General features: G+C 43.5%; 1 protein-coding gene across 3 annotated transcripts; it reads left to right on the top strand.

Moving 5' to 3' along the window:
* Window positions 1–24,764: 24,764 nt before the first annotated feature.
* LOC115142642 (protein jagged-1b-like) lies at window positions 24,765–56,580 on the top strand. Of its 3 annotated transcripts, none has more exons than XM_029682248.2 (26): window positions 24,765–25,118; window positions 25,594–25,896; window positions 31,719–31,776; window positions 34,014–34,271; window positions 35,066–35,126; window positions 37,520–37,650; window positions 37,978–38,097; window positions 40,098–40,208; window positions 41,979–42,092; window positions 43,390–43,503; window positions 44,232–44,278; window positions 44,861–45,034; window positions 46,085–46,235; window positions 47,138–47,302; window positions 48,339–48,452; window positions 48,889–49,002; window positions 49,256–49,369; window positions 49,794–49,910; window positions 50,253–50,280; window positions 50,669–50,754; window positions 51,516–51,629; window positions 52,024–52,133; window positions 52,278–52,511; window positions 52,725–52,856; window positions 53,100–53,250; window positions 53,549–56,580. In XM_029682248.2, exons 1-26 carry the CDS (start codon window positions 25,047–25,049, stop codon window positions 54,088–54,090), a joined length of 3,735 nt encoding a protein of 1,244 aa, XP_029538108.1. In that variant the 5' UTR covers window positions 24,765–25,046; the 3' UTR covers window positions 54,091–56,580. The 3 variants fall into 3 exon arrangements, with proteins under 3 accessions (XP_029538108.1, XP_029538109.1, XP_029538107.1); XM_029682249.2 differs by having other exon boundaries at window positions 40,095–40,208; window positions 53,552–56,580; XM_029682247.2 differs by having other exon boundaries at window positions 40,095–40,208.
* The last annotated feature ends 15,509 nt before the right edge of the window (window positions 56,581–72,089 follow it).

The raw sequence follows: 72,089 nt of genomic DNA, 5'->3' as shown, positions 1-72,089 counted from the left end.
AAAACTGTGCTTCAAATCTATGATACTCCCCCACTTAACATACTGCTTGACTAGTTGGGCCCACGCTTGCTGTACAACATTAAGACCTATTCAGTCTGTCTACAAACAGGCTCACAAAGTGCTTGATAGGAAGCCCAATAGCCATCATCACTGCTAAATCCTCAGAAAGCATGATCTTGTGCAATACACCGACGCATGTCTTGTATTCAAGATCCTAAAATGGCCTGGCTCACCTTCCACTCAGTATTTTTGTTAAACAGAAAACCCAAACATATGGCAGCAGATCCACAAGGTCTGCCATGAAAGGTGACTGTATAGTTCCCTTAAGGAAAAGCACCTTCTGTTTTCTCTGTGAGAGCTTCCCATGTCTGGAATACACTGCCATCAGACACACATAACTGCACCATATATCACACTTTCACAAAATGCTTGAAGACATGGCTAAAGGTCAATCAGATTTGTGAACATGGTCCCTAGCTGTGTGTTGCCACTTTCCATGTTGTCTGTTGTCTGTAGCTTGTGAGGTGTGGAAACACTTTTGTTGCTTTCATGAATTTTGTCTTGCTGCTTTTTGTTCTATGTTGCTCTGTCTGTATGCTACGTCTTGCTGGTCCTATGTTGCTCTGTCTGTATGCTATTTATTGCTTGTCCTATGTTGCTATTGTCTATATTGTAATTGTTTTTAATAACCTGTCCAGGGACTGCGGTTGAAAATTAGCCGGCTGGCTAAAACTGGCACTTTTACTGAAACGTTGATTAATGTGCACTGTCCCTGTAAAAAATAAAATAAACTCAACAATAAAGTCAACAACAGAAGACAGAATGCTTGTCCTTCCTCAGCGGTATGACGGCTGCATGGTCCCATGGTATTTATAGTTGCATACTATTGTTTTTACAGATGAACATGGTACCTTCAGGCATTTGGAAATTGCTCCCAAGGATGAACCAGACTTGTGGAGGCCTACATTTTTTTCTGAGGTCTTGGCTGATTTCTTCTGATTTCCCCATGATGTCAAGCAAAGAGGCACTGAGATTGAAGGTATACCTTGAAATACATCCACAGGTTCACCTCCAATTGACTCAAATGATGTCAGCTAGCCTATCAGAAGCTTCTAAAGCCATGACATCCTTTTCTGGAATATTCCAAGCTGCTTAAAGGCACAGTCAACTTAGTGTATGTAAACTTCTAACCCACTGGAATTGTGATACAGTGAATTATAAGTGAAATAATCTGTCTGTAAACAATTGTTGGAAAAATTACTTTTGTCATGCACAAAGTAGATGTCCTAACCGACATGCCAAAACTATAGTTTGTTAACAAGGAACGTGTGGAGTGGTTGAAAACTGAGTTTTAATGACTCCAACCTAAGTATATGTAAACTTCCAACTTCAACTATATATGCTTTGGCTGAAACAAAAGAGGCCTACAAGAAAGGCTAGTAGTTTGTTAACACCATCTACTCTAATTCGCTCACAAAACAGTAATTCAAGAAGATCTAAATGCATATTCCCATAAAACTGATTGAGATCAAATGATTTGCAGGCAGATGCAGTTTGGACAATTCACCGGAAAAACATGAAGAATTATCATTCACGTTTGACAGTGATGATGGCCTATTTTGAAATTAGGTATGCCTAACTTGGTGTTTGGGGGGATTAAAAATATAAAACATTTTCTTGGAATTCTATAAATAGGCCTATTCTACAATGATATTCAACAGGCTATAACTGTCAGTACAAATGTTGACTGAGAAGTTATAAAGTCATAAAAAAGAAATAATAATCTCCTCCCTCACCTAAAAACATAGCACTACACCACTGGTGGTTTTCCCTCTATCCATGCAGCTCTCCAGTTTGTACGAATGGAATAAGGTCGACCATCCCTATTCAAGTCTGAACTAGTAATGCTCCACCACTCAAATGGGACTTTTATCAAGAATTTCTGGGGAGAGATTCCCTGATCTTGTTCTTTTATAGGCTCAAGACAATGGATAACTCCCGCACTTTGAATCGGTTCCAACAACACGATGGACGTCACATTAAAACGCTACATATTTTTAGCGACTCGCCACTCAACTCTGTTCCTTTCTCAATCTTTGCTGGAATGACCAAGCCGGCAAGCCGCTGTAATGTGTAAGTGTACCAGGTTCCCACACAAGTGGACGGTTGATCATGTGATTATTCACGGTGCAGCGCAGGGACACAGAGAGGGGGCTTGTTGTTTCATGACCCCCCCCTCCGTTCCCCCTTCTTATTGAGTTAAAAAAAATTGGCCACTTGCCACCGAATGCCTCTCCGGTATCGACCATGGAGGGAGGAAACCCGGAATGGTGGCATGAGACGAGGAGAGATGTTGGTAGGGGAAAGAGACCCATCTGCAAAGTTCAGAGAACGACCCTTCTTGAGTGCCTCCTTTACTCTTGAAATGAGAAGCAACATGTTGGCTAAGAATATTGCTCTCTAACTTTATCTCTCCATCTCACATTGACACACCTTAAAGACCCTTAGGACATTTACAGTTGATTGCACCTCTTATTAGGTCATGCCACAACATCCAGGGCGTATATTATGGGAAGACTCAGTCATCCACATGAGATTGTTGAGTGAAATACATTGACAAGGACAATTAAGAGAAACTGCCACGAAATAAAAAGAATCTCAACAAACTGGATTAAGCTCCATTTCATTCAACTATTACAGATGTCGGATCTTAACTCGATCACACTTTTGTCATGGATAATTTTCCTGCTGCATCATGATATTGCAAATGTGCCTTGTGATCCCTGAAAAAATAGCCGTTCTCTTTCTCTCCATGTGGGGCAGTCAAGTCATTGGGATCAGGACGTGAAATCAAAATAATCTGAGGTCCCTATTACTGCAACATTCAAATGTACAAAAATGCATCTGAAATGCAACCATACACATCAACAACCGTTGTTTTATATAGCTTAGTATCACAGGATAGATAGATATTGGTCTCCACCAGGCTACGACATAGAAGTGCCAAGTGTATGCTAAGGTCAACATTTTGTTCATTCGTGGCCTGGGGTGGTCTAGCAACATGGCGGTTCCCTTCAGCGGCCCCCACCAACAAAAAACAAACCCAACATTCTGCACTGACTGTAAATATATACAAAAATAAGACTCATAATATCAAAAATAAGTAACAAGGACAAATAGAAACAAATTTGTGTTGATTTGGCACTCGAGCATCAACTCATCCCCCAACACTGTCAGCCAAGAGTCAAGACTAAACCAATTCACCTTGGTGGTGTACAGACTGGTTTTATATTATTCTTAACGATTTTGCACAAACCACAAAAAAAATGCAACAATATGTCTGTGACACTCTATATTCACAGTACTATGAATGATTTGTGGTGTATTTGGTAGCATTTCCTAGTGTGATTAATTTTACTAATTGCATTAGTACTGTACACATTTAGAGGTGCGCTATTTGATAGATTCCCCCACGCCCCCGACCTCAGGCTTCCAGTGGGGAGACCTGAGGTCAACCTACCCCCGCCCTCCTCCCATTCTCGTACATCTGAGTGGGAGACCTTCCCAGGCAGTAGCCTGCTTAGCTCATAAAATAGAATCAGGGCGCCCACTCCGACAAGGTTAATTGACCCACAGTCCCACACGGTGACATGATATCATTGACATGACGTGCAAATGAGCGATAGAAAACCAAAAAATGTTGTGCAGGCGTCCTGTGCCGCCCCCGGCAAGACGCCGCGCTGGGCGGCTGCCCATGTCGCCTATAACTAAATCCGCCACTGTCTAGTGGTTAGGGCTGCAGCCTTCAGCGCTTACAGACGGAATAGACCTACCGTGTCAGTGTGGATTCGATTCTGGCCCACGCCCTTCCGGAACAAACAACTCAACCCTCCCCGATTGACCAGATTTATTTACACATTTCAAATATGGACAGTCCAGGGATATTTTACCCTCGATCTTCATGAAAAATGACATCCCAGACTTTTGGATAAAATAAATAGGAAAGTAATAAAATAATAACAGTCAGTAGGCTACACATACATTCGTTTCCATTCATACAAAGTGTTGGGTAAATTGCCACAGTAGATTTGCCGTGGTAAAACAACAAAATACTTGATTGTTCTATTGTTAGCTATGGAATGCTTGTCAAATAGATAAATCACCATTAGTCTGTTGAAAAAGAACAAAATTGGTCCGATTAGAGGTAACTTAATGGTTGAAATTGAGTTTACCTGTGACGGTAAATTTAGCGTGTATTGTTGGTTTAATGAGACATCAGCAGGCGATAACCTAGTGCCATCGATGGTTGTAATAAGCCCCTTGTTATTTGATTATATTCCAATAGGCTACAGGGCTAATAGGTTACCCGTTAACCTATCCATTGTCACATAATGAAGGGTGTGAAAACCTATAATAGGCTACTGTTTGTGTTTCCCTGGCTGGGTTGAGTGATTTGAGCCGTCAGTTGATTGACAGATGTAGACTTACTGTAGTACGATAAACTTTCCTCCAGTGTGGATGCTCGTTCACGTTTTATAGTATGTATAATTTGTCAATTTAGTTCTGCTCTTGGATTGAAAGCCTGTATTGTGTGGCTTTAATATTTTACTTCGTAAAGCTGTGGAGATGTTTATGCATTTGAGCCTATCCAAAGACGATTTAGTTGAGCTGAGACACTTTTATTTGATGGGTGCAACAAGTCAGCACCTCAGGAGTAAATGTCAGTTGGCTTTTCATAGCCAATCATTGAGAGTGTCAGACTATTTGTTTTACTTCTTGAAAACATTTTTTAAAAATGCAATTAAATTGTGGGCCTAATATAAGCTCAGGCTGGTCACTATATCACCCAGCACTGGGCACAAACTCATGAGGTTCGGAGCGGACTGCTTAGACCACTGCGCTAAAGCAGTTCACAATGCTCTACCAAGCACTAAGAATACTATGAACAATGATGACAAAGGCACGTCGTTTTTTATTATTTTGTTTTAACCCTTCCCCAAACCAAAGCCCTGATCTTAGCCACTTGGAATGAATGGCTAAACTGTTAACCTTTGAGTTGTTTCTGATTAAACCCTGTAACCATGTAACCATTCAGAACGAATGCGTAAAAAATAGACAATCATCCATGAGTCAAAAGGCAGTGGGACGGATTCAAACCCATGCAGACTCTGGAATATTTAATTGTAAAAATAATTTTACCAGGCAAGTCAGTTAAGAACAAATTCTTATTTTCAGTGCGTTAACTTGCCTGTTCAGGGGCAGAATGACAGATTTGTACCTTGTCAGCTCGGGGGTTTGAACTTGCAACCTTCCGGCTACTAGTCCAACGCTCTAACCACTAGGCTACCCTGCCGCCCCAATATTTGTGCCGAGGTCAGTGACTGTAAGTGCTGAACCACACAGGTACTGAGGAAGCCAATACTTTATTCCGCCTATTGCTTGCCTTCAACATATAATAAAACAATTGATCTAAAAAAAAAATAATATGTCAATTTATTATACAGAAGAATTCACAGAAGCAGCCCCACAGCGGTGACTAAATATTTCTTCAGATGTTCAAATCATCCTGCTCCAGGATTATTTTCCTCCTGCGACAAAAGGGGTCAAAATAAGATCCAACATCTGTAGGAGGAAGATGACATCGAGGTGACATCTTACAAGTTCCAACCCAACGTAGCTATTTATTGACTTTTTTTGAGTTTATCTTTACTATTTTTGTGCAGAAATTATCACATATGACAGCCAAGCACTTCTGGACATCAGATCGATAGTTACTAACCTTGATTTCGACTTCAACTCCGACTCAGCTGTTACCTTGTTCATACCGGACCCCGTTCCTTTGTTTCATGGGCTACACTGCATGTGTAGACCTGGCACTCCCCTCCGTTCTATTGGCAAAACCTTCCCAGCTCTGCAGATTTTGCTGGGAAAAGACAGAATCATTAGATCATTTGTTTTGCTACTGCCCATATGTAGCTTGTCTTTGGTCGCCGGTTCAGGAATGGCTGAAGAATTGCAACATTTACCGGGAGCTAACTCTGCAAATAGCACTGCTGGGTGATTTGAAAATGCATAGCCAATCGATTAATATGATAATAATAGATTTAGAAGAAAAAAAATCTTTAATTTACAATCTGTAGAAACTATGAGAATAGAAAGGAATCACAGCAATATTGAAAATATATGGCAAATAGAAATCAAAACTAGATGGTGTTCATGATAGATGGGAGGGGTTGAGTGGAGCTGAAGGATTGGATTAAAAACAAAACAAAAGATAACTATTGTAAAATACACTGTGTCCGTAAAATGTAAATATCAAATAAAATCAAATGTATTTATATAGCACTTCTTACATCAGCTGATATATCAAAGTGCTGTAAGATACCCAGCCTAAAACCCCAAACAGCAAGCAATGCAGGTGTAGAAGCGCGGTGGCTAGGAAAAATTCCATAGAAAGGCCAAAACCTAGGAAGAAACATAGAGAGGAACCAGGCTATGAGGGGTGGCCAGTCCTCTTCTGGTGAGGGGTGGCCAGTCCTCTTCTGGCAGCGCCGGGTGGAGATTATAACAGAACATGGCCAAAATGTTCAAATGTTCATAAATGACCAACATGGTCAATAATAATAATCACAGTAGTTGTCGAGGGTGCAACAAGTCAGCACCTCAGGAGTAAATGTCAGTTGGCTTTTCATAGCCAATCATTGAGAGTATCTCTACCGCTCCTGCTGTCACTAGAGAGTTGAAAACAGCAGGTCTGGGACAGGTAGCACGTCCGGTGAACAGGTCAGGGTTCCATAGCCGCAGGCAGAACAGTTGAAACTGGAGCAGCAGCATGACCAGGTGGACTGGGGACAGCAAGGAGTCATCATGCCAGGTAGTCTTAAGGCATGGTCCAAGGGCTCAGGTCCTCCGAGAGAAAGAAAGAGAGAAAGAGAGAGAGAATTAGAGAGAGCATACTTAAATTCACACAGGACACCAGATAAGACAGGAGAAATACTCCAGACATAACAGACTGACCCTAGCCCCCCGACACATAAACAACTGCAGCATAAATACTGAAGACTGAGACAGGAGGGGTCAGGAGACACTGTGGCCCCATCCGATGATACCCCCAGACAGAGCCAAACAGGCAGGATACAACCCCACCACCTTTGCCAAAGCACAGCCCCCACACCACTAGAGGGATATCTTCAACCACCAACTTACCATCCTGAGACAAGGCCGAGTATAGCCCACTAAGATCTCCGCCAAGGCACAACCCAAGGGGGGGCGCCAACCCATATAGTATGTATAAGCTTGAAGTAGAAACCTAAGTGTTGTGTTCCATTAGTTTACTCCAATTAGGGGAGATAAAACATTTATGTTTTAATTACGAAAACACATCTCCTGCGCTTACAAGGGGCGTGAGACCACTTTTATTCTACCCACAGAAACACATACAAGGCCCTCGCTATTCTTGCATCAGCAAATCTGACCATGCCTCTGTAACAGTATAACTTTAGACCGTCCCCTCGCGAACCAGGGACCCTCACACATCAACAACAGTCACCCTCGAAGCATCGTTACCCATCGCTCCACAAAAGCCGCGGCAACCAGTGATCCGGGCCAACAGCATCAATGTAACAGTATAACTTTAGACCGTCCCCTCGCCCATACCCGGGTGCGAACCAGGGACCCTCTGCACACATCAACAACAGTCACCCACGAAGCATCGTTACCCATCGCTCCACAAAAGCCACGGCCCTTGCAGAGCAAGGGGAACTACTACTTCAAGGTCTCAGAGCAAGTGACGTCACCGATTGAAACGCTATTTAGCGCGCACCACCTAAGCTAGCCGTTTCACATCCGTTACACCTCTATTCTCTTGCTTCCTGTTAACAAACAAAAGTTCTAACAGGAAGTAGCAGTGACATTCTTAATACGGAAGTGGTCTGATGAAGCAGACGCGAGGCTACAATAGTGTTTTGCTAGTACAGAGTGGGATATGTTCCAGGATTCATCCGATAGCATAGAGGAGTTTACCACATCAGTTACAGGCTTCATCAATAAGTGCATAGACAACGTTGTCCCCACAGTCACTATACGAACATATCCAAACCAAAAACGTTGAATAACAGGCAATATCAGCGCTTGGCTTAAGGCCGCTTACGACCTTGGACGAGACATCAAAGATGCAAAAGGACAAAATAGAAGGAAGGTGGTAACCGCCGATTTTCGTCGTATGTGGCAGGGCTTGCAAACAATGAGAGGCCTGTAATTTTCATCATAGGTACACTTCAACTATGACAGACAAAATGAGAAGAAAAAAAATCCAGAAAATCACATTGTAGGATTTTTAATGAATTTATTTGCAAATTATGGTGGAAAATAAGTATTTGGTCAATAACAAAAGTTTATTTCAATACTTGTTATATACCCTTTGTTGGCAATGACACAGGTCAAACGTTTTCTGTAAGTCTTCACAAGGTTTTCACACACTATTGCTGGTATTTTGGTCCATTCCTCCATGCAGATCTCCTATAGAGCAGTGATGTTTTGGGGCTGTTGCTGGGCAACACGGACTTTCAACTCCCTCCAAATATTTTCTATGGGGTTGAGATCTGGAGACTGGCTAGGCCACTCCAGGACCTTGAAATGCTTCTTACGAAGCCACTCCTTCGTTGCCCGGGCGGTGTGTTTGGGATCATTGTCATGCTGAAAGACCCAGCCATGTTTCATCTTCAATGCCCTTGCTTCACTCAAAATCTCACGATACATGGCCCCATTCATTCTTTCCTTTACACGGATCAGTCATCCTGGTCCCTTTGCAGAAAAACAGCCCCAAAGCATGATGTTTCCACCCCCATGCTTCACAGTAGGTATGGTGTTCTTTGGATGCAACTCAGCATTCTTTGTCCTCCAAACACGACGAGTTGAGTTTTTACCAAAAAGTTATATTTTGGTTTCATCTGACCATATGACATTCTCCCAATCTTCTTCTGGATCATCCAAATGCTCTCTAGCAAACTTCAGACGGGCCTGGACATGTACTGGTTTAAGCAGGGGGACACGTCTGGCACTGCAGGATTTGAGTCCCTGGCGGCATAGTGTGTTACTGATGGTAGGCTTTGTTACTTTGGTCCCAGCTCTCTGCAAATCATTCACTAGGTCCCCCCATGTGGTTCTGGGATTTTTGCTCACCGTTCTTGTGATCATTTTGACCCCACTGGGTGAGATCTTGCGTGGAGCCCCAGATCGAGGGAGATTATCAGTGGTCTTGTATGTCTTCCATTTCCTAATAATTGCTCCCACAGTTGATTTCTTCAAACCAAGCTGCCTACCTATTGCAGATTCAGTCTTCCCAGCCTGGTGCAGGTCTACAATTTAGTTTCTGGTGTCCTTTGACAGCTCTTTGGTCTTGGCCATAGTGGAGTTTGGAGTGTGACTGTTTGAGGTTGTGGACAGGTGTCTTTTATACTGATAACAAGTTCAAGCAGGTGCCATTAATACAGGTAACGAGTGGAGGACAGAGGAGCCTCTTAAAGAAGAAGTTACAGGTCTGTGAGAGCCAGAAATCTTGCTTGTTTGTAGGTAACCAAATACTTATTTTCCACCATAATTTGCAAATAAATTCATTAAAAATCCTACAATGTGATTTTCTGGATTTTTTTCTAATTTTGTCTGTCATAGTTGAAGTGTACCTATGATGAACATTACAGGCCTCTCTCATCTTTTTAAGTGGGAGAACTTGCACAATTGGTGGCTGACTAAATACTTTTTTGCCCCACTGTACATGTACATATTACCTCAATTACCTCGACTAACAGGTGCCCTGCACATTGACTCTGTACCAGTACCCCCTGTATATAGTCTCGCTATTGTTATTTTACTGCTGCTCTTTAATTATGTTACTTTTATTTATTTATTTTTTGGGGCTATTTTTCGTAAAACTGCATTGTTGGTTAAGTTGTAAGTAAGCATTTCACTGTAAGGTCGACACCTGTTGTATTCGGTGCATTTGACAAATACAATTTGATTTAATTTGACTTAACACGGTCTACACACACCCGCACATCTTCACGACAGCGCCGCTTCCCCCTCAGGAGGCTGGAAAGATTTGGCATGGGCTCTTGGATCTTGAAAAAGTTTTACAGCTGCACCATTGAGAGCACCTTGACTGGCCGCATCACCACTTGGTATAGCAAATGCACCGCCCTCGACCGCAAAGCACTACAGATGCGGGAGCAGACAGCTCCCTGTCCGAGCTCCCTGCCATCCAGGACCTCTAAATCAGGCGTTGTCAGAGGAAAGCACACACACTTTTACACTCATCATATGCTGCTGCTACTCTGTTCTTTATTTTACTCATATTATTATCTATCCTGATGCCTAGTTACTTTACTCTGCCTTCATGTACATAACTACCGCAAATACCTCGTAACCCTGCACATTGATCTGGTACTGGTACTCCCTGTATATGGCTCCATTGTTGTGCATTTTATTTTATTCCTTGTGTTCATTTTTTGTTAAATTTTTAAGCATTTCACACTAAAGTCTATCCCTATTGTATTCGGCACATGTGACAAATACAATTTGATTTAATTTGATTTACCCTACATTAAGCTCCATACAGTATGTCATCCTAGGTTGGTACCATGAATACAGTTACATCAAGAACAACCCAAACTAGATCCAACAGCATCCATTTGGTTAATAACGGTTCCAAAGGAAACGTTTGGATTTTGTAATTCCCCCTTTCTTTTTTATTGGGGATTCTTAGTTCTGGTTGCCAGATGCCTCCGTTTTTGAAGGCGCTGCTGCTCCAGCTCATCTTTCCCTCGTGTTTATTGTCTACAGCAGGCTATCTTAAATCCTTTAAAAGGCAGGATAATAAGAAGAAACATGTTACGCCTGATCTGATTATTACAGATCTGTCAGTTTCTGTAGACTTACAAAGATAAGGCATCCACACAAAAAAAGGAGGGAAAATGCATCCTCTGGCTCGGAAAAAAGGGGTCTGCATTATGTGCATAATGACATAGATGGTGTGTCATGACAAAGATCAGTTAAAGAATAGGAGTGTTGTGCCTCTTACGCTTTTCATTTCCTCATTAGGTTTCAACAGGGGAAACCTGGATGCTAGCTAGCATTACGGCCATCTGCACATCAGCAACGAGTGAAGTTGAACTGGCTCAATATGTGAGTCAGTGGCACCGAAAATAACTCTTTTGTTTTGTCCCTCGCATGAATATTTGAAGTGGAACATCTTGACTATTTCCAGCATGAGTCTCTTCGCAAACTGACTTCGCAAGACAAATAAAGTAACCTACCCAGCTAGAGGCCTTGCTGCTGTGTGTTTGTGGCTATGTTATTTTCCGATACATCTCATTGACCATGTTGATGAAATCAAAGATGCATAGTACAGTACTGAACATACCAAGAGAGCAAGGCGCTTAAATGCAAAAAGCCAATTTGTTCACCAAAATCTGTGCATCAAGAGATATTTATGTATTTAAATTTCAATAAATTTGCAAACATTTCTAAAAATATGTTTTAAATGTTTCATTATGGGGTACTGTGTGTAGATGAGCAAGAATTATAATTTTTTTTAACCCATTTTGAAGGCTGTAACAAAACTAAATGTAGAATAAGTTAGGGGGTATGAATACTTTCTGAAGGCATTGTGGCTAATTCAAATGGCCCCAGGCACATTTGTCACCAGACATTCAAACAAACTGTGGACTCCCTCTGTTAAAGAGCAGGCTACACCAAGAGGGACTGATGTCACACACTAACATGCTGACCACACCGCTCGTGTCGCGTGCGCTCGCGTTGCAAAATACATTTACACATACATGTTATTAAAACATTGAACTCACACTGCTCGCCCACGTCTGCGTAGCATGGCGCTAAAATAGAACTTGGTTGTATTTGTGACGCTTAGCAAACTGCAAGTCCCGCCTCTCCCATCTCCTCATTGGGTTTTAGGAGCATATACCCACGTGGGTGACTGAAAAAGCCCTTTGGGCCATGGTCAAAAGTGTTGTCATTAAACATACTTACCTCTATTTATACTGTACCAATACAACCGGGAAACCAGAGTACTATGTTATACAAAGAGTTGTCATTAAACAGATTATTTTATATACAGTGGCTTGCTAAGGTATTCATCCCCCTTGACATTTTTCCTATTTTGTTGCCTTATAACCTGGAATTAAAAAGCATTTTTGGGGGTGGGTCATTTGATTTACACAACATGCCTACCACTTTCAAGATGCAAAACATTTTTTATTGTGAAACAAACAAGATATAAGACAAAAACTGAAAAATTGAGCGTGCATAACTATTCACTCCCCAAAAGTCAATACTTTGTTAGAGCCACCTTTTGCAGCAATTACAGCTGCAAGTCTCTTGGGTTATGTCTCTATAAGCTTGGCACATCCAGCCACTGGGATTTTTGCCCATTCTTCAAGGCAAAACTGCTCCAGCTCATTCAAGTTGGATGGGTTCCACTGGTGTACAGCAATCTTTAAGTCATACCACAGATTCTCAATTGGATTGAGGTCTGGGCTTTGACTAGGCCATTCCAAGACATTTAAATGTTTCCCCTTAAACCACTCAAGTGTTGCTTTAGCAGTATGCTTAGGGTCATTGTCCTGCTGGAAGGTGAACCTCCGTCCCAGTCTCAAATCTCTGGAAGACTGAAACAGGTTTCCCTCAAGAATTTCCCTGTATTTAGCGCCATCCATCATTCCTTCAATTCTGACCAGTTTTCCAGTCCCTACTGATGAAAAACATGGGTGGTGTTCTTGGGGTGATGAGAGGTGCTGTGTTTGAGCCAGACATAGCGTTTTCCTTGATGGTCAAAAAGCTACATTTTAGTCTCATCTGACCAGAGTACCTTCTTCCATATGTTAGGGGAGTCTCCCACATGCCTTTTGGCGAACACCAAATGTGTTTCCTTATTTCTTTCTTTAAGCAATGGCTTTTTTCTGGCCACTCTTCCGTAAAGCCCAGCTCTGTGGAGTGTACGGCTTAAAGTGGTCCTACGGACAGATACTCCAATCTCTGCTGTGGACCATTGCAGATCCTTCAGGGTTATCTTTGGTCTCTTTGTTGCCTCTCTGATTAATGCCCTCTTTGCCTGGTCCGTGAGTTTTGATGGGCGGCCCTCTCTTGGCAGGTTTGTTGTGGTGCCATATTCTTTTCATTTTTAATAATGGATTTAATGGTGCTCTGTTCAAAGTTTCAGATATTTTTTTATAAACTATCCCTGATCTGTACTTCTCCACAACTTTGTCCCTGACCTGTTTGGAGAGCTCCTTGGTCTTCGTGGTGCCTCTTGCTTAGTGGTGTTGCAGACTCTGGGGCCTTTCAGAACAGATGTTTATACTGAGATCATGTGACAGATAATGTGACACTTAGATTGCACACAGGTGGACTTTATTTAACTAATTATGTGACTTCTGAAGGTAATTGGTTGCATCAGATCTTATTTAGGGGCTTCATAGCAAAGGGGGTGAATACATATGCACGCACCACTTTTACGTTTGTAATTTTTTGAAACAAGTATTTTTTTTCATTTCACTTCACCAATTTGGACTATTTTGTGTATGTCCATTACATAAAATCCAAATAAAAATATATTTCAATTACAGGTTGTAATGCAACAAAATAGGAAAAATGTCAAGGGGGATGAATACTTTTGCGAGGCACTGTAAATCCTCTGTGTTACATTGGGCCAGGCAGTTGAGACCTCCTTATAATTGAAGTCCTGTGATGCTCTGGCACCATTCTTTAGCTACCCACTATGACTCCTCAAATGAATACGATACATCTAGAGTGAACCAAAAAGGGAAACCCTTTGTCATAAGAATGCTATCTACCGATGGGTACTCGTGCCAAGCAATTTCATTTGACAAAACAAGGAAGGAGCTTATTTTAATTGCATTCCTTTCAAACAGACTCGACGGCTCTCTCTGCATTTGTCAGTAAACAGCGGCATATTAGTAAGCCCTGCCAAAATAGACAGAGCTTGAATGTTTTTTTCTAAAGGAGGGCTGGCCAGATTAACTTAGAACACATTATCTCAACCTAAACATTTTGGGGTCTCATTTTAACATTGCAAATACAGAGGGAAATTAAGCCTGGGTTGCCTAAATTCATTGATAGTAGGCCTTTCTGAGAAACGTCTCAGAAATTATGTGACCTTTATCAACACATTGAGAGTGGACTGATGTTCAGGAAATATCTGAAAAAGGCCAATGACCCAAAGTCCTGTACACAAACAGGCACCTTTCATCCAGAGACAGGCAGAGTTTAACCTGTGAAGGTCCAACAAAGTACCTAATGGTCAATAATGGTCAATGAGCAGCCAGTGTCCCTGTCAGTAAACACATGACACGTGACATGTAATTGAACGCAGATGGGGGATACTCTGAATGCCAATGCTAGCTAAACTAACATAACCCCCTGCAAGCATTGGTAGCATTTCAATCATCTAAATATATGCTACTATGGTCAATTTAGTGTATCAAAAGCTGGTTTACTACTACACACCCTCTGGTCAATACAGGACTACTTGAATGACTACTTGAGGAATGCATTTGTTTGACTTGCATGGGATACATAAGCTACATACAACAGTACCGACGTCCAGACCACATTAAGACTACACAATGATTTCCCAATGAGGTCAGCCATTCAGCCCTCACCCCTGGCTTTCTATGGGACAATCTGTCTGGCTATCCTGAGAAAGTGTGTTGGCTTCGTGAACCAGTAGCCGAATGAATCATTGATGCGGTGCAGGCTGGAATATTACATTGGTAGCTGATTAACCCACCTGTGGAGCCGCCGTTTCGCAACCCGCAGCCACCTCCCTACTGGAGGGAATGACACTGAGGTTAAAGGCAGAGATGCGAAGTGGGAAAGCGTGGGAACTTTTCACACAGTCAAAGGGTTTGACCTTAGTGTAGAGAGAATCAGTCATTTATCTATGCACAGAGCCGGCCGCACTGCTCAGGTCTTAGAACGTAGCGCTGTCTCCTCTGGGGGCGGAGGGAGGAGAGAGAGGGAGGGCGAGAGAGAGAGAGAGAAAGAGGGGGGGAGACAGAGAGAGTGGATGACTGGGCCAAAATACAGAATGTAATGGGCAGCGGAGATAGACATTTAGAAAGTACTAGACCCGATGTCCAAATTTAAAATATTTGTGGTGGCCCACCTCACTGCAAATTTATAGAAAATGTCCACTCTGTTGCTTCAAGGGCAACTGCAATCATAACTAACTAAATCATGAAATTGGCATGCCTAATGCCTAGTGGAAGAGACAAAAGAGACCGCATTCTTATTCACTGTTCATAAAAGCAAGACCAGACACACACAGACATACTAAGAGCCAGCAATTGCGAATTTGTGACCTTTCAAATCCAGTAAGACAATACTTGTTAATCCACCCTAAAGATTGTAAGGAAGGGTGGGATGGAGGGGTGACTAAACAAAGAGGAAGGTGACCAAAAGGCCAGACAGTGGCTCCAAAGAGAGTGAGTCATCATTAGGAGACTTGAATTATGGGAGTGAGACTCTTAAGCCATGTTCACATTTGCAGTTTGAAGTGACTCAAATCCTATTTGCATATCCGATTCAAATCTGTCATTTTTCCTGTAGTCTGAGCAACCAAAAAGCACATGGAATCTGATATTTCAAGCTACCTTAGTGGTTTGCAGTCAGATAGAAATCTGATTCCTGGCCATGTGACTTGTGTCTGAATGGTCAAATCTGATTTATTCGCCCTCAAGTGGTTATTTGGCATATCTTGTTGCTTGCTAGCTACTCTGTTGACAGTTTGACAAGAACATGTGGTAGCTAACTAGCTTGTTAATTGTTTACAAACAAATGAGTGAATGTGCTAGAAAGCTAAACCGCTACCTAGCTAGCTAGTTGTGGCTAGCTAAAAAGGACTTGTTTTGAAAGTTGGATCGTCTTATCCTTTGAGGCTTTAAAGGTGGTCTTACCCTATGATTTTGAACATTCAAAGCAACTAGGAAACATCCATGGCAGGTATTGTTGTCACCTTAACTTGCTACATAACTTCTGAGTGATAGGAAGCCACCACCAATCAGCCTACACCACTGCATACACACCTGTCATTACTATGACAACTAGCGTTGCCTTGTCAGCAAATGACTGCTGTCTGAACACACACAAATCCGATTTGGTCACTTGTAACTTGCTGTTTGTACAGTCAGTAGTCCCAAATGGATTTGAAGACAAAACTGATTTGAGCATTAAGACCTGCAGTGTGAACAAGGCTTTAGTCTTTTGCAAAAGAAGAAAGCCCATCAATGATATTGTCCATCTAGCGATGTATGGACAATAAGGTGTCGTTACACACCACCACCAGGGGGTGGTGTAAGTAAGGAGAATAGTTAAAAATAGACTCTTAGGGGTGCGCTCCCTCTCTTGAGAGTATGTCGCTTGGGGGACATCGATATCTTTGACAATTGTAGAGGTGGCCAACGATGATATTTAAATTGTTATGGGGGAGTTGATTTGCTATGGGGGTGTTTAGCCTCGCTGTAATTCGAACCGTGGGGTAAGGAGGGTGAATAGAGAGCAACAGTAATGGCGTCATTTTGTATGCACTAACTCCACCAATGGTTCGTTGGACAAAGCCTATATGGAAATTAATAGGTGTTTTTGTAGGGTCTTTGGATAAACGCCGAAAATAAGGTCTGTGGTAAACACAGTCTTAAGAGATCTTATACATTTTGTTCTATGAGATAATCTTCATCCGCTAACTTCACTTTTTGTGAATTTTGAAGCATTTAAAGCACATAAAGGCTTCATAATTCATAAAGGTCATGTTAACTGACTGATGTTATCTAGGGGTGGCAGGTAGCCTAGTGGTTAGAGTGTTGGGCCAGTAACTGAAAGTTTGCTGGATCAATTCCCCAAGCTGGCATTTATTCCAAAACCTTATGCTTCCCCATTAATTTCCCCCATAGAAATGGCTGAACGAACCAGAGGTAAGTCATTTACGTTTTTTACGACTACAAACTGGCGTGCTCTATACTGGACAACCAGCACATGAAATTAGAACAGCGATACCCAAACATTTCCTGGGTCTGGGATTATCAGTGTGCTGATGTGGGCCTAGCAGTTAAGTAGCCTAGCAGTTAAGAGTGTTGGGCCAGTAACCAAAAGGTCTGGTTAGAATCCCTGAGCCGACTAGGTGAAAAATCTATCTATGTACCCTTGAGCAAGTCACTTAACCCCAATTGCTCCTGTAAATCGCTCTGGATTAGAGTGTCAGCAAAATAACATACATGCAATGTGGGAAGTAGGCCAAACCATTTCTGAAGCTTATTGGTTGATATATTTGGAACTGGCAAACCTTTTTGTACAATGTAATGATGAGAAACCTTGACTTGGGAAGCATAAATAAGGTAACAAAGGGTTACACAATTTGTTACAAATGCTCAGAAAAAAGAAAATTGCTCCTACACCATCCTGCCTCAGTTTCTCTCTCAGCTCATAAAGCCACACACACTTGATGGAGCCATCTGAAAGCAACCACAACTACCTTCTGCTCACCCCTGTGCTACACACTGGCTGCATACATCTCAATAGTCTGAAGTGGCTTCCTTTCCTCGTCTCCTTTCTTTCATCAGCACTAAGGGGAAATAACTTGAGGGACGGTGAATGAAAGGAGCTACGTGAAAGTCACCCTCCATATTGTGGATGAAGTGCAGATGAAGGAGAAGAGATGATGAGAGCAAGCAACTTTACACTATTGAGATGCATCCATTGTTTTATGTGTGCTGATGAAACAGGCTTTTCCATTTTTCAGTAGGGACCTCCAGAGGCATCAGGCCCATCAGATTTGTCACATTTAAATACAATATACACTGCTCAAAAAAATAAAGGGAACACTTAAACAACACAATGTAACTCCAAGTCAATCACACTTCTGTGAAATCAAACTGTCCACTTAGGAAGCAACACTGATTGACAAATTTCACATGCTGTTGTGCAAATGGAATAGACAACAAGTGGAAATGATAGGCAATTAGCAAGACACCCCCAATAAAGGAGTGGTTCTGCAGGTGGTGACCACAGACCACTTCTCAGTTCCTATGCTTCCTGGCTGGTGTTTTGGTCACTTTGAATGCTGGTGGTGCTTTCACTCTAGTGGTAGCATGAGACGGAGTCTACAACCCACACAAGTTGCTCAGGTAGTGCAGCTCATCCAGGATGGCACATCAATGCGAGCTGTGGCAAGAAGGTTTGCTGTGTCTGTCAGCGTAGTGTCCAGAGCATGGAGGCGCTACCAGGAGACAGGCCAGTACATCAGGAGACGTGGAGGAGGCCGTAGGAGGGCAACAACCCAGCAGCCGGACCGCTACCTCTGCCTTTGTGCAAGGAGGAGCAGGAGGAGCACTGCCAGAGCCCTGCAAAATGACCTCCAGCAGGCCACAAATGTGCATGTGTCTGCTCAAACGGTCAGAAACAGACTCCATGAGGGTGGTATGAGGGCCCGACGTCCACAGGTGGGGGTTGTGCTTACAGCCAAACACCGTGCAGGACGTTTGGCATTTGCCAGAGAACACCAAGATTGGCAAATTCGCCACTGGCGCCCTGTGCTCTTCACAGATGAAAGCAGGTTCACACTGAGCACATGTGACAGACGTGACAGAGTCTGGAGACGCCGTGGAGAACGTTCTGCTGCCTGCAACATCCTCCAGCATGACCGGTTTGGCGGTGGGTCAGTGTGGGATGGCATTTCTTTGGGGGGCCGCACAGCCCTCCATGTGCTCGCCAGAGGTAGCCTGACTGCCATTAGGTACCGAGATGAGATCCTCAGACCCCTTGTGAGACCATATGCTGGTGCGGTTGGCCCTGGGTTCCTCCTAATGCAAGACAATGCTAGACCTCATGTGGCTGGAGTGTGTCAGCAGTTCCTGCAAGAGGCAGGCATTGATGCTATGGACTGGTCCGTCAGTTCCCCAGACCTGAATCCAATGGAGCACATCTGGGAAATCATGTTTCGCTCCATCCACCAACGCCACATTGCACCACAGACTGTCCAGGAGTTGGCGGATGCTTTAGTCCAGGTCTGGGAGGAGATCCCTCAGGATACCATCCGCCACCTCATCAGGAGCATGCCCAGGCGTTGTAGGGAGGTCATACAGGCACGTGGAGGCCACACACTACTGAGCCTCATTTTGACTTGTTTTAAGGACATTACATCAAAGTTGGATCAGCCTGTAGTGTGGTTTTCCACTTTAATTTTGAGTGTGACTCCAAATCCAGACCTCCATGGGTTGATAAATTTGATTTCCATTGATAATTTTTGTGTGATTTTGTTGTCAGCACATTCAAATATGTAAAGAAAAAAGTATTTAATAAAAATATTTCATTCATTCAGATCTAGGATGTGTTATTTTAGTGTTCCCTTTATTTTATGGAGCAGTGTATATACAAAAGTATGTGGACACCTCTTCAAATTAGTGGATTTGGCTATTTCAGCTTACTGGTGTATAAAATTGAGCACACAGTCATGCAATCGCTATGGATAAACATTGACAGTAGAATGGCTTTCAAGAGCTCAGTGACTTTCAACGGGAGAGTCATAGGATGACACCATTCCTAAAAAGTCAGTTCATCAACTTTCTACCCTGCTAGAACTGCCCCGGTCAACTGTAAGTGCTGTTATTTTGAAGTGGAAACGTCTTGGTGCAACAACGGCTCAGCCACAAAGTGTTAGGCCACACAAGCTCAGAGAATGGGATTGCAGAGTGCTGAAGCGTGTAGCAGGTAAAAATCGTCTGTCCTCGGATGCAACACTCACTACCAAGTTCCAAACTGTCTCTGGAAGCAATGTCAGGGAGCTTTATGAAATGGGTTTCCATGGCTGAGCAGCCGCACACAAGCCTAAGAACACCATGAGCAATGCCAAGCGTTGGCTGGAGTGATGTAAAGCTCGCCGCCTATTTGGTAAAAGACTATGTCCATATTATGGCAAGAACAGCTCAAATAAGCAAAGAGAAACAAAAGTCCATTGTTACTTTAAGACATGAAGATCAGTCAATGCGGAATTTTTCAAGAACTTTTAAAGTTTCTTCAAGTGTGGTCGCAAAAATCATCAAGCGCTATGATGAAACTGGCTCTCATGAGGACTGCCAAAGGAAAGGAAGACCCAGAGTTACCTCTGCTGCAGAGGATAAGTTCATTAGAGTTACCAGCCTCAGAAATGGTATCCCAAATACATGCTTCACAGAGTTTGAGTAACAGACACATCTCAACATCAACTGTTCAGAGGAGACTGCGTGAATCAAGCCATGGTCGAATTGCTGCAAAGAAACCACTACTAAAGGACACCAATAATAAAAAGAGAACTGTTTGGGCCAAGAAACACAAGCAATGGACATTAGACCGGTGGAAATCTGTCCTTTGGTCTGATGAATCCAAATGTAAATGTTTTGGTTCCAACCGCCGCATCTTTGTGAGACGCAGAGTAGATGAACGGATGTGTAGTTCGAACCGTGAAGCGTGGAGTAGAAGGTGTGATGGTGATTTATTTAGAATTCAATGCACACTTAACCAGCATGGCTACCACAGAATTCTGCAGAGATCCGCCATTCCATCTGGTTTGTGCTTAGTGGGACTATAATTTGTTTTTCAACAGGACAATGACCCAACACACCTCCAGGCTGTGTAAGAGCTATTTGACCAAGAAGGAGAGTGTTGAAGTGCTGCATCAGATGACCTGGCCTCCACAATCACCCAACTTCAACCCAATTGAGATGGTTTGGGATGAGTTGGACCCGCAAAGTGAAGGAAAAGCAGCCAACAAGTGCTGCTTGATGGGTACACCATCAAGACTGTTGGAAAAGCATTCCAGCTGAAGCTGGTTGAAAGAGTGCCAGGTGTATCAAGCTATCATCAAGGCAAAGGGTGGCTACTTTGAAGAATCTCAAATATTTATTCCTCTGGAATACTACTAGCCACCTTCCATTATTATGAAGTTGGCTTTAGACAGCACAGATAGGTTCCCATTCTCACAACTAGCTACCAATGAAGTTAGAGTAGCTAACTTGTCAAACAATCTTAGCTGGCATGCCTGCTGGCAATGTTGGTAGACTTTAGAAAAGCAAGCAATTACTAAATGTATAAGACTCACAGTCCTTTCAATCTTTTACCTAGATTTTAGCAGAGATGCGGAGAAGCATATTTAGGTTCTAGTCAGGAGGATACAGACAGCTCAAGAGTTATGCTGAGATACAGTGCCTTGCGAAAGTATTCGGCCCCCTTGAACTTTGCGACCTTTTGCCACATTTCAGGCTTCAAACATAAAGATATAAAACTGTATTTTTTTGTGAAGAATCAACAACAAGTGGGACACAATCATGAAGTGGAACGACATTTATTGGATATTTCAAACTTTTTTAACAAATCAAAAACTGAAAAATTGGGCGTGCAAAATTATTCAGCCCCTTTACTTTCAGTGCAGCAAACTCTCTCCAGAAGTTCAGTGAGGATCTCTGAATGATCCAATGTTGACCTAAATGACTAATGATGATAAATACAATCCACCTGTGTGTAATCAAGTCTCCGTATAAATGCACCTGCACTGTGATAGCCTCAGAGGTCCGTTAAAAGCGCAGAGAGCATCATGAAGAACAAGGAACACACCAGGCAGGTCCGAGATACTGTTGTGAAGAAGTTTAAAGCCGGATTTGGATACAAAAAGATTTCCCAAGCTTTAAACATCTCAAGGAGCACTGTGCAATCGATAATATTGAAATGGAAGGAGTATCAGACCACTGCAAATCTACCAAGACCTGGCCGTCCCTCTAAACTTTCAGCTCATACAAGGAGAAGACTGATCAGAGATGCAGCCAAGAGGCCCATGATCACTCTGGATGAACTGCAGAGATCTACAGCTGAGGTGGGAGACTCTGTCCATAGGACAACAATCAGTCGTATATTGCACAAATCTGGCCTTTATGGAAGAGTGGCAAGAAGAAAGCCATTTCTTAAAGATATCCATAAAAAGTGTCGTTTAAAGTTTGCCACAAGCCACCTGGGAGACACACCAAACATGTGGAAGAAGGTGCTCTGGTCAGATGAAACCAAAATTGAACTTTTTGGCAACAATGCAAAACGTTATGTTTGGCGTAAAAGCAACACAGCTCATCACCCTGAACACACCATCCCCACTGTCAAACATGGTGGTGGCAGCATCATGGTTTGGGCCTGCTTTTCTTCAGCAGGGACAGGGAAGATGGTTAAAATTGATGGGAAGATGGATGGAGCCAAATACAGGACCATTCTGGAAGAAAACCTGATGGAGTCTGCAAAAGACCTGAGACTGGGACGGAGATTTGTCTTCCAACAAGACAATGATCCAAAACATAAAGCAAAATCTACAATGGAATAGTTCAAAAATAAACATATCCAGGTGTTAGAATGGCCAAGTCAAAGTCCAGACCTGAATCCAATCGAGAATCTGTGGAAAGAACTGTAAACTGCTGTTCACAAATGCTCTCCATCCAACCTCACTGAGCTCGAGCTGTTTTGCAAGGAGGAATGGGAAAAAATGTCAGTCTCTCGATGTGCAAAACTGATAGAGACATACCCCAAGCGACTTACAGCTGTAATCGCAGCAAAAGGTGGCGCTACAAAGTATTAACTTAAGGGGGCTGAATAATTTTGCACGCCCAATTTTTCAGTTTTTGATTTGTTAAAAAAGTTTGAAATATCCAATAAATGTCGTTCCACTTCATGATTGTGTCCCACTTGTTGTTGATTCTTCACAAAAAAATACAGTTTTATATCTTTATGTTTGAAGCCTGAAATGTGGCAAAAGGTCGCAAAGTTCAAGGGGGCCGAATACTTTCGCAAGGCACTGTATATATTCAGAATTTTTTTTTTTTTTTTTTTTACATAGAATTAAGCCTAAGCTCTAGACGGCAGGAAAAAGGTGTTATAGGGTGTTTGAAAAATGCTAACCCATCCTCACATACTTTGTGGTCCCTCAGATTTTTTGGGAGAATTTGAGGTCCCCGTGCATTATGCACTCCAAAAATCTGAGGGAGTCTACATCAATATGAGACATTGGGTCAAAAATCTCTGGTTTGTAAAAGAAGCCTGGGGACAAAATATATCTATGGACATGTCATACAGTATGTTCAGACTTCTGGTTGTAGCACATGCTTGCGTTGGATACAATTTTGTCATCATGCTTTTGTTCGCACATTGATGAGACTGAAGGGGCACTGGAAGGCCAAAAACACCAGATGCAAGTGGGCACCATATCAGCTTAACCCCTTAACCACTGGCTTCTGCTCCAATTACTTCTCTTTCTTCTTTGCCAGGAGCAAAGCAACGCTTTCATCAGGATCATAGAGCGCATGCTGTCTCCTTTCCCTAAGTAGATTGAGAACAGAGTGAATGGACAAACGAAAACCATCGCAGAGATTTGATCCCTGCGGGCAGCAGGTAGGCAGCAGCAGAGGCATTTCAGCAGCCGAGGCATTTCAGATTTAGCCGAATCACCGAGGCACGAGCAGAGAGGTTCGTTGTTTGGCCACAACCGTCAACTTAATCCATTGAAAACCTTTTGGGGCCTATCTTTACCTCATTAAACCATCCTTCTCTGTTGTTGTCGACGGGTGAATGTCACGCAGTTATCCAGGCGACACTTACCCCAATGCAAAAAGGGGGGGTATCTCTATTGAAAAAAGGGGGTTGTCTCTATTGAGTAAAGGGGCCATAATCTATTCATGGGGGCTCTTTAAGGGGGAAGAGCCCAGCTGCTCTAATTTGAGAATAAAGACTGTCCCATCTCTGTCTCTATTTCATACGAGAATCAATGACCCCCCTACTACACCCATCCACCCTCGAATCAATGACCCCCCTACTACACCCATCCACCCTCGCATCGCTCTCCAGTGCACTCCCCATTATGTGATTATTTTCATGCTCAAATTTTGAACGTTGGAAAAAGGGCTCTCACAGTCACCGCAATAGGTGGACCCGGCCATAAGTCTCCCCTTACCATCACGGGTGCCCTCCTGGTTTTTCAATCATAATTTGTGGCACCACCACGGAAAAACAGCAAATCTCCTTATAGCACACAGCTGTCAGTTCGGGATTTGGCGATATAGCTTGGCTTTCTTTGTTGATGGGGCTCCACAATGGCCGTGTCAGTGGGGTCAACTATAGGGGTATCCGCGACATAATACGATATTAATGTGGATCATATGGATCCCAGCTCACTGAAAATAGGCATGCAGGATGCAGGAATGTTCCTTGTCAAACAACACAATTTTGTTGGACATATCCCATGTACTTGTCAACAAGGGGTTTTCACATCATTGCATCATCTTGGTCAGGTTTAGTAGACCTATTAGAATATATAAATGTTGACCAATATAATCAGAATAATTAACTGTTGACCAATAAAATCAGAATAATTAACTATCTTGCTCATTACTACCAGATTGGTTTACACTACACAAGATCAATAGGCCCACTGCACGAGGGTTAATCTCAATGTATAACTATGAACCAAATGCTAAATCATTTTCTGTGTGCTCTATGGATTTATTTGAAAGTAGCATCCTTGTTTGATGGCACTTGCGCAGTTGATTGTGGAGTAAATACACGACGCACGAGACGTGCATATTAAACATTGGGTGTGGCTTCGATCTCAGGGCCTCTCCCATTTAGGAATATTAAACAGCGACTCATGTATTGCCCCCGCCCCCTCTTCCCCTGAACTTGCAGTAAAGTCTGGGACAGTCATTCGGACACAGACGTCGCTTTCTTAGCTCGTGGGTATTGTTGTATCAGAGGCGATCAGAAATATATAAAGAAAAAGAACAATAGTCGAAAGGACAAAAGAGTGAGTCAAGGGGGCAGGCCATTTTGCAGTGGAAATCTATGCTCTTTTGAAAAGGTGTTGTTCTCCACTCGTGCATGTTCAAATCGGAGGAGTATATAGAGCCGTAGGTCGGCCGGACGTTTAGTTTCGCAGTGAACGGCACTATCAAACAGAAGGCATGATTTTGAGACTGAGTTCAATCTGTGTTGCCTTTTCTATTCATGTCTTCTTGCAATCCATGTGGATTAAGGTACGTGGATATTCAAGCAAACTTCTTACCTTTTGTCCATACAGTAATGCTCTAATTTTACAGTTTTCAACATGCACATTTTCAAGAACTGGTTGTGGCTTTAGGAGGATGCACTGGAAAACTTGAGCATGTTTTCATGTCGCCATCAATTTGATGTTCCAAAATAAATAAATAAACAGTAACGCGTGCCTCTGTAAAATAACAGTATGGGAATTTCTTTGCAATAGTTTGTTGCCAGTTAGTGACTACAAATCACACAATTAGCTATTGTCGATATTAGCTTGTTAACTTAAACATTCGCTAACTGCAACACATCTTATCAAGCTTGATAAGATGTGTTGCAGTTAGCTACTTCTACAGTTGGAAACGTTCAAGCTTGCTTGCATACATGTTGGTTGACAGTTTGAAATGAAGGTATCAAAAGGCAAGACACATTGAAATAAAAGTCATGTCGCTCTTTTTTCCCCCAAAACAGGTGGCTGTGGCATCTGGACACTTCGAATTGCAAATTGTATCGATGCAGAACGTGAATGGCGAACTGCAGACTGGCGTGTGCTGCGATGGATCTCGGAATGCCGCGGATCGCAAGTGCACGAGGGACGAGTGTGATACCTATTTTAAAGTGTGTCTAAAGGAGTACCAGTTGAAGGTCTCTTCGGCGGGACCATGCAGTTTCGGGACGGCGTCTACACCCGTGGTCGGAGGGAATACTTTTTCTTTGCGGAGCATGAGGAGTGACAAGTCGAGGATTGTATTACCTTTCAGCTTTGCTTGGCCGGTGAGTTCATTGCGTAGTTATGTTTGTGTAACATGTTCTTCCTCTCGGGCGCGCGAGTTTGTTGAGAACTTGAACCACAAACAGTTTGGCTCAGCCAAGTCCAATTTAGATTAATGGACAAGAATACGCAACAAAAACGATGGGCAAATAAGTAACTTTTGGATATGCCAATGCCAGCATGTCATTTGAGGCTAGCAGGCTACAAGTGCACGAGCCACGACAAGACAGGAACGCTTTTTGGGGGGTTACATTATTCTTACAAATACAGTATATTATAGTTCAATCGGATTGGCAGAGAATATGTCAAGGTGAGGTCGTCCATAAATTTGCGCTGTCTGAATACTCATCACTAGTGTTCATGCGTCAGTTCTTGGGAATAGGCCGAAATTCAAAATGGGCAATTCCAAATAGGTTTAATCATTTATGAAGAACTGTAGGATCGCATCATTTTACCAATGATGCCCTGCCTAAACGAGATTCATTCCACACTGTCTTTTCCTACAGAGCGCGGCCAGTCGCCGAGCGTCAAACAATGGCTTCTGCAAGAATAGGCAATAAAACAGCTGGGTTATCTAGCCACGGCGTTTACACACAATGCGCTCTCAGGAAGCAGAGAATTCACTCAATGAACTCTATGCATTCCTCTGGTTGACCGTTCTCGTGTGTGTGTGCGCACGTTTTTTTTACCATGCCACATTTTTCATGACTTGAGCCATCCATTTTGATCATGTTTTGAGATTATACTGTCGTTTTGAGAATTGAGAGGAAAAAGCTTGAATGAGGTAGGCTAGATGTACACAGCAATTGTTTTCAAGGATTAGGCGAGAGTTAACCTAAGAACATGACAATTAAAGTGGACTGGCAATATTTCAATGCAGATAAGTTGCCCTGGCAGCATCAAAATATGTTTTGGACACAATGATGTGGCCCCCAAATGGTTTTCTAGACATGCTCCAATATCACTATGAAAAGACCTAGCTAAGAAGCCATTGTTCTATTGCATACTTCCCTTTCCATCCAATTTCTACCTAGCAATTTGGAAACATGTTTAATTACTCAAAGCTTGTTTGCCCAGAATTACCACAAAGACGAGCTCAGAGGAAACATGTAATGAAAGATTGAATGGGGAATTGGCATTTTTTTCACACTTTAATTTGTTGTCATACAATAACCCCTGTTTTGTATGAATTGTACACTTTTAACTCATCAGCATTCAATGAAGAGGTGCCAGGTCATCAATGGGATGAAGTGATTGGATGTTTGAGGGAGTTGCTAGGTAACGAGGCCTCCCACTGGGAGAAATGGAACTGGGAGCAAGGGAGAGGGAGGGGTGCACCTGCAAGGGGGGCATAGTTGATGGAGCCAGCTTTTTTTTTCCCTCCAGACCCTTTGCTTACAGTGTTCTCCATGGCTAGACCTAATGGATGAATAATGATGTGTGTTGTAGAAGGGCGTTGTTGGATTTGTATAGATTTTCACAGAATTAGGATCTGTTTTTTAAATGATTTTTTATTATAAAAATAAAAAAATCTAGGTGGATTGCAAAGAGGATATTCCTAGAACTAGGGGGCTTTTGGAACTATGCCAACATCTTGTTATGTTTAGTTGGTGGCACAGGGCACACGTGTGGACACTTGAGATTCTTGAATATTCCCAAATATTCCATAAACTGGACAGTCAGCATCTATGCCACTACTGTATAGGGGCAGTCGACATTGCTTAAGTCACAAAGGTCTGGCCGCGTATCCTCGCCCCTGACCTTAACACAGGCAGTATAAAGGCCTCTTGTTCCCCCACCGCCCTTTGTCAACCTGGGTCTGAGCGGTTGCGCTTGACCGGACCCAAGACATTCCATCTTTTAACCCTGCCACCCTATAGTAACTGGCGTGTTGAATGGAGCAGTCACCGTCCCCTTACTTTGAAGAAGCAGGGGCGTATTTATTAGTGCACACTGTAGCAAAACATTTTACAACGGAAAATGCGTTGCAACAAAAATGTGTTTCTTATTGGATGACTTTTGATAGGTCCCGCCCCAATTTGGCCAGTTTGCTTCTGTTGGTTCCTATTGAAGAATACACCCCAGACTTGGCTAGACGTTTTGGGCTAGGCTAGAGTGGCCCTGGGTCTGTTTTATAGGTCCACAACCCCGACCCCAAATTGGCACGGGCGAACCAAAACAACCTCACTATGTGCGTCAGTCTGTTTATTGGGCCCTCGAATGGCAGCCTCTTTCCTTGGCCAAAAGTATCGCCAACAACATCTCACTTGCGGTTGTTGAACTTTCATTCCCCCTCTTTTTTCTTTTTTTTACTCTTGCATGTGACACAGGCCACTGTTCTCCTCTTTCTTTTTAGTGCTTGGAGAGAGGAGCTCTCTACCCTCTCTCTCGACCCCTGGCTCGACGGCCCTAGCCAGACAGAAGCAGTGACAGCTTATGTTAACGGTGGGGGGGGGGCTGAACAATAGCCTCGGCCCGGCCGGGCTGGCAGCGAGGATTATGGGAGATAATGGGAGGCCAGGACGGGAATAATGTGGCTGGGGGGGAAGCAACAGGATGCAGCAGTAGACTCAGCAGTGCCGTGGTTCGTTCGGGGCTCCCAGACTAAACCGTTGTGCTGAAGTTGCCATTATTTTGAAGTTTGGCCCCTATTGCCCATCGGTCGCCTTACTCTCGTAATGCCGGTAGGCCTATTATTCCACCACCAGACAGCAGTCCCCAGAGCCAAAGCCTAGAGAAGGATAGAAGCCAGTGGGGATAGTTGACTCTGACGGGACATAGACATAGGCCCCCTCACCACCCCCCCCACCCACGATCAAACAGCGAGCTTGAGTTCAGAGTGACAACGTTGATGCTTGGATTTTTATTTTTCCTGTTCATTTAGTTTTCACTCTCACTTCTCAGGGAGAGTGAAAGGACTATTCTTAGTCTCACTGCTCTCTCGTTCTGTCTTTTCTCTCTCCAAGCCATCGGTCTGCCTCTGTTTCCCCCCCATCTCTTTTTCAGTTTCTCTCCATCCCTCTCCATCCCTCTCCATCTCCCTTACTGTCGTAAAAGCCTCATCTGCCGTGGGGGGGTGTATGTGTGGTGTGTGTTCAGGAGAGGCAGTGGGGAGTGCGTAATAAAGAGGGAGAGATGAAAAGGTGGCTGAACAGAGAGCGGTCCGGCAGTACAGAACTGATAAGCACACAGTGACTTATGAGGTGAGGGTAATCAGAACAGCCTGCTTGTATCTTCTCTGTATTTCATCTGTGCACATTCAGCACAACACGTCCCGATAGAAGTTTTATTTTTAGTGTTTATGTCAAACTGGACATTGTGAGCCAACATGTATACGGGATATTTTAGGTTTCAGAAGCATTGAAAGCTAGTAAATGTCAAAACACTATGGGCCGGTTTCCTGAACACCGATTTTAAGACAAGTCCTGGACCAACAAAAAAAACGATTTCAATGGAGAATTTCTGTTGAATGCTTTTTTAGTCCAAGACTAGTCTTAACCTGTGTGTGTGAAACTGGCCCCATATCAGTTGACCTTTGATAATGGGCGTCTGATGGTGAATAAAGCATGACTTTTTTTTCTTTTTATCCACCAATGTGGTTTCATTCAATGTGGGCAACTATTATTTGATCTTTTCTTCCCCCAAAAAGAATAGCCTTATATCAGTTTCCCTTCATAGGTAGACCAATCAGGCCACCATAGCGTGAGCCCTACTCCTACCGCTCTGCAAACACAGGCACTTACTCAACCTGCCGACTCCCTTCCTGGACGTGCCCAGGCTTGTCTGCTTATTTCACTTGCTTTTGAACTATTTTCTCACACTTATCTCCGCCTCGTGAAAGCGCTGGGCCGTGCCTCTTGTCCCAAAACTGGGTACAGAACATCTAGTTAGGCACCGTTCCAAAAATACTCAAATCAAATTGAAGCAAGAATGGAGTGACGTAGGGGAGGAAGTGGGACAATGTTTGGAGAGGCACCACTAGTCTGGGGACAGAAGGGATGGTGTGCTTTGGTTTCTTACCTGGCTGCTATTTACCGTTTTGGTAAATGTTACTTTGGCACTGTTGAAAGGTGGCCTGTACTAACCGAATGGGTTTGGGAGGTTTGAAATTCTTTTTCTTTGATATTTGTGAGGAAAGGACCGTTTTGAGGGGAGCTGTTTTTTTTTTAATTTAAGGACAGTGCTTTTAAAATGTGAAGTTAGCCAAGTGAAATTCCTCAAGCTTTGGATAGTAAAAGAAACTTGAGTTGACTTGGCTACCACTGTTTTAGCTCGTCTCCATTTCAATGGTTATGATCATGAATCATGATATGCATAATGGCTGCACACACAGTTGGAGCTGCTGTGTGGTTTTTCCCCAAATCTTGACATCATCTGGATTTCCTGTGAGTAATAACCAGTGATTAGACTGACATCCATATAAGATAGCGATCAGTGATTCAATGGAACAATGTAGCTAGCTGCATCCGCTGCTAGGCTGTGCAGTGCTATGTGTGCCAGCGAACCAGTGTCGTGTTTGTTTTAAATGGGACAAAGTGGCAAGGCCATAAGCCCCAGACAAGAGGCCGGGCATGCCTCCAAGGGAGAGGGAGGCGAAAGAACGATCGAGCGAGTGCTGTCTACCCCGACCGCCCCAACCCCCTCCCATCACCCTGTTTCCACCACCACACACTTTCCTCCCCCTCTCATATTTTTGGAGCTTCATTGACAAGTGCTACAAGGAGTGCTCGTGTGAATGTTGGCAAGTGAGTGTCGCGAGTGGAGAGAGGCCCTCTGACTGGAGCCAAGTATGGACCCACACACACACACTTGCATTCAGGCACGCACACACACTTATTTGCGCACACACAAATCAATATATTTTGCACCCAGATGAAAACTCATGATACTGTACACAACAGTCTCAAATGAATGAAGGCACGCATACATACACTCTGGCACACACACTCCTTCCCTCAGCCCAGCCCTCCACGGCTCTCCGCTGTCCGTTATCCGATACCGGTGAGAGCGATGGGGGCCTTAAGAGAGACAAAGAGTTTCAAAGAGGTGCCGAAATAATGGACCCCCCCCCGTCTCCACGGCGTGCATACACACACTGAAATGGCCTTTTTACACACACACACAGCAGAGATCTCTATTCTATCTATTACAGCGCCCTCAAGTCGCTCCACACAACTACTCACGGTGCACTGGAAGGGAAAAATAAAGGAAAGGAACCCAGGATGTTTTTAAACCATGCCAGCGGTTTGCTCTCTTTATCGCCACCCCTTGAATTCTCTATCCGAGGAGGGGGTAGGAAAGCGGTGGGTTAGTTATGGGGTGGGTTGCTGTAAGGGAGAGTGGCTTAGCCCGACCGGATCAGAGGGCTGCTGGCGCCTCGGGGGGGGGGGGCTGTGCTCTCTCTAATCTACAACATATGGAAAACGGCCAATGGACAGACTGAGTTAAACACCACCATACCCACTCACTTGCGGCTCGTGTGTGCGCTCACGAATGGGAAGGAGTTTGGCTGTATTTACACTATTCCCTGTGACTGTGTGCCTATAAAACATTTACATACTCTGTTGTTATACCAGATCTAAGAACAGTTATTACCTCAAATGGACTTTCTCTCCCCCAATTCTTTATATTTCTGCTAATATGGTCTGTGCATTCAAACAGTAGGTTAAATAAGAAGTAGCCTACAGCCAACTCTGTTAGCAGGAACTATGCAGAAAGGAATCTAAAAGTAAACATTTATCAGCCAGTGGTGAAGGAATTAACGCAGCTGTGACTTGTTTTACCTGACACTTCTCTCTATCTTATCAATCTTATCTCTCTCCAGAGGTCCTATACATTGATCGTGGAGGCCTTGGACTTCAACAATGACTCTTCTACGGGCAGTGAGTATTATCCCCCACCATTATGTTACATCTCTCACTCTCTCTGCTCCATTTGGTTTCACATTACAAAAGCAACATGACCCCGTGACCTGGAAGTGGTGGTCCCAGGACAAAAATAAGGAATCTGTAATGCTGTTACTTGCGTGTGTGTGTAAAGGGGCAGAGATGCGTGTGTTGGGTGGGGGGGATTCATATATTGGTAAGGGACATTTAGGGGTCAGGGAAATTATACTTGTGCTTATAAAAATGTTTTTAAAGGCTTTATGCCTGATGGCAGCTGCATCCCCCCCCCCCCCTCCCCCTGCATTTGAAAGGCCATTGGTTGGCATTACTGACCAACAATGGGCAGAACTATCAGGCATAACTATCAAGCATGAGTCATTCCCTCTGTCTCTTGAACTCCCTACTATCGATATGGCTCTCTATTGCGTAACATTACAATTGTCTCATTCAGAAAACAGCGACGGTAGTATAGACTGGTAAGGGAGTGAGTGAGGAAGAGATGGAGAGAGATCACACTACAGATTTAAGCGTTGTTTGTTTTCAGCCTGACCGTTAGGCACTCAGTGGGAGTTATGGCTATGTGTTGCATTTGGCATCCCTCAGGGAACCATTATAGTTCCAGTGTTAATTCGGCCCCAGGGTACGCTGACCCCTGTCCAGGTGTGCTTTGGCCCAGAAGGAGGGGGGGGGCAGTTGTTCCACCACAGCCAAGTCTACATCGAGCATGAAACTAAGCTTTGCATTCGGGCCAATAAATGCCAAATGCGAAGAGGTTAGTGTGAGGTTGAAGACTTTATTTTTCGAAAGCCCTCCCACCGACAAGCACACACAACAAGACAGCTAGATCAATGAAAACGTCTGCCAAGGAAGAGGGCCAAACGAGGACAGGCCAAATATTGACCGTCTCACTCAGCGTCGACAAGCAAAGTGACCTGGGTACGTGGCCAGTTAGCCTCCAATAAGCAGACTCATTAAAAGCCTATCACAGTTGTGATGTTAATGCTAGCCAAATACACTGCTACGGCTAACCTTAGTCTATAGTTGGCGTCTCTAAATTGTGCTTACGTAAGCTTAAATTACAAGTTACCGAGGTAACTGTCATGTCTGTGCCGACTTGACTCATTGCCCCGAGCAGTATTCATCACGAAACTGAGAGGTTTAAATGTTTGGTCAAATCTCCAGGATGGTCCAGTATGGTTTTCTTGAGGTTGGCTGTATTTAAAAAAATATGCTACGTTAGCTCTATTTCTCACACCGTCAACAGTCTAGGAATTTCCTGTTTGATATGGTGGGTCACAGTTTGCTTCCAGGTCGTTTTTTTACATTTTTATATATATATGTATATTTGGTTTGAGGACCCTGGGTTAATTTTGTCTGTTATTTCGCCTAACCACAACCCCCTCGCCGTCAAACTATTCCGGGCCTCAGGTAGTGAGAGGGTGTCACCTCACCCCGACCACACTTTGCACTCCACCGGCGAAATACCACATTGTAGCTCAGGATTCTAGAATGGCCTGGAATATTACTACTATGGCCCGCCACTACAACTAACACTGCCGTAACAAAGCAGCTTTCCCTCCAAGAAAAGAGGAGTAAACAAACTCGAAGCTTACGTTTTTGTTCGTTTTCGCGCCCCCTTGTCAAAGCTCGCAAAGGCTGAACGGAATTTAAGTGGGCAGACTATTTTTTTTTTAAATTTTCTATACAGAAAATTGCGTTGGGGTTTGCATTACTGCCTTTCTATATTTCTAGAACGCCAGAGGGTTTCTTCATGGAAAATGGGATTAGGAGGCAGTGCCCTAACACCGCGTGACATAGCTGCGCTGGTATGGTAGGGATGGCGTCCTCTCTCCCTCGAGCGCTGACCCCGGTGAGGTCGAGTTTGTTTGGGTGCAAGGGTAGCAGAGGGTGGCGACGTGGGCAGGGACAGAAGGGGGCATCACTAATGTCTGTTGGCAGCAGTAGATTTGGATGGCAATTCATGTTTGGGCATTTACCCACTGATATTGGGAGACCCTGTACTAGTAAAGACCGAGAAATGTCCCAAAGCAAGACGCTTTGTCTTGCTGAATGGGCATTCTCATCCTCATGTGTTGACATCTGTGTATATATTGTGTCTGTTTGAATGACTGCATTTGTCTTTGCCTCACCCTTATGCCCATGTGTTTCCTACCAGTCCCTCTGACTCCTCTCTCTCTCTCTCTCTCTCTCTCCAATCCATTTCCCTCCATCAGGTGGGGGAGGCGAGATGATCGAGAAGGCCGTTCAGTCGGGCATGATCAACCCCAGCCGCCAGTGGCAGAGCCTGAAGCACAACGGGCCGGTGGGCCAGTTCGAGTACCAGATCCGGGTCAGCTGCGACGAGCATTACTACGGTTTCGGCTGCAACAAGTTCTGCCGTCCGCGCGACGACTTTTTTGGCCACTACAACTGCGACCACAACGGCAACAAGACCTGCCTCGAAGGGTGGTCCGGACTAGAATGCAGCACTGGTAAGAGTGGGGTTTAACCAAAGTAGTTGTCTGTAATTTTACAGCAACGTGAAGCCAAACGCTAAGGCCATTTTTTTACCACGGGGTTAGACAGTTGAACAAAGCTCAAAAGGCATTGATAAGTGACATTCATCAAGAATCAATTGGAATATATACTTTAAATGATCAAAATGTTCTATAAATAACAGTGGGCCTTTTCAAGGGCAAGTTGTGCTTTAGTGCCTTTCTGTTAGCATGCCATCATTAAGGCAAGGAAGTCCAAAACTAGCGAAAGTGACAATGGACTGCAATTGTGTAGAGGTGAATCTGACCAGAGAGAGAATGAACACTAGACTAAATGATATCATTTAGGGGTGGGGTCAAGCTGGCTTCTTCACCCATTGACACCAGGGCATATTGTCTTAACACAGCAGATTTTGGCCACGGCCGGCCTGCCAGGCTTGTACAAATAGTTAGCGTTGCCGTTTGGAATTTGGGCTGTTTGCAACGCACCAGCGCACCCCCTAGGCCTTAGTATCCTAGTGGGGAGCGATGGCAGAGCTCTGGGATAAGTCTTGGATTTTATAGGATTACTGCCCCGGTTGGAGCTTAGGACATTCCCACGAGTTTGGAGATGAGATAGGGGAGGGGGAACTGTCTGACATCATCATGCTGACTCTTTGTGTTTTCTCTCTCTCTCTCTCGTCACTCGTACTTTTTTTTAATTTTTCCTGTGAATTTCTTGCTGACTCTCACTGTCACCCCACTTGGACTTTCTCCTTTATTTCCTCCCTCATTTTCTTTCTCTCTCTCAGCTATTTGCAGGCAAGGCTGCAGCACTGAACATGGTTCCTGTAAATTGCCCGGAGATTGCAAGTAAGCACCTATTTTTTTTTATATATTTGTTTAAACTTTTTTTCCCCGCTAGCCTAAGTTAGTAAAACGCTCACTGGAAAGTGCCAGACTCAGAATCTTGCTGCAACTTGTTGTCACAGCAACATCCTTGTACCACATGGAAATAATGCCATTGGCAGGGGGAATTCCCAACACCATGGGTTCTGCCCACTTTGGATTGGCACCAGACTCAATGGAGACGTAGTCATTTTTGGCAGTGTCTTCGTTAGATATCACTATACGTTCTACACAATACTATACGTGGCAATCAAAGTCACAACCCTTGATCATGATGTGGTCATTAGGCATCAAACAGAAGAAAACGGACTGAAGCAGGAAGTGACTGTTTAAAAAATAAATTAAAAAAATGTACATTGCGTGCCCTAATAAACACAACTCGATGAATCCCCCCTCCCGTTATCCAGAGCTGTGAAGGGCCCGAACCTTTGCGTGTTTTGGGAAGGGAGTGTATGTGGGGTGGGTTGGAGATTATTTACATTTACATTACATTTAAGTCATTTAGCAGACGCTCTTATCCAGAGCGACTTACAAATTGGTGCTTTCACCTTATGACATCCAGTGGAACAGCCACTTTACAATAGTGCATCTAAATCTTTTAAGGGGGGTGAGAAGGATTACTTTATCCTATCCTAGGTATTCCTTAAAGAGGTGGGGTTTCAGGTGTCTCCGGAAGGTGGTGATTGACTCCGCTGTCCTGGCGTCGTGAGGGAGTTTGTTCCACCATTGGGGGGCCAGAGCAGCGAACCGTTTTGACTGGGCTGAGCGGGAACTGTACTTCCTCAGTGGTAGGGAGGCGAGCAGGCCAGAGGTGGATGAACGCAGTGCCCTTGTTTGGGTGTAGGGCCTGATCAGAGCCTGGAGGTACTGAGGTGCCGTTCCCCTCACAGCTCCGTAGGCAAGCACCATGGTCTTGTAGCGGATGCGAGCTTCAACTGGAAGCCAGTGGAGAGAGCGGAGGAGCGGGGTGACGTGAGAGAACTTGGGAAGGTTGAACACCAGACGGGCTGCGGCGTTCTGGATGAGTTGTAGGGGTTTAATGGCACAGGCAGGGAGCCCAGCCAACAGCGAGTTGCAGTAATCCAGACGGGAGATGACAAGTGCCTGGATTAGGACCTGCGCCGCTTCCTGTGTGAGGCAGGGTCGTACTCTGCGGATGTTGTAGAGCATGAACCTACAGGAACGGGCCACCGCGACCCCTCTCGACCCCCTTTGCACACGTCTGCCGGGGGCCCCCAGAGTGGTGAGAGCTTAATGGTGGCGGTGGAATCTGGTCTCGAAGACCTCTGTCAAATTCAAAGGTTTTCTTTTTTCTTTCACCTGTCTGTTTCCCCCACCCTCTTTCACCTGTCTGTTTCCCCCACCCTCTCACCTGTCTGTTTCCCCACCCTCTCTCACCTGTCTGTTTCCCCCACCCTCTCTCACCTGTCTGTTTCCCCCACCCTCTCTCACCTGTCTGTTTCCCCCACCCTCTCTCACCTGTCTGTTTCCCCCACCCTCTCTCACCTGTCTGTTTCCCCCACCCTCTCTCACCTGTCTGTTTCCCCCACCCTCTCTCACCTGTCTGTTTCCCCCACCCTCTCTCACCTGTCTGTTTCCCCCACCCTCTCTCACCTGTCTGTTTCCCCCACCCTCTCTCACCTGTCTGTTTCCCCCACCCTCTTTCACCTGTCTGTTTCCCCCACCCTCTTTCACCTGTCTGTTTCCCCCACCCTCTTTCACCTGTCTGTTTCCCCCACCCTCTCTCACCTCCCTTCAGCGCCACGCTTTGATGTCGTGTTAGTTAGCCTTTTCAGTCTCGCAGCCAAGAAACAATCGAAAGCGGTGCTAGGAGACATTAGCATGTTGTGGAGATTCTGGAGAAGCTTCTATGGCTTTTATCTGAACTTGAATACACATCTGATTCTTAAGGAAGGCCGGAGTGGAATGGGTACTTTTGAGGGTTTCACATTTCCTCCATATTTGCTAGATTTTGCAGCTCTTTTGAATGAGGTAGGAGATATATATATTGGGTAGCTGGGATAATTATCCATTGCCTCAAGCAAGGGTGGGGTGGGCTGGGCATGGATACCAGGGATGAATTCTAAGGGATGGGGGTGTGTGTATATTTGATTCGCTCTGTTATGACTCATTTGAGAAGCTTTCCCCTGCTAGTTCACTGCCCAGACAATACTTTTTACTTACTCAAGGAGCAGCCTTAGCCCTGCCGAACCCATTCCTGTGTGTGTTAAAAGATTGTGATACATTGTCTGTGTTTTTAAGCGGGATAGTGTTGAGCACTGAACAAGTTTTTTTTGTTAAGCTCGGTCATCCCGGGCATTGAGTACTTATCGAGTGTGTGTGTGTGTGTCCTGCAGGTGTCTGTACGGCTGGCAGGGCGAGTACTGTGATAAGTGCATTCCTCACCCGGGCTGTGTGCACGGAACCTGCGTGGAACCGTGGCAGTGCCTCTGTGACACAAACTTTGGCGGCCAGCTCTGCGACAAAGGTAAGCATACACATGCAAGAATAGCAAATGCACAGAGGTATACTACAAAGCGTGATCATTGAGTTGGCCAGCTAACTTTGTAAATGACCAGAAATAGGCCTACTGATTTTCTGGTTCATTAAGAAAGCTAAACTTATGGTTTTGGTTGTTTCAATCACAACATGTCAATTTCAAGCTTATCTTAAAGAAATGTATTTATTTGGGCAAGTTAGCAGGCTAACTCATTGATCCTGCTTTATAGTATACCCCCCCTGGTCTGTAGATATACAGCTGATAACTGGTGCCCTCACCAACGCACACTCACACTTTTCCCTCCCTGTCTTCCAGACCTGAACACATGTGGTACGTTCCAGCCCTGTTTGAACATGGGGACGTGCAGCAACACTGGACCTGACAAGTACCACTGTGCCTGTCCTGACGGCTACTCTGGTGTCAACTGCGAAAAAGGTGAGTCGCCTGACACGCACACATACGTGTACTTGCGTGTGTGTGTAAGTCTCTTGTAGTGTCTAGGGTCTGGTTCCACTCAATGTTTCGTCCTTATGAGAGTGAAATTGGAGTAGAAAACAAGGTAGGATAAGAATAACTTTATTGTTCCCAGAGGGAAGTTGGTCTTGGGCACTCATAGCGCAGCTGATCTACTATGCTGGAGATTTTATTTTATTCTATCTCTCTGCTGTCTCCCACTCAATCTTTTGTATTTTGTGGTGAAGACAGAGAAAAAGGTATTTGTTTTCCCAAGACCAGTCGGTGAGATCCGAGTCATGTGGTGAGACGGGGTTGGAAGTCGAGGGGTCATAGTTCAGGGGTTGGGGGGGGGAGGGGGTCAGTCCCGTGCTTAACCCCATCCAGGAGGTTCCGTTCGTAGGGCGGTCTCCCGCGTCACTCCGGCCAGGAGGTGACGACCTCATTAAGGCGTCGTCAAGGGAAAAGGGAACTGGAGGAGACCCAGTAACAGAGCTAACCTTTCTATGAGGTGGGATTGTATTCTACCTTCAACAAATCTAAGTTACCTCACATCTTCAAGTTGTTTAAATGTGTCAGTTGTTTAAGTCAAGGTTGGTTTCTATAAAGTTTGAGTTTTGATCATAGGAATGAGTTGTATATGTAATTATTTTTGAGTTGAGGACGTTTCAATGAAGTTGGGTCGAATTCGCTCATTAGGATACGTAGATGGCCCTTGTTTTGTGTGGGGGTCAATGGAGACATGACTCAGCTAATTGAGGAGGAAGCTCCCTGTAGGCGTTGTCAGTCAAACACGCCCGCTCTGTGTTTGTCTAGGACAGTTGCCACCTCTGTAGCGAGGGTTTGAAAACTATTGCCGGTCATCTTGAGCGCGAGGGAGGGAGTGGAGGAAGGAGGGAGGGAGAGAACGAGGGAAAGAAGAGGGGGATTCCAGCTTCCAACCAAGCCTGAATTCTCCTTTTCTTTTTCTCTCCCAGCCAGACCCAACAACATTAAACCCCCCCTCCTGTGCTCCTCTCCCCCCCTCTCTTCCTCCCCTGCCCCTAGCCTGCTGACACCAATCAACAGTCTTCTCCCTCTCGCCTCCCCCTCGGGGGTAGTCCCAAATGGCACCCTATTCAGTGCACTGCTTTTGACCAGGGCTAATAGGGCTCTGGTCAAACGTAGTGCATTATATAGTGAATAGGGTGCCATTTGTGATGCGGGTCAGTCTGCCTGCCAAGGAATGCAGAGCACTAATTGATTTGAGCGGAGGAATCCGTCGTGACTTGTGAGTTTGCTATTCTCTTCCCTCCTGTCTTCTCTTGTCCTCCCGCGGAGGGATGGACAATGATTTGCGTTCGGGTGGAAGTCATGGCGCGAACGCTCTGCGGGTCAGCGTGCCATGACAGACGTTTTCCTGCTAGCTGGCTAGAGTTAATGCTAAGACTATAGGGCTAGGGCCCTGGGGGGCTAGTGACATGGGAGAGGGGATGTTTTTTTTTGTTTTTTTTAACAACGTAGACCTAGTGGGGGAATGGACCCTGTCTTTCTGTCTCTCGCTTTCTCTCTGTGTATTTTATTCTTTGTCTGGCTGTCTTTTTCCTCTGAGGAAATTTCTCTTGTTCTGTTTATTTCTCTTGCACTCAGCACTCTCCTTTATCCTTCCCTATCTCTCCCTCCCTTGTCTGTCTCACTCTCTCGCTCCTCGTCTTGCGGTGTGGTCCAGAGCTGGTTAGTGAGAGGTCAAAGGGGCTTTCCACTCCACTGGCTGTAGCCTAGCTGGGCCAGAGAGAGCCGCTGGGAACCGACAGCAGCGAGGGGGAAAACCCACCCCACCCTCCTGCAGTGTGAGAACTGAGTTTAGGAGTTTAACTCTCTCTCTCCTCTCTCTCCTCTACCTGCTACATCTACCTTTCTCTGTTCTTTGCCTTTCCTATCTCCCTTTTACCCACTCAATCTATCTATCTCTCTGTTTCGCTCTGTCTCTCGGTCCATAGCAGAGCATGCTTGTCTGTCGGAGCCCTGTTTTAACGGAGGGAGATGTGTGGAGACCAGTCAGGGCTTCGAGTGCCAGTGTTCCCCCGGCTGGAGTGGCCCTTCCTGCAGCATCAGTAAGTAATACATTATAGTGTGTAAATTCAGTATTATACTCAGTGGGTTTACCCTTGCACATTCACCGGGCCTCTAGCACTAGAGAAGCCTGTCCTCTAGCACTAGAGAAGCCTGGCCTCTAGCACTAGAGAAGCCTGGCCTCTAGCACTAGAGAAGCCTGGCCTCTAGCACTAGAGAAGCCTGGCCTCTAGCACTAGAGAAGCCTGGCCTCGTTGGATTCCCCCTTCGTACCAATGACATCTTTTGGACGTCAGCACAAAAGCAATAATGGCATTATAATGAATGTGTTGGTTTTATGACGGTAGTCAAAAATGGTCCATTGTCAGTTATTGAACACACTATTTGTGGCCTCGCTCGTGCTTACAGCATTTTGCTCATCTTCACGCCAGTTGGACCTTATTTAGTTGTTATCTCTCGTTCTAACAGTCACCCCCCCCACACACACACACTTGCTTGCAACACTTGGCACAAACGAGTCGCTTGCAGCTGAAACAGGTTTCGTGGGTTTTATTGCGAGCTCATCTGCCCACCTGGCAGTTTCTCCTTGGCTTTGCACAATTCCTCTCGTGGAATCTTCGCTGCTGCCTTGACCCCCTCACGTCTCTCACGTAGCCCGTGTGCTCGACTCACGATGAAGTCTCTCCTGCTCATGGGGTTCATGCACTGCTTAAACAGCACGTGTGTGTTGATGGCAGCCAAGACAAGCATGTTTTAGAACACCGTTGAAAGGCCAGCGGCAAGTTCCTCCTTTCACTGTGTACAGCTGTGCCATTTTGATCCCAAAAATCCACAACCTATGGAATAGAATAAAGTAGAAAGCAGTAGGATCTTTTTCTCATAGGGAATAACGACATGTGTGATACAGTAGAGCACAATGCGTTGTATAACTTGATTTATATATGGCGATGCGCACAGTGGTATAAAAAATTCCCAATTGTTATACTTAGTCACCCAGTAAAACACAGCTAGAGTAAAAGTATCAAAGTATATTTAAATATACTTAAGTATCAAAAGTACAAGTTGATGCTATACATTTTTTTTTATTCCTTATATTAAGCAAACCATGATATTAAGCTCCCGCCTCGCTTTGTTCAAGGTGCCAACCAGGCTTGTTTTCTTTGCGAGCAACTTGTTCGCCAATGACGGTGACGTGAAGAAATTGTCAGTGTTGACATTTCTCTCCGCTACCGTTTTTGAGATTATCATTTGAATAGATGAATAGAATAGAATGGCCAGCTCTGTTCTTCATTCACAACTGGTGATTGCATAGTTCGCATCCATTCTCCCCCATCATAATTTACTTCATTTTTTAAATGTATTTTTTCAGCTCTTATGTGTGAAATGAGTTTCGGTATAGTTTAGGTTCAGTTTCGAGGCAATTATCAGGGGGATTATCAACTATGCACGGCACCTCCCAACTGTCGAGAGGAGGAGGGGATCAGGCCCTACTATCGGGAGAAAGTAGCGCGGGGGGGGGGGGGGGGGGGGGACACCATACAAAACATGACATACCCTCCTAAACCTGCTTATAACTCCAGTTCTTTTTGTGATTATTAATAGGGGTTAAGATTCTAACAACCACATTTTGTTATATAGACTTTATTTTGAAAAAGTCCATGACGGCGGTGACTTAAAAAAAAAAAAAGTGTTATTTTGGGTCATCAAGACACCATCAGCCTTTCAACAAGCGCTAAAGACCTAGCCATAGTCATGGATGTCTGATTTGTCATTCCACGTGTAGCCGTAACACACTTGTTTCCTCCCTCCAGATGTGGACGAGTGTTTCCCCAACCCCTGTGGCCACGGGGGCACCTGCCAGGACCAGGTCAACGGCTTCAAGTGCACCTGTCCCTCCCAGTGGAGCGGCAAGACCTGCCTCATTGGTCAGTCAGTCCTCTATCCCGTAACACCCTGCACCACCTCTATCATACAGCCACTGAGCTCTCATTCATCCTCTATTTTCCCCCCCTAAAAAAATATATATATATATATACCTCTATCCCACACACCCCTGCACCTCCTCTATCATACAACCACCTAGTTCGCTGTCATCCTCTATAATTAAAAAAACAAACATTTACCTCATATCCCACAAAACCCAACTCCTATTGTATCCCTTTTGACACAGAAACAACTGAGTACTTTTAAATCCTACAAACCTCTACCTTCTACCTCACAACAGCCTAGTCCTCTATCCCACTACCACCTATATATCCTATAACCTACTACCATAGAGAGAGTATTGATCTCTATGCACACTACGGAGTTGATAGATTATATACTGGTACAGGGTCAAATATCTCCTCTCTCTAATGGTTAAAGTTAGTTTCCTAGATCTGTGGTTGAGGCCAACTTCTAACCACCTTGCTACAATTAGAGGATGTCCTTAGCACACAGATCTAGAACCAGCTTACACTCTCCAAATCTGAACCTTATCCATTAGGGGGTGAAATCTCAAAACTGACCTTTAGAAAAGCTTCTAAGTGCAAATTCCTCTTCATCATACCACCCTTGACTTTTGATGGCGCTCTAGTGTGAAGATTTGGAAGCGGGCATGCCAGGATGGGGGGGAAAGTTCCTTCGGCATTCCATTCCATGGCTGCTTTTGGGAATCCTCAGGGCAGGGATAAAGTGGGGTTTCCTAAGCCGGGGGATCATCCTTTGAGGAATGGCAGTGTGTTTTAAAGGGCTTAGAATGAGGAGCGAGAGGATGGGTGCCACTAACTCTATTCACTACTGCCTTAATTCTCTAACTACCCCCCCCCACTCCTTCTCACCCTTGTCTTCCCTTACGCCTCCTCTCCCTCTTCCTCACCCCTTCTTAATGTGAGGTGCAAGAAGATAGGTGCCACTAACTATTCACTGCTGCCTTGATCCACTACCCTTCACTCCCCGGCATATTTGTGTTTGTCCCCAATTGCCTTTTGCCATGGGGACAGGCTCCGACGCGGTTTGAATGCAAACCACAGCAGACCACCAGAAAAGACCATAGAAATATAACTTCTAGAATAGGCATCCCCAAGTCAATGGGTGGGTGACGGGGGAAACCATTAAAATATCTATTCCTATGGCTGCCGACCCCTCGCAATCTCATCCCAATCCCCTTTAACAGGAATGAAGGAATGAAATGTTTCTTTTTCTGTCTGTCTTTCTGACCTGTTTTGTTTTTATGGATTTCAGACGCCAATGAGTGCGAAGGCGACCCCTGCCTGAATGCCAACTCCTGCCGCAACCTGATTGGAGGGTACTTCTGCGAGTGCCTCCCTGGTTGGATGGGCCAGAACTGCGAAACCAGTGAGTGTTTTCAATGAAAAGGTTCTAATGCAGGGGTGAGCAAGTCTGGTTCCAGGAAGCAGTGGGGGATACAGGCTTTTGTTCCAGCACAGCGCTAATATGGGTAATTCAGCTAATCAACTAATCATGGTTGGCAATTGAAAGCATGATTAGTCGAAGTGTGTTCGTGCCTGTGGTAGAACAAAAGCCTGCTCACCCTGCCATTCAATCTCAAGAGTCCAAAGTTGCACACCCCTGTTCTAAAATGAAGAAATGGCACTGTCAAGTGCCAGTAGCTACTTTAAGCAACTGTTGTAGGGCCAGTTTTGGATGCGAGTTCATGAGAATGACGGCTAGGACTGAGGCTGGCACAGGGTTTCTCTGAACCTGGACTAGTAGTTCTGGAGTGGTCAGTCTGAAAATAGACGACAGAAAGAAAAAATAATAATAATACACTTTTTAAAAAAAAAATAATAATAATCTCGAGTCATTGTCTACTTGCACAGCCGTGCAGACAATAATGTGCAGATAACATGGGCACTCAAACAATTGTGTGAAGCCCCAGTGCACGGGGCCCGCATGAATTGCACCCCCCCCCCCACCCGTTCTCGAACAAGTGTTATCTTGAGGAAGCTTGTCGGAAATCTTGACAAGAAAGCCTTATCAAGGCCTCGCCTCGGCGGAGCTCAAATTGTATACGTTTTATAATTTATTTTAATTTATTTTATTGTTACAAAATGTTTCCGCAGATATCAATGACTGCCAGGACCAGTGTCAAAATGGGGGAAAATGCAAGGTATGTTTATTGGGTTTCTCCCAAATAGCATCTTATTCCCTATATAGTGCACTACTTTTGACCAGAACCCTATCATGGGGAATAGGGTTCCATTAGGGACACAGATGTTTTCTTATTTTTCCGTAATGTACCGATCCTGGTCGAAATACATATTCCGGACACTTCCTGGCATATTGGAGTTGTTTTTGGCTTCTTTCTCTCGCCTTCCCCTCTTTCTCCCCCTTTTTCCTTTATGGCGGGTTTAAAAATGGCAAACTGCTGAGACATGCTTTCAGAACACAGGCATGACAGAGTTGCTCGGGCAATACTAACAAAGAGAGGGGCAGAAAGACATGAATGCTTGTGTAGGAGGGGAGAATGGGAGGGAGGGAATAGGCGGAAGGTCTTCATGACTACAATAGATCAGATTACCATAAACATTCTCGTCCCCTGCCAGGAAAAATAAATCTTTCTTAATTCTTTTCCAACCCTTTCACAATGGCTTGTTTTCCTCACCGCCCTGTTCCGTACCTCCCACACTCACCCCCAACACCCTGTTCTCTCTTTATTTTTTTCCTTTCTCTGTTTTCCTCCCCTCCCTAGGACATGGTGAATGGGTACCGTTGCGTTTGTCCGTCGGGCTTCGGCGGCGAGCACTGCGAGAAGGACGTAGACGAGTGCGCCAGTGGCCCGTGCTTGAACGGTGGCCGTTGCAAGGACGACGTCAATGGCTTCCAGTGCCTGTGCCTGCCCGGTTTCTCTGGCAACTTCTGTCAGGTGAGCAGAGATTGGCACCACACCCCCCTCACTGTGCCCAGAGCCCACCCAGAGTTGGTCCAAGTCACCTGAAACCACAACACTGATCCAGGAGCAGATATTGCTCCATCCTTGTAATGGTTTATGGTTAGAATTGGAGGTAGTATAAGCTGATCCTAGATATGTGGTTAGGGCCAACTTATCTTGAGTAAATCGTGAGTAATCACTGATCCACGGTCCGATACCGTATTTCCCCATACCTTTTTAATGGTTAAGGTTGGAGATGGGGTAATCTGATCTGAGATCGGTGGTTAGAGCCAACTTTCCTTGACTACCTCCCTCTCTCCTGGTAGCCTAGTGATTAGAGCGTTGGACTAGTAACCGGAAGGTTGCAAGTTCAAACCCCGGAGCTGACAAGGTACAAATCTGTCGTTCTGCCCCTGAACAGGCAGTTAACCCACTGTTCCTAGGCCGTCATTGAAAATAAGAATTTGTTCTTAACTGACTTGCCTGGTTAAATAAAGGTTAAAAATGTTAAAAAATAATAAAAAGTTGCAGTCACCTCAAACCACTGATCCACGGTCCGATACCGTATTTCCCCATACCTTTTTAATGGTTAAGGTTGGAGATGGGGTAATTGTGATCCGAGATCGGTGAATCTCCTGAGTGAATCTCCTCACCATAATATGTTTTCATTGATATCCTCCTCTTCAGTTGTTTCCCTCCCATTTTTTTCCCCCGTTTGATAATTTTTTTGTGCCACCTTTCCTTCCCCCCCACTATAATCGCACCTGCGTTTCTCTCTTTCTCTCTGCGATTGTTTCTCTTTGCAACTCTAAACTGGAGCTTTGTCGCGCTTGTTAACACTTGTGAACCTTCCGTCTGGGCTAAGTCTGTCTTCTCTTTTCCCGCCTCCTCCAACTCCCCACCGCTAAGCGTTTGTTTATGGTTCTTTAGCAGGTTTCCGTGGTGAAGTCCACAATGGGTTATTATGGACAAGGTAAAATGGCAGGTATTACTTTACATGGCTTGTGTCTAAACCATTCTTTGTTTTTGTTCTTGCCTTCTCAGTTGGATATCGACTACTGCATGCCGAGCCCATGTCAAAACAGGGCCCAGTGTTTCAACCTGGCTACCGATTACTTCTGCAAATGTCCAGAAGACTACGAGGGCAAGAACTGTTCCCATTTGAAGGACCACTGTCGGACAACACCATGCAAAGGTTAATATTTGCGTTTTGGTTTAGCCTTGTGCAGTCTTTACAGTACTGTAGAAGTCTGTTTTCAGTGTTAGCCTAGGCAGTTTTGGCTAGCTTGGCTAATGCTAATGAAAGCTAATCCCAAAAATGTTAGGTCACTTGTCTCCATTTGCTTTTTTTATAGCCAATTGTAAATCTGAGAGGGGGGCTTTTTATCCCGCAGAGTCTGTAATCTAATCTGCTAACTCAAGGCCATTGTGCTGGGTGTGTGTCACACCATTGTGTGTGTGTGTGAAGACCTAGGGTTAGCAAGCCCGCACGGCTCTAACCCGTTCTCCGCCGGGTCCCCCAGGGCCTCGTTACCATGGGAAGGGTTAAGGTTTGGTTTCATGTTTTCGAGTCGCTACTGCTGCCAGACTACTTTTTTGACAAGACACTCCCTTCAAGAACACCCCCCACGCCGCCCTCCTGCTTCTGACAAATTGCCTCTGCTTCTTAAAATGTTCCTCTCCTCCCTACTAGACTTTGTTCGTCTCTCCAAAACGCCCCAGAAAAATCTGGCAAAACTGTGAAGTGCTCTGTGTGTGATCTTCCTGCTGAATATACTCAATAGACCCCCTTAATATTTTCACTCTGCCGTGTGTATGCACACATTTTTGAGAGCGTAATTATGACAGTCTACGGGTTTATACCCTTGTACTTAGTTTAACTACTTTTATCTATACACACCACAGATTGAAGAAATTAGAGGGCCTTGGCATATGTTGTATCTATTGAATATTTATTTTATTGGAAGCTGTGGCACCCAAAGCGTTTGAAGGTTTATACGATGTGTGGTAACGTCAGTTCTGTGCAATGGATATCAACATTTATGTGATTGCCATATATGCACACTGTCCTGACCTCGCCCTTTCTTTCTCCCTCAGTGATTGACAGCTGCACGGTTTCCGTGGCATCCAACAGCACCCCTGGGGGCGTGCGTCTGATTTCGTCCAACGTGTGCGGGCCCCACGGGCGCTGCCGGAGCCAGGCTGGGGGCCAGTTCAGCTGCGAGTGCCAGGAGGGCTTCACCGGGACATACTGCCATGAGAGTAAGTGACTCCCCCAGTTCCACCAAGGAGTGAAGAACGGTAGATGGATGGCTGGAGGATGGCTAGGGAGGTGGATGGATGGATGGAGCCTTTGATGGATGGTGGATGGCTAATGAGTGTATTAAGGGGTCAATGTGGGGGTGTGAGGGAGGCATAGATAGAGGGGGAAATGTGGCAGAATTGTGAGGTTGAAGTGGAGAGGGCAGATAATGGAGAGAGAGAATGTTATTGCAGGGGTGGTAGAGGACGGGATGGGCCCTTTCTGACCATAAGTACACCACAAGAATCTCCCTCCCCGTTATAAGGATCGTTCCTATTTCTTGGCGTGATCTCTGTCACGACACATGCATCCTTGGGTTCAAAGCGTGCTCTCGCTCCTTCCAAACCCGGTGACTTTGTTCTCACCAACAGTTCTTTCAGGGGAGAGTGGTGACCCCTTGACGATAATTATTAGCTCCCTTTTTGATGGATGGCTGTTTTTAGCCGCCGGCTCCCTAGCCCAGAGAGGTCAGGCAGGGTAGCCCTGGCCCTACAGTCACTGGGTTATCTAATGGAGGCCCCAGGCGAGGCCTATGCTGTCTCTCAGACACAGGCCTTGATTAATGACCCTGCTCAGCCTTCGCTAGCCTGTCAGGGGGTGGGGAAGTTGTTAAATGAAAGGGGCTCCATGCCTCCCCACCCCTAACTCTCATTCTCTTAAGCCAGGAAGTCTGCCTATTCTTGCCCGGCCTTGTCTCTCCCACGCACACACCCAACACCAAGCTCTCTGTTGTGGTTTTGGGTGACAGAAGGAGTTTTGGGAAGGGCTTTTGGTAGAAGGTTACTTGACCGGAGACGACAGTCAAAATAAATGGGACACTAGGGAAACCGCAAGGTTTGTAATGTGGAAACAATGCGAGTTGTTCACATAGTTGGAAATGGTAAATGAGTCCTTGAAGGGATTTCATGGTGCACACCTTGATTGCAATGGTTTGATATTGTTTATTTTATCTTGACTTTTTTTTCTTCCTTTTTTTTCTCTTTCACTCACTCTCAGATATAAATGACTGTGAAAGTGGCCCGTGTCAGAACGGGGGAACGTGTATTGACAAAGTCAGCCTGTACCAGTGCATCTGTGCCGAGGGCTGGGAGGGACCCAACTGTGACGACAGTAAGTACATTTTTCTTCTCAATACTGTTCTGTAGTCATGTTTGTTTTATATGAATAATGGCTTTCACTTTCTTTGAACCACCGGTGGATAATACATTGTTGTTGAAGTTATATACAAGTTATTTAGTTGCCGATCACCCCACAACGTAGTACAAGTATTCAAAAAGTGAATGGTTCTTTTGTTTGTATCATTTCAAAAGTATTCATACAGTGGTACACAAGTCTATATATGTGCTTATGCATTACATGCAGGTGGAACAGTGCATTGACTATTTTATCTGACTTGCTTCTTGGTATTGAAGCGTTATCAGCATTATAATGCCTGGTAGGCGTTATAATGCTGGGGGGGGGTTAGGGTTAGGATTTAAATGGCCTTGGAGATGCCAGACAGACAGTTAAACATTAAATGACTTCTTTTTTTTTTTTGTCTCCTCAGACATTGACGACTGCAACACCAACCCATGTCGCAACCGCGGCACGTGCCGAGACCTGGTGAACGACTTCTACTGCGAGTGTAAGAACGGATGGAAGGGCAAGACATGTCACTCAAGTAAGCCCCCCCTTACGACAGTATCGCACACTTTTTAATTAATTTTTTTCGCCCTGGGGCGGCCATGTGAAGTGTGTTGTGGTGTGAAATATGCGTGTGGGTGGGATGTAAGCGTGTGCATGCTTGTATGTGTTCGAAAGGGTGTGCTTATGTGCATAAATAACACATGCCTGAAATAATAGGTTTTAAGGCCTAATGGTTTCCTGACATTGACTATGAATAGTTGCAAACATGTAATATGTTTTGCTTCCAGGAGAGAGCCAGTGTGACGAGGCTACGTGCAACAATGGCGGAACGTGCTACGATGAAGGGGACACCTTCAAATGCATGTGTGCCGCCGGATGGGAGGGTGCCACCTGTAATATAGGTATGTAGTGTAGCCGCCAGTGCTAAATTATTGCAGCTAATGCTATTCCAACTGAGCATTCACCACAACCACTATGATTTGGTTTTCCCTCAACATTTGACAGTAATGCAAGGCCCTCATTTTAAATTCCTAAAAATAGACATTTTGAGTCTGACAAAACACTTGGTTTAGATTTTCCATTGCTAAACTGTAATTGCTGAGGTAGCTGCCTCTGTTAACTAGTAGTATAGCTGAAGGCTTGGTTCAAAACTAGGCCAAAGGTTTCTTTTGCCCATGTAGCATTTGCTAGTTAGCAGGTAGGCTAAAGGTTGTGTTTGCTCATGTAGCATTGGGAGGCTAACAGGGTGGCTAAATGTTATGTTTGCCTGTGTAGCATTTTCCAGCTAGCTAGCATGTTGGCTAAAGGTTGTGTTTGCTTCTCCAGCTAAGAACAGCAGCTGTCTGCCTAGTCCTTGTGAGAACGGAGGCACCTGTGTAGTCAGTGGAGACTCTTTCACCTGCGTCTGCAAAGAGGGCTGGGATGGCCTGACCTGCAACCAAAGTGAGTGACCCCAGTGTGTGTGTGTCCTCACTAATACTAATAAATCCTTAGTAGATAATTGTAGTCTTGTGCACTATTAGTTGTTCATATTTTGATAGTGTAAAATTCACTAGAACTACATTTTAACCTGCCGTAGTAGATAAATACAGTTTGGCCTTCGTCCTTTATGTAATGAATGTATCGAGCTAAATCTTAACTATAGGGAAAAACATATACTTTTTTTGCTTTATTTCTTAGATTAATGTTATGTGGCCTCTCAGCTAGCCACAAATTCATATTGAGTTAGTATTCTGACATGCACTCTGTGTCTAACCCAACTTTCTTTTATTTCAAATTTTACAGATTCCAACGACTGCAATCCCCACCCTTGGTAAGTCAATCCCAAACCAAATTAAGCCCAGTAAACATATCTGCCCGCAGGAATGTCCTGCTGCTGATAATACACACAGACTTGCATATACACTCCGCGTCGACAGAGAGCCACAAACAACTCTCGTAACTTTGTTTGCTCAAGCCTTCACAATCAGACATTTTACCCTGTTCCACTTCCTCCTCTACCCAATGCCATTTTTTTAAAGAATAATATAAATGTATCTGTTGAAGGAACTATTTTTGTGGTGAAATCATTTAATAGAGAGAATTGAGTGATGCTTATTTAGATACTTTCTAAGACATGGAAATATATTTCCCACCCATTTAGTCAATTCTTATTGGTTAAGAGCTATGACCCCTGACTCTCTCTATCCTTTTCTCTGCAGCTATAACAGTGGAACCTGTGTGGATGGAGATAACTGGTACCGGTGTGAGTGTGCCGCGGGATTTGCCGGACCAGACTGCCGGATTAGTGAGTATTAACCCTTTGCACCCCCCCCATCCCCCTCACTATTCTTAAGCTGTGACAAAAGTCAGAGTTAAGTCGGGGCTAAATCGGGTTTAAGTCTTTTGGCTTTGGTGATGCTTGTAGGACAACACAATGGAGGATGAGACTTATAAGTTGGCTAGATAAGTTCACGTTGCTGTTAGCCCTTTGATCCAGTTAAAGAGAGCTCAGATGGAGAAGTTGATCACCTGCACTAATTCCCTTGACTATTCAGAGTTAGTCCAACTGTTAACTAGCACCAAGGACCAGGAATGAAACTAGGGTATAGTTTTGAATGCATTTGTTTTTTTTAATAATGAAGTTATAAGTAGTATAATTAGCATAGTTTGATAGCATAGTTGATTAGCATAGTTTGGGGTGGCAGGTAGCGTACTGGTTAGTGTTGGACTAGTAACCGGAAGGTTGCAAGATCGAATCCCCAAGCTGATAAGGTAAAAAAATAAAATAAAAAATAAAATAAAAAATCTGTCGTTCTGCCCCTGAACAAGGCCGTCATTGACAATAAGAATTTGTTCTTAACTGACTTACCTAGGTAAATAAAATAAAAATAAAAATTTTTTGTTGGTCTGTGGCTCTGGGAAATATCAGTCTAAGCAAAATGATTCCAAGACATCACTCAGTCTGTTAGTCAGTAGGATAGATGGACCGATGCATATAGATTGAGGAACAGATGAAGTGACAGAAATAGAGTAGTACCCTAACAGTTGCCAATCTTGTCCCATCAGACATCAACGAGTGCCAGTCGTCGCCCTGCGCGTTCGGCTCCACCTGCGTAGATGAGATCAACGGCTACCGCTGCCTGTGTCCACCAGGGAGGGCCGGCCCCAGGTGCCAAGAAGGTAAGACCTCTACCCTTCGTGTTCCTTTTGGAGCCTATGCTCATACTGTCTTCAATAAATACATTTTCCATCAATAATCATCCCTGTTGGATTCTGCCATGACAATGGACTATCTTAGTCAGTAACTTGGTCTGAATTTTTGTTCCTTGTGCTATAGCTCTTTAGGTGCTGTTTACCTAACTATAAACAGGACATCAGATAAACAATGTATAAGTGCACGGTACAATAGCTTTATTACCATAAACATCACAAGAACCTAAGTCTTAACAAGAGTCAATGTAGGTGTAAACAGTCAACCTGAATAAAACACAATACATCTATGATTTTGGGCATCCATAGCAAATGTTTCGGGTTCAATCTTGAGGGACTAAAATGGCCACCTCTTGCTTTGCAGTTACTGTGAGACCCTGTGTTGTCAACAGTCTAGTGGCTGGGGATGGGACCAAATGGGATGACGATTGCAACACCTGCCAGTGCCACAATGGGAAGGTCACCTGTACAAAGGTACGAAACCACAGGTTTTATGACAAGCTTTTTTTCTTTGTACCATATTAAATACCCATTGTGATGTGAGCTAACTATGCAATTAATGACCACAAATTATCACCATCACTGACCACAGTTAACCACATTCCTGTCTCCCTCCAGATCTGGTGCGGTCCCAAATCCTGCCGGGTCCACAGTAAAAGTCACAGCGATGGCGAGTGCCCAGTTGGTCAGACGTGTGTGCCCGTCAGGGACGAGCGCTGTTTCGTCAAGCCATGTCCCAGCCAGGGCGAGTGCTGGTCGGCCTCCCACAGTCTCCCGCCCCATGCGAAGTGCCACCCCGAGAGCAACTGTGCCAACGTCACCTTCACCTTCAACAAGGACACCATGCCACAGGTGAGTTGGTGCAAGCCACATCATAGAAACATTTTATTCAAACTTAAACTAGGAAGTACATTTAACCAATGGCAAAACATTGTCACATCCAGTTTGGCAGTATTTCTTATACCTTGGTAAGACTAGGAGCAGTATACAGTTTTGGATGAACTGTGATTTTGATACTTGTGAACTTATACATGGAACCTTTTGACATCTCTGTGTGTGTGGCAGGGCTTGACTGTTGAGCACATCTGCGGTGAGCTAAGGAGTCTGTATGTGGTGAGGAACCTCTCGTCAGAGTACTCTGTGTCCATGACATGCGAGCCATCGGCCACCACCAACAACGAGATCAATGTAGCCATTGTAAGTACCTTTTTGGCTCAAATTTTGCCCTCGATTCCATGATTATCAAGAACAAGCAAATTGCCGTTTTGAAACAATAGTCATTTAGCAGACACTCATCCTAAGAATAACTACATTCGGACAAGGATAAATTTGTCCTGTTTCTCACAGTATACTCAATATTATTTTAATGTGATATGGAAGTTAGTTTACATTGTTATTTTACTTGTATGAAGAACAACTCAATTATTATTTATTTTTTAGTCAACGGAGGACCCCAGACGAGGCAAGGCCCCTATCAAGGAGATCACAGACAAATTCATAGACCTGGTCAGCAAGCGAAACGGAAACAGCACTATCATCACAGCCATTGTTGAAGTCCGTGTCCAGAGGAGGCAGACCCACAACCCCAATGGTGAGAGCACAGGACACAGGCAGCCATTTATTGTTTTTACAAAGACATTGACCTTCACTAGTGGTGGGATGGTTGTATGTACCTAGGTTTGAAAAATTCCTGAATGTTTTCCAGAAATCCTGGTTGAAGGATTTGGGGAATTTTGCAGTTGTAAAGTGTTAATGGGAAGAGGGAGAATATCACATTGCTGCTGCTGTCAACTTCTGCTTAGAGTATAGTTTTTGATATATTCGAGTGTCCCTCGTTTGTTCTAGTCTTCGATAACTGACGCCTTCCCTCCCTCCATTTCTCCTTCCAGCAGACTACTTGGTCCCCCTGCTGGTGTCCGTAGTCATCGTCATCTGGCTCCTGGCTGTGGCATCTGCGTTTATCTGGTGCCTCAAGCGGCGCCGGAAGCCCAGCACCCACACGGGTGTCAGCACCCAGTCGACGTCCCCTGCGACGACCGCCGAAGACACCAACAACGCAGTCAACAACGTGCGTGAGCAGCTCAACCAGATCAAGAACCCCATCGATAAACACGGTCCGACCAACGGCCTACCCCCAGTTAAAGAACACCCCAACCACTATCACTACGAGGACAAGAACTCTCTTACCAACGCCAAAATTAGAACAAACAACTCAGACGTAGGTAGCCACCATTCGGATGACGAGGAGTCTGAGAAGAGGCTTCAGAAGGCTAGGTTCCCCAGGCAGACGCCGTATACTCTAGTGGACCGGGAAGAGCGGAGCCCACAGCCACTCAGCACGGCCGGCAAACACCCCAACTGGACTAACAAACAGGATAACAGAGACTTGGAGTCGACGCAGAGCTTAAACCGAATGGAATTCATTGTATAGCGCACAGCTTGGCGACCTTGGCCCGACCACTTCAACCAGTTTATCATTGTTGGAAGGTCAACTGAGGGGCGCTCCAAAGTTGTTGATACTGTTGTCATATTTTTGAATCAAAAAGTTGTGATTTACCCTTCACAAAGAAGACAAATTTCCATGTGTTTAATTTATGTTTCGACAAGCTGGCTTACACTGGCAATAACGGTTGGCTGTGGTTTGGCTGGATTTCCGGGTGCTGCGTTTGCTTGCAGTCTTTTGCAAAACCAGTTAACTTCGAGGCAGCACTTCTGTAAATAGAGATATCGATGTACGTGTAAGAACATCTCTACGTTGTTCGGTAAGCTGCTGTCGAAGGCTTTTTGCAAGCTTTTTCCCGGTAGTCTTGTGTACGATGAATATTAATGTGGGTTTAGCCTCGTAACTGGTTTTGTAGTTGTACGCGCTTCCGCATCACCATACCACAGCAACTAACAAAAAATATAATTTATTTTTGTTTGGGGCAGGTTGAGTCTGTCAGCAGTTGCTGCCGATATGAAGAATTTGTGTCAATGTAGAATGTTGTATAGATCTGTAAATATTTTTTTTTTTTATTAATCATTGTTTATATTTGATTTATTAACTTAATAATCAAGAGCCTTAAAATATCATTCCTTTTATTTATATGCATTGTTTAGATTTGAAGGTTTGACAGCTTTGTAAGCTTACAACTTCCTTATTTTTGAAAATATTGTTTCAATAAATAGTCTGGTCCAAAAGTATTTGGACATTGAATATTTTTGTTTTGAACTGTGGATTTGAAGGTTAAAGTGCAGATGGTCGGTCAGCTTTAATTTGAGGATATTTTCATCGATACATTTTTTATTTTACATGGTCTCCCCATTTCAAGGAACCAAAAGCATTTGGACAAATCCACTTATGTGTATTAAAGTAGTTAAAAGTTTAGTATTTGATCCCTTATTCCTAGCATGCAATGACTACATCAAGGTTGTGACTCTACAAACTTGTTGGATGCGGTTACAGTTTGTTTTGTTTCAGATTATTTTGTGCCCAATAGAATTGAGTGATAAGTAATGTCTCATGTGGCTCAGAGTCTGGTGCTTGTAACGCCAGAGTTGTGGTTTCGATTCCCATGGATGGACCAGCACAAAATAGTACGAAAATGTATGCACTCACTACTGTAAGTCGCTCTGGTTAAGAACGTCTGCTAAATGAATTAAATGTTAATGTAATGTCATTTTGGAGTCACTTTTATTGTAAATAAGAATAGAATATGTTTCTGAACACTATATTAATGTGGATGCTACTATGATTACAGATAATCCTGAATGAATCGTGAATAATGATGAGTGAGAAAGTCGGAGGAACAAAGATCATACCCCAAGACATGCTGACCTTTCACCACTACCAATAATGGGAGAATAGCATCTTTCGGAAGGGTATGATGTTTATGCCTCAAACTTTCTCACTCAATTTTGTTCATGATTCATTCACGATTTTCTGTAATCATGGTAGCATCCACATTAATGGATGGAAACACCCTCAAATTAAAGCTGACAGTCTGTCATTTAACCTCAGTCATTGTATAATTTCAAATCTAAAGTGCTGGAGTACAGAACCAAAACATCAACAAAATGTTTCACTGTCCAAATACCTTTGGACCTCCACTTTGTTTCATAAATGCCAAAAGTGTTCTTGAAAGAATAGTTTATTTTTTAACAATTTGGATGGGCATTTTTGTCCCCCAAAAAAACAACCTGTTTTTGTACGATGTCTGTTTGAAACCATTTCTATGGTAGTTTTGCCAGGACTCTTTTGTAAGTACTTAAATGTAAGTGGGATGGCAGGGGAAAGGACTAAATCACATGGAGGATGATTCTGCTGCTGCAGGGTCATTTGAATCAACTAAATGTGGCAGACTCATTGCTTGCCAATTAAATACTTTTAAGGGAACAAAACCTTTTTTTTTGTTAGCTTGACATTTGCATGTACAGCATAAAATGTGTCAATGACAGGAAAAAATTATATTCCTAGATACTTTGGAAAAGATTTACCTGTTTTTGATGTATTTGTGATTACTTTGCATATTATTTGCATATATGGTAATTAACTCTAATAAATGGTGGAATTGGTTTTGTGTGCCCTGGGTGGGTGGCGATTTCAATGGAATGGTCTGCAATGAGCAAACTCGGGTCACCGGGCCATGCAAAACGAACTCGACCAATGAGATACTTGAAGAGAGGAGGTCCAATAAGAACACTGTAGAACTGTCATGTGACACACAGCCTTTCTAGATCAGAGACCACAAGGCTGTAAACTTTTAATATAATTTTTTGTTTGCCCTTAAGATCATGATATAAGAGAAAGTATGTGTACATTTCACTTTAGTGTGTTAAGAACTTGAGAATTAAAGTATTTTGGGGGGGAGCAGTTGTTCCTGGCAAGTCTTTGTTTTGTTTTGGAAAGTAATATTTATTAAAATATTTTGTACAAAAACCCGATGAGTCTGTGTTTTCCATTGCTTTCTGAGGCAAAGGGTCTGTCTGGTGGCATAAGTCGGCGGGTATAGACTAGACGACATGCCGGGTGAGCCGCATTTGCTGTTGAGTGTCAAACAATGACGACTTTGTCTGAGGCTCGACCATCCCTGTCCTCTCTCACACATGCACGAACAGTCTCAGCAGACCCGTGAGAGAGTTTAAAAGGCCTGTACACAGCCCTAACCTGCGTGGGAACAAGCCTGTCTTTCACCTAAATAAACAGCATGAGACACTTGCAAATGCATTTATAGAGGAATCACTCCAAATGGAAACAAACAAGCAAGCTTTTTCCTGCCACTTAACTTTGAGATTTGTCTCTACCTATTACTCTGTGGTTGAAAAATGGGAAAGTAGCAATTGTGTGTTTTTATTTAAGCAATAAGGCACAAGGGGTTGTGGTAAATGGCCAATATACCACGGCTAAGGGCTGTTTTTTGGCGCAATGCGGCGTGCCTGGACACAGCCATTGGCTGTGGTATATTGGCCATATACCGCAAACCCCCGAGGTGCCTTATTGCTATTATAAACTGGTTTCCAACGTAATTAGAGCGGAAACAAATGTTTTGTCATATCCGTGGTATAAAGTCTGATATACCACAACTGTCAGCCAATCAGCATTCAGGGCTCGAACCACCGAGTTTATAATTACAATTATACAAATTACACAAACTTTGTCATTGGGAGGAGAGTGATAGCCTACTTCTCATACGAAATAGAGTCTGACTCGAGTGAGTCTTCAGGATTTTGAGATTATTTGGGGTATAAGCAGAGAATGTGGATGTTTCGTCTTTTCGGGATTGCGACCTCCCCTGTTTTTATTATTTTGGGATGCCAAACTTCAGAGTTTATCATTCCCAACTCTCAAACTATGTCCTAAATGGCACGCTATTCCTTATATAGTGCACTAATGTTTGTATTGACTCTGTCTACTTAGTAGTGCACTTTATAGGGAACAGGGTGCCATTTGGGATGCACACTCTCTCTCCACCACTGTGGTCTCAGCTGACACCCAGCCAACGAATGCCAATTCCTCTCTTCCTGGTTTCTCAGCCAGTGGGAGACTCAGCAAAATGTGCTTTTATTGCCCCTGTCTCACTTTAAAGGGGGTGAGGTTTGTGGGTGGTTGGGTGTGTATATGTGTCTTTGTTTATGCATATGCGTGTTTGTGTGTCTATTTATGCTGCTGGTGTATGTATGAACGGAAGCTCTATCAAAACATTCATGACACACCCTACCCTGTCTTGTCCTCGGTCCCTATAGTCCTGTATAAAACCCGAGACAACCCAATTGATCCCATGTCTGATATCGACATTGGGAAACCCATTTCATGGTTACTAGGTCATGAAATCAAAACCACTCTGTGTACTTCCCACAAGGTGGGTAGAAAGCGGATGTTTCGGGTTTTCAGACAGATTTTCAGCCCACGTGGGGACTCTGCTCAGGTGACTTTTTATGCTTGCTACATTAGGTTACACCAGTTACAACTGTGTAGAAATGAAAATGGACCTACAGTTTCTTGACTATGTCCAGCTTGCTAATAATCACCCAAATGAAAGCTAGACAGTCAGGTAGCATTGAAAAAAATAATAATAATATGGACAGATTTTGACGAGGAAATATAACCAATTCTCAATGCGGCCCTTCGGATCTCATTGAAGACTGAATGCGTCCCCCAGGGCAAAATGAGACATCCCTGCATTTACAGAGGTAAAGTAGGTTTTATATCAGACATTCAACAGACATTCGCCGTTAGCCTATTTAAAACGAATACCTTACTGTGACATGCTTACTTACAAGCCCTTAACCAACAATGCAGTTTTATGAAAAATAAGAGTTAAGAAAATGTTTTTACTAAATCATTTAATAAAAGAGCAACAATAAAATAATAACGAGGCTATATACAGGGGGTACCACTACCAAGTCAACGTGCGGGGGTACAGGTTAGTCGAGGGAATTGAGGTAATGTGTACATGTAGGTAGGGGTAAAGGGACTGTGCGTAGATAATAAACTGAGAGTAGCAGCAGCTTCAAAAAAGTGGAGGGGGGTCAATGCAAATAGTCCGGGTAGCCATTTGATTAGCTGTTCAGCAGTCTTATGGCTTGGGGGTAGAAGCTGTTAAGAAGCCTTTTGGACCTAGACTTGGCACTCCAGTACCGCTTGCCGTGCGGTACCAGAGAGAACAGTATATGACTAGAGTGGCTGGAGTCTTTGATCATTTTTAGGGCCTTCCTCTGACACTGCCTGGTATAGAGGTCCTGAATGGCAGGAAGCTTGGCCCCAGTGATGTACTGGGCCGTACGCACTACCCTCTGTAGCGCCTTGCGTCGGAGGCCGAGCAGTTGCCATACCATGCGGTAATGCAGCTAGTCAGGATGCTCTCGATGGTTCAGCTTTATAACATTTTGAGGATCTGAGGTCCCATGCCAAATCTTTTCAGTCTCCTGATGGGGAATAAGCATTGTCGTGCCCTCTTCACTACTGTCTTCGTGTGTTTGGACCATGATAATTTGTTGGTGATGTGGGAGGCATTTGAGGAATTTGAAGCTCTCAAGCTGCTCTACCACAGCCCCGTCGAGGAGAATGGGGGCGTGCTTGGCCCTCCTTTTCCTGTAGTCCACGATCATCTCCTTTGTCTTGATCACATTGAGGGAGAGGTTGTTTTCCTGGCTTATAGGCTGTCTCATCGTTGTTGGTGAACAGGCCTACCACCGTTGTATCGTCAGCAAACTTAATGATGGTGTTGGCCATGCAGTCATGGGCGAACAGAGAGTATAGGAGGGGACTAAGCACACACCCCTGAAGGGCCCCCATGTTTGTTTGTTTTTTAATGTTTTTTTGTGAATTTTACCCCCTTTTTCTCCCCAATTTCGTGGTATCCAATTGTTAGTAGCTACTATCTTGTCTCATCGCTACAACTCCCGTACGGGCTCGGGAGAGATGAAGGTTGAAAGTCATGCGTCATGAATATTGACCTGTTTAAAGGCTACGGCGAGCGTGATCACACAGTTGTCCTGAACAGCTGGTGCGCTCATGCATGCTTCAGTGTTGCTTGCCTCGAAGCGTGCATAGAAGTCATTTAGCTTGTCTGGTAGGCTTGTGTCACTTGGCAGCTCGCGGATGGGCTTCCCTTTGTAGTCCGTAGTAGTTTGCAAACCCTGCCACATCCAACGGGCATCAGAGCTGGTGTAGTAAGATTGAATCTTAGTCCTGTATTTACGTTTTGCCTGTTTGATGGTTCGTCAGAGGGCAGAGCGGGCTTTCTTATAAGCATCCGGTTTAGAGTCCCGCTCCTTGAAAGCGGCAGCTCTAACCTTTAGCTCAGTGCGGATGTTGCCTGTAATCCATGGCTTCTGGTTGGGGTATGTACTTCTGGTTGGGGTATGTGCGTACGGTCACTGTGGGGACCACGTCATCGATGCACTTATTGATGAAGCCGGCAACTGATGTGGTATACTCCTCAATACCATCGGATGAGTCTCGGAACATATTCCAGTCTTTGCTAGCAAAACAGTCCTTTAGCTTAGCATCTGCATCTTCTGACCACTTCCGTATTGAGCAAGTCACTGGTACTGCCTGCTTAAATTTTTGCTTGTAAGCAGGAATCAGGAGGATAGAATTATGGTCAGATTTGCCAAATGGAGGGCGAGGGAGAGCTTTGTACCCATCTCTGTGTGTGGAGTAAAGGTGGTCTAGAGTTTTTTTCCCCTCTTGTTGCACATGTAACATGCTGGTAGAAATGAGGTTAAATCTATTTGTTTTTCTGCATTAAATTCCCCGGCCACTAGGTGCCCCGCCTCCGGATGAGCATTTTCTTGTTTGCTTATGGCTTTATTCTGCTCATTGAGTGCGGTCTAAGTGCCAGCATCAGTTTGTGGTGTTAAATAGACAGCTACGAAAAATATAGATGAAAACTCTCTTGGTAAATAGTGTGGTCTCCAGTTTATCATGAGATGAATGTCTCAGTAGGTAGGTTTCCATTCAATTGGCAACACATTGGCAGCAAATTTTGTGTTTCCACCAAACGGACTAGTTGCATATAAAAATCAGTGCGTGATAACGTAGTGCACACAAAATGTACTTTATCGCTTAAGTTTTCATGGACCAAATAAAAATCTAAAGTTCAATGTGTTTCCATCATATTTTCAACTATGGATAGTTTTGTAACGAAAACTGTTAAATAGCAAATGTGCCTATTCTGGGCTTGGTACGTGCACTCTAGGCAACAGTTTACAAATACAGGTAGTCTACATGATGAGATTATTATGGATTAGAGTGATACTTTTTTGGGGGGTCAAAAGTCGGTCAAGCATTGATCATCAAGTCAAGAGAAATGAGCATCAATATCACCATGCACTTTCACTTTCACCAATCTGTAGCCTAATAAACTGCATGGTTTCCCGAGTCATAGTGGGAGGCCCACACAACATTTCATTGTGTGACTCCAACTTTACTTCTATATGATGGTTATTATATCAATATTTGCGCATAAAGGAGTTTCCAGACACAAAAAGATTCTACCATGTCGAGCGAAGGAATTATCTGTCGGCATTTATGAAATTGCACTGAAACTTTTTGCTTCCATTACAGCTGTCTGATTTTTTTTTTTTTTAAATGGTATGTATGACTTTACTCTCATAAAAACTGTGGATGGAAATGTGGTTAGTGATGTGGTTAATTTAATTTAACATTTTTATTAATCTTTTAACTGCAATAACTTTCTTATTGATTGTTACAAAAACCTCAAATAAAAGTTAAATGATGAGCAAACGCTTGGCCTACTTTTACAACCTTTGGTTTGCATAAAGAGATAATAAGTGTTGATTTGATCAAAATAATCAAATCATATCAAATACATCTAATTCTCTTATCCTCAATCCATTTTTCATGGCTTGTCAAAGAAACATCAAAACAAGTGCAAATTATTGTAAAAATGTCCAGCCTACTTTTACAACCTTTGATTTACATAAGTTTCGTTTTTATTTGAGATATGCATTTAAATCTCTTGTTTGCAAAAAAAAGCATAAATTGACAAAGAAACATCAAAAAAGGTGGTTTGATAGAAATAATCAAATCATATAAAATTGCCTCTAAATCTCTTATATGCAAAAAACATTTCATGGATTGTCATAGAAGCATCAAAAATAAATCCAAATTATTCAAACCCTCAATGGAACTGACGCACGTAATCATCCACCTCAAAGGCCCTTATAGCAATTGCACGTTCATGCCAGCGAACTAAAACATTGGCTTGTGAATGATCCTTTGTAGTAATCAGAGGAATGGAAATTGTTTTCAACGTTTAAATAGGCTAATGGTGAAAGTCAGCTGAATGTCTGGTCTGTTTTACCTCGGTGGGTTACCGTTTGTGAGGAGCAAATGCTGTTGTGGCTGTATTACCAACCTGGTCTCAGAGAATTTCGTATTATTCTATATGTAAATCCGAGACCCTCATTTAGTATGATAGTTTACATTTTGTATTGTATGTAATCATTTGTGGATGTCCATCACCCATTTCATATGATATGTAACAAATGACCATTTTGATTATATGTTACGAAATTGCGAAACGTACAATGTCACGAATTGTCAAACATACTATATGTAATGTAAATAAAGGTGAAATTAAAAATATATATATTTTCTTATGAATTTGCTAAATGTATGATGTATTACGAATTCTAGCTGGGTGGCTAGATGGATAACGTTAGCTAGCTGGCAAAGGTTAGCTAGGTGAAGGGTTAAGGTTAGGGTTAAGTTTAGGAGTTGGATTAAAGGGTTAAGGTTAGGGGAAGGGTTAGCTAAAAGGATTAAGGTTATGGGAAGGGTTAGCTGAAAGGGTTAAGGTTTGGGGAAGGGTTAGCTGAAAGGGTTAAGGTTAGGGGAAGGGTTAGCTGAAAGGGTTAAGGTTAGGGGAAGGGTTAGCTGAAAGGGTTAAGGTTATGGGAAGGGTTAGCTAAAATGGTTAAGGTTAGGGGAAGGGTTAGCTGAAAGGGTTAAAGTTAGGGGAAGGGTTAGCTGAAATGGTTAAGGTTAGGGGAAGGGTTAGCTAAAAGGGTTAAGGTTAGGGGAAGGGTTAGCTGAAAGGGTTAAGGTTAGGGGAAGGGTTAGCTGAAAGGGTTAAGGTTAGGGATGGTTAGCAAACATGTAAATTGGAAAAAGTTGTAAGTAGTTGAAAAGTTGCTAATTAACTGAAATGCTAAAGTTGTCCTTGATGAGATTTGAACTCACAACCTTTGAGTTATAAGCTTAACCCTGACCAATCACACTACTTTAGTTTTTTGTCTTATGTAACCATACCTCACCTAACATATCATACTAATTTAAGTGTTCCGGATTTGATTTTACTATGTTAAGTCTAGTCTATGAGACCAGGCTGATATTACAATACTTTAATGTCACAGAAACCTGATTCTGGTATACTCAATTACAAGAGCAAGCTGTTAAGATGCTCGACATGGCTGGCTTGATGATAAATTAGCTCCTTACATTTTGATAAGGACATCAAACTAAGTCACTTCTTCTTAGCAATGCTTTGGCTGAGAAAAGAGTGGGTTTGAAGTTGTTGAAGGAAAATGCCTACTCAGAAAGATACACACACACACAAAAACCGCGCCCCTCATAGAGCAGTCTGTGTTATGAAAACACAGTTGTGTGCGTGTGCATGGATTCATGTGCGCAAGTATGTGTGCACTCTTGTGCGTGTGTGGCAGTACATACTGTATGACTCAATCTGGGACAGAGTGTGTGGGAACTGCAGGAGTCGGAGAGAGGAAAGACTCATGATGTCAACTCTCCCTCAGGCTGGAACTCACCCAGAAAGAGAGGGAAGGAGAAAGAGAGGAGAGAGAAAGAGAGGGAGGGAGTCATAAACAGCAGACAATGACCATCCTCGCTGCCAACAACTGCTTTCAAAGCTTCTGTCTTCCACTTAGCATTTTAAACGTGATTTCACATGGTTTCACAGACACGCCCCATATATTTTTGTAAGAGAGCATCTCTTTTCTTTGTTGGATGAATGAAGCGTGGATGTTGTGGTGTTATATTATGGTTTTGTTATGGTAAAATGTAATGTTATGATAACTTGACTGACCTACATTTCGAAGTGTGGTATTACTGGACTGTATCTCACAGTGAGGTATAAATATTCCTGAAATTGATTACTGAAATGTAATTAAAGCTCACTAAACAAATCAGTAGTAACAATTTCAAACCTGCAAAGGTATCCAAAACAGTATCAAAACAAAGGGTATGTCTGCAAAACACCACTTGAACATTGCCCCACAGTGTTGTTGAATGATAAGTATTGTAATTAAGATAAATACTTAATTATAAACTGAGTGGTTCGAGCCCTGAATGGTGATTGGCTGACAGCTGTGGAATATCAGACCATGTATCACAGGTAGGAAAAAAACATTTATTTTTAATGATCTAATTACATTGGTAACCAGTTTATAATAGCAATAAGTCACATCGGGGGTTTGTGATATATGGCCAATATACCACGGATAAGGGCTGTGTCCAGGCACTCCGTGTAATGTCGTGTCGTGCATAAGAAACACCATTAGACGTGGTATATTGGCCATATATCACACCACCTAGGGCCTTATTGCTTAAATATACTTATTTTCATGTAGTGAATTAGACCATTTTAATATGATTCGGTTGTATGATTCAGATTATAAAACCTATTCTAAAAGTTTCATTTTCTACTGGATGAGAAATCAAAGGACATTTCGAAAAAAAACTATAAAAGAATATATGTCATCACCGTAGCACGTATTACAGCTAAATCAACAGAAAGAAAGTGAAAATACATCAGGCAGTCATGGCTCATAAGGTCTCTTTCAAGTGAAAATGAGAGCTTTGGTTAAGGAGATGAGAACATACACGCAACATCAAAGCTATAGACTTCCGAGAATATCTTAAATGTTTGTTTATAACGTATTATACATCAAGGGGGGCCAGTGAATCTACAGTATACACTCAGATTAAGTTTAGTCCTGGACTTTCAGAGGAGAATCTCCACTGCTTTTTCAGACCAGTATTTGTCTTAATCTGGTTTCCAGGGAACCAGCAGATATTGCAATGAGCAAGATGCAAGACTTCGCTCCCACACAGTCACACACAGTATCTGCGCATGTGCACGGGTTCTCTTCTCGCTTTTAGAACATGGTAGCCACACAGTTGTGGGGGCAAAAAATCCCGAAATTAAAGATAATTTAATAGAAAATGACTGAAGTAAAATATAAATAAAATAGTGAAGTACAGATACCCCCCAAAAAACGACTTAAAGATGCACTCCACAACTTTTGTATAATTTCAGCCAGTCGTTTTGAAAGTGGTGTTCACGAACCAAAACGGGTCACCATTTTTTGTGAACTATGTCATCCAATTGTGTACTACATCATCCATTTCATGTGATATGTTACGAATTTTGCAATTTGTATGATATAACATGAATTGTCCAATATGTGTGATATAGCATACGAATTTTGCAATTAGTGTGATATGTTACAAATCCAAATTGTGTGAATTTGTTGTGCTTAAGATTCCGGATTGCATCTTTAAGTAGTACTATAAAGTATTTTTTACTGAAGTACTTTACACCACGGGACCAAAACGGCAGAGAAGTTGAGCCTCGATCTTTTAACGCTCCTTGTTGTTGCGGAAATTGACCCACTATGCTGTTACCTTCTGCATCTACGTCATATCGCTGACTCTACCTTTAAATGTGCTTGACATTTAAATAGTCAGGAACTAACTAAATTACTATCTAAATGAGTTAAATGTCTTATTTGTGATTCTTATAGCTTTCTATAGCTGTGTGATGCCTGTTGTTGTTTGTCATTAACATGTTTGTGGGGGGCAATATCAGCAACATATGGAATAATAACCTGCTATTAGAGTCTCTGGCGACTACATACCTGCCATAGGTGGATAAGTCAAGTCTTGTCTTGGGTCATTGATTGAGTGTTTTTTTTCTAATTTGGGAGACTTTGAGAGGTTCTGGACCGGTTCCGACTGACTGATTTTGTCGCTCTGTGAATGTTGTAGGGTGCCGTGCCTTTTAGTTCCAAAAAAGCCCAATCTGTCTGCTCTCCACTCTCACTCTCTCAGTGGAAATGACTTTATGTGTCAGGTTTCAGGCATCACCTTTGCATAGGGTGTGATGTGTCATTTTCGGGCCTTTCCACACAAGGAACTATTTCCTGTGCCTGTGAAACTCAGCTGTCTTTGGAATAGTGCGTATTAAACGGGAGAGTCTAGCAGATGCATGAAACAACAGTAGTTTTATCTCGTTGTGATGTTTTCAGCCGGATTTAGAGCTCTCAACATGGAAAAAAAAAAGGAAACAATTGAATAGAATTGAAACAAGACCACTTTCTCTTGGTCCCAGACAGACGGGTCTGGACAAATTTGAATAGTGTCTCTGCACCATTCAACTAGCCTGTACCCCCGCGCACTGACTCGGTACCGGCGCCCCCTGTATATAGCCTCGTTATTGTTATTCTTATTGTGTTACTTTTTATTTTAGTCTACTTGGTACATTTTTTATTCTTCTTGAACTGCACTGTTGGTTAAGGGCTTGTAAGTAAACATTTCACAGTAAAGTCTACACTTGTTGTATGCTTCTCATGTGACAAATAAAGTTTGATTTGATTTGTTTAGGAGAAAATTCTCTGTCGTCAGTTATATGGAATAGTGATAATATTGTATTGTAATTTAGTATGATCATGTTTATTTTACAGTTATAAGGTGACATCTTATAGTAAATTGTTTATAATTGTATTGTTGCTGTATTTAGAAAGCATTTCAGTAATTTCAAGCCCTATTGCTCACTTTTTGTTAAATATTTAAAAAATATATATATTTTAAATATTGTATAATTATTCATATATATATATTTTAATATTTGTACCATGTCCTCAAAAATGAGTACACCTCAGCAATGTATAACTATGTTTACCAGAAAGGTGAGTTCCTGACCTATCTAAAACTATGTAACATTACCAGTTATTGTTTATGGCCATCTTGTGAAAAAGTATTACGTTTGAGTATGTCTATTTAAGTGGAAATCTACATTTTGCCCTATCATTCAAGAGGTAACCTCTGACCTGCATGATGTCAATCCACTCCTTCTTTCACAGTCTCAATTAATCTTTTGGCAAGTCCTCTCTCCTCACCACCTCCTCAACCATATTGGAGGAGAAGGTCCAAGGACCCTCCCCTTGAAACTTCTCCTCCAATATGTTTTGAGAAGGAGTTGAGGACAGAGAATGTGACGCATTGAGGGAAAGATTAATTGAGAGGAGACAGTTTCACCTTAGAGTTACCTTACATTCAGTGCATTCAGAAAGTGTTCATACCCCTTGACTTATTCCGCATTGTGTTGTGTTACAGCCTGAATTCAAAAATTTTCTTCTCACCCATCTACACACAAATACCCCTTAATGACAAAGTGAAAACATGTTTTTAGAAATGTTTGCAAATTTATCAAAAATTAAATAAAGAAATATACATAAGTATTCACACTCCTGAGTCAATACTTTGTGAAAGCATCTTTGGCAGCAATAACAGTTGTGAGTCTTTCTGGGTAAGTCACTAAGAGCTTTCCACACCTGGATTGTGCAACATTTGCCCATTATTCTTAAAATTCTTCAAGCTCTCTCAAATTGGTTGTTGATCATTGCTAAACAACCATGTTCACCATAGATTTTCAAGTAGATTTAAGTCAAAACTGTAACTCAGCCACAAGATTTGGTATTTTAGGTTATTGTCCTGCTGAAAGGTGAATCTCCCAGTGTCTTGTGGAAAGCAGACAACCAGGTTTTCCTCTAGGATTTTGCCTGTGCTTAGCTTGTTAAAGCTATGAGTATTTATAACGTCTTAAAACTGTGTTTATAAAACCGTTAACATTCCTGTAACACTTAACTTAAAAGGATCATTGAACTAAAACACATCATCACAGTTTTTGCTCTGCAGTAAACGTGACTGATGACATGCACACTTTGGAATAATGAACAAAAAACAAAAATATTGTTTTTGAGTGAACTATCCTTTTAAAGCCTGCAGGTGAAATGTATTATGATGCGTTATAATGTAGCGTTATAATTGCCATGAAGATGTATGACCCCCTTATAAGGTCTGATAATCATCCCATAATTAAACTTCTTATTATGTAAACATCCTGACACGGAACTTGGTGATGGAACACTTTTTCTCAAAACCCCTATCCAATGAAGGCTAACCACACAGGTTGCTAAGCCACAGGAAATCCTGGTACATACATAGATTTTGAGACCGCACCCTGTTCAAGGTGATAATTGACCGTACGTCAATTATCACCCTGCAGGAGGAAGACTCTAAGGAACGTTAGAGGAGTGTATTAGCAACGTTAGCAATGCGTTGAATGAAAACGTAACCTTGGAATGGGTGGAGGTATTTCAAATTAATCTAGGCATAAGAAGACTACAACAGAAATAAGTATTTGTGTTTTATCCTCAATAATTTTGATGCATTTTTGCTTCCTGCTGGAGCAGTTTTATATACACTCAGTGGCCAGTTTATTAGGTACACCCATCTAGTACCGGGTCAGACCCCGTTTGCCTCCAGAACAGCAGGAATTATTCTGGGAATGGATTCTACAAGGTTTGGCGTTTAAACGTTACTCAATTGGTATCAAGGGACCTAATGTGTGCCAGGAAAACATTCCCCACACCATTACACCACCGCCACCAGCCTGTACCGTTGACACCAGGCAGGATGGGCCCAAGTCCTGACTCTGCCATCATCATGACGCAATAGGAACTGTGATTTGGACCAGGCAATGTTTTTCCACTCCTCAATTGTCTAGTGTTGGTGATCACGTGCCCAAAGGAGCCGTTTCTTCTTGTTTTTAGCTGATAGGAGTGGAACCCGGTGTGGTCGTCTGCTGTAATAGCCCATCCGTGACAAGGACTGATGAGTGGTGCGTTCCAGGATGCCGTTCTGCACACCACTGTTGCACTGCGCCGTTGTTTGCCTGTTATCTTGCACGATTATTGCCATTCTCCTACGACCTCTCATCAAAGCGCTGTTCTCGCCCACAGGACTGCCTCTGACTGGATATTTTTTTTGTCTCAACATTCTCTGTAAACTCTAGACACTGTTGTGCATGAAAAGCCAAGGAGGCGGGCCTTTCTGAGATACTGGAACCGGCACGCCTGGCACCGACAATCATACCACGCTCAAAATCGGTTAGGTCACTCGTTTTGCCCATTCTAACGTTCAATTGAACAGTAACTGAATGCCTCAATGCCTGTCTGCCCGTTTTACAGTATATAACAAGCCATGGCCACGTGACTCAGAGTCTGTAGGAGCGAACCATTTTCGTGAACGGGGGTGGTGTACCTAATAACTGACCACTGAGTCTATATTTTTAATTGTCAAATATATCGAGTCAAAAGTCTCTGAGAATCCTAAATAATGAATCATTCCCAAGTCATTCCGAGTCCTTTTTTCCCCGAGAACACCGCCCGTCAGGTGTGGCAGGATTCGGGATGTCATCATCTGCATCTATTACTTCCATTTAAGGAGCTCCTGGGGCTTTACTGGAAGAAGATCACACACACACTGACACACACTGACACACACTGACACACCCAACCACGTCTGCAGTCTCAGACACCCACCTACACACGCCTTAGTTGGACACATACACACAGACACAGACAATTAGACAAACATGCAAGTGCACGCACACATTTCGAGACATATACACACACACACACACACACACACCATTTCCCATGTATCCGTCATGGCACAGCTGTTAGTATAATGCTTTACCTGCCATTACAAGTATATGGGTGTAACCTGTGTGAGCAGACAAAAGGCTGGGAACCTATCTGAGATACGTTTCTCTGTTTGGTTGCTAGAAATATAATATGCACAGAATAATTGAATAATGTAAGATTAATTTATCTAACCCCAACAGGTATAATGCACAATGATACAATCATAATGCATTGTAAGACTTGTCATAAGCATAAGCAGTATGAACAACTTTACCGTGTCGATAAGGAGTAGCAGATAGTGTAGCATATAACACTATGGACTGGTTTCCCAGACACAGATTAAGCCTGCCAGAGAACCTGAGGGGGGCCGAAACTGTGGACATTTGAAAAGAGATCTTAAAACACACCTTTGTAGCTTTGCATTTCCTTAGCGTGCTTTTTAGTCATTCAGTTTTTATTGTTATTCTTTTCTTTTTTCTCTCTTTTGTTTGTTGTGTAGTAAATATTTCAGTGTTTATTTTCATTGTTTCAATTTTTTTTTTTCCCCTTTTATTCGTTTTTCTGTGAAGCCCATTGTGTTGCATTCCATGTCTGAAATGTGCTGTATAAACAAAGCTTGATTTGATTTAGCCCCTGACTAAAAAAGGGTGCTCAATGGCTAATCTCCAGTGAAAGTTGGGTTTGAACTGCAAATGTAAAGTCCCGACATGAACTGGAATCATGCATTGATGCCAGCAGGATATTTGCACGTAAATTCAAGTAACAGTCCTTGTCTTTATCCCAACTTCCCAAGTCAAAGATTCCACTCCTAACAACTACCATATGTCGCTCGCTGTACTCTGGACCTGTCCAGTTGTGTGGTCCGTCACTCTAAAATGAAAGGACCAACCTGCTAGTTGAGTCACCCAAACCAGGTTCATACAAGTGTGTGTGTGTGTGTGTGTGTGTGTGTGTGTGTGTGTGTGTGTGTGTGTGTGTGTGTGTGTGTGTGTGTGTGTGTGTGTGTGTGTGTGTGTGTGTGTGTGTGTGTGTGTGTGTGTGTGTGTGTGTGTGTGTGTGTGTGTGTACACGTGTATCTGCCTGACTAGGTACTGCTGCTGAGTGAAAATGGCTCCAAACTATTGCTTTCTACTGCACTTTCTCTACTCTGGTAGAGTCTGGTTGTATGTAAACAGTATGGTGTGACACCAACGGGCACTTCTGTGGTCGTCTGCCCAGGGCCTCGGGCCGCTAAACCTAGAGCTAAGTCTCGCAGAATTCTGGGAAATGTAGTTGGCGTGGCCACCAAGCCACTGCATGCATAATATAGCCCAGTCATCATACTATACTCATAAGCAGTGTTGACATTTAACTGCAATAAAAACATTGAAGCATGCTAAGAATTTGTGGTACTGAGTTTAGTCATGGGAGGGATATGTTCAGTTTACATACTATAAGCAGCTTTTATGAAGACTTGGATGCATATGCTTTTCATTTTCTTTCGCAAAACAGCTGAAGAGGGGGGGTTCTCCCAGGGAGCCATACAAGCTAGAACCACCACTGCATGGCATGGTATGACATGACATGGTTTGGTTTGGTCTGAGGTATTGTGTGGTAAAGTATGGTTCAACTTTGCTGTCTCTGAACACGAGGTAAAAATAACTTGAATAGGAGGTATCCATTTCCCTTCTCTGACCACCCCAACAGCTATGCTAGATCCCCCTGCTACAGGGAATGATTACTTCTGGAAGTGGGGGTGGTTTGTGTGTGTCTGAGTGTGTGTGGGTAGGTTTGTGTGTGTGTGTGTGTGTGTGTGTGTGTGTGTGTGTGTGTGTGTGTGTGTGTGTGTGTGTGTGTGTGTGTGTGTGTGTGTGTGTGTGTGTGTGTGTGTGTGTGTGTGTGTGTGTGTGTGTGTGTGTGTGTGTGTGTGTGTGTGTGTGTGTGTGTGTGTGTGTGTGTGTGTGTGTGTGTGTGTGTGTGTGTGTGTGTGTGTGTGTGTGTGCATGGGTGGGTGCAAAGTAAACACTTGTGTGAGTGTGTGTCTGGTGGCATTTTGTAAACATGACTCTATCCAAACAGCTCCAGGTCGTGGGGCTGGGGCGAGCCCCAATGCTGGGCAGTGTGGAAATGAGTTAAATGACCTTGGGGAACCACGGTAGAGGAGGGGGAGGAGGCTAAAGTGATTCAAAGCCAATACTTTTGACCATTAGCAGCAAAAGCAGTATTGTCACGGTGGAGTTGCTCTTTCCTCGATTTCCACGCTCTGCTCTCTCCCTCCTTGCATTTTGAAATCTAATCCTCTGGCAAGACCTGAAGAGCCTGTCGATATCGAATTATCCAAATTGGAAAATGTGCTCCGATTTTTACGGAACGTTAGTGTTCCAACTGCGTGAGACTAATATTTTCATCTGATTTGAATTGAGAGAAGAATTTGTTGGGGGGGGGGGGGGGGTGCATTCTTGAATGTCATTAGCTTGTTTTGTGTGTTTTTCTTTCTTTTCGACCAAAGAAAATGAACTCGCTCATGTTGTTGCTGTTGCACTGGGGATCAAGAGCTGTGTTTGCAATTGACATGGAGGGCTTTCAATATGAGCCTTAGATTAAAAAGAAAGAGCAGATGTAAGAGGGCACTGAAATTCCTGGTACTTATGTACTTCTTAAGTTGTTTTATCACCTATTTCACATTAGCTCTATAAACACTTCCTCACTTTA

The sequence above is a fragment of the Oncorhynchus nerka genome, linkage group LG15 (assembly GCF_034236695.1).
Source record: "Oncorhynchus nerka isolate Pitt River linkage group LG15, Oner_Uvic_2.0, whole genome shotgun sequence".
Taxonomy (NCBI): Eukaryota; Metazoa; Chordata; class Actinopteri; order Salmoniformes; family Salmonidae; genus Oncorhynchus; species Oncorhynchus nerka.
The sequence above is the reverse complement of the archived record's forward strand: the minus strand, read 5'-3'. Positions and strand labels throughout refer to the sequence as shown.

Bases quoted from the DNA above. Each gene is read 5' to 3' on its own strand.
- LOC115142642 (XM_029682247.2), top strand. From the start codon at position 25,047: ATGATTTTGAGACTGAGTTCAATCTGTGTTGCCTTTTCTATTCATGTC. The intron at 34,272-35,065 runs GTAAGAGTGGGG...TCTCTCTCTCAG, and splicing joins CGGACTAGAATGCAGCACTG to CTATTTGCAGGCAAGGCTGC. The intron at 37,651-37,977 runs GTAAGCATACAC...CCTGTCTTCCAG, and splicing joins CGGCCAGCTCTGCGACAAAG to ACCTGAACACATGTGGTACG.